The sequence below is a fragment of the Triturus cristatus genome, chromosome 2_1, assembly GCF_964204655.1.
Source record: "Triturus cristatus chromosome 2_1, aTriCri1.1, whole genome shotgun sequence".
In the NCBI taxonomy this organism is placed as follows: Eukaryota; Metazoa; Chordata; class Amphibia; order Caudata; family Salamandridae; genus Triturus; species Triturus cristatus.
Window position 1 is genome coordinate 73,742,270 of NC_140581.1, and position 72,089 is coordinate 73,814,358.

General features: G+C 46.6%; 1 protein-coding gene across 1 annotated transcript; it reads right to left on the reverse strand.

Annotated features, from left to right (window-relative positions):
* Positions 1 to 16,499: 16,499 nt before the first annotated feature.
* On the reverse strand, positions 16,500 to 52,223 carry LOC146863768 (uncharacterized). Its single transcript, XM_085627944.1, has 3 exons — positions 52,084 to 52,223; positions 49,708 to 49,831; positions 16,500 to 19,445 (listed from the first exon to the last, which is right to left on the reverse strand). Exons 2-3 carry the CDS (start codon positions 49,790 to 49,792, stop codon positions 17,350 to 17,352), a joined length of 2,181 nt encoding a protein of 726 aa, XP_085484070.1. The 5' UTR covers positions 49,793 to 49,831; positions 52,084 to 52,223; the 3' UTR covers positions 16,500 to 17,349.
* Positions 52,224 to 72,089: the final 19,866 nt, after the last annotated feature.

A 72,089-nucleotide genomic window follows, 5' to 3' on the forward strand; every position in this document is an offset into this window, starting at 1 on the left:
GAGCAGAAAGGAAAGAGCCTATTTAGGTATCATGTGATGTCTGCTTCTGGCAGAGGAGGGCACCTTAAAATAAATTAAGTTCCTGGTTACAGTCCAACTGATCTTCCTGCAAGAAAAATAGAAAAACCTCCCGACACCCAAGCTATTGTCTAGGTTTTCTGAGCAGTTTTCACACCTTATAAGAGCTAGTGACCAGCTGGGCAACATTGGAGAGCTAATGCAAACTAATCTCCAGGAGCTTCACGAAGCGAAAAAACAACTCTTGTCCATTTTCCTCAATATGTGTAAGGAAATGCTTCTTTTTGCATATTTACCCCCATATTTTAGGATTGATTCTGCTAGTTTTTCAATTCTGAGAGTACACTGAGGCCTGCTAAGAAGACTTTATTGCCAGTCTTTTAACCTTATACAAATTGAATATCAAATTGGAAGCAGCCAATGGGCAAGGCTGACTTACTTACAAGTCTATGGTACCCAGGACATTGAAGACAGAGTGTTCACTCACCGCTGCAGCACTGTTTGTGCAACCCTTTGTGCAACAAAGGACAAAATGGCTTCCAACCTGCCACTGCAGAATGGAGAGACATTATTTTCACTGTTAGTTTGACTTTAAACCTATGGCAAAGTCACCTATCCCTTAAAACTATATATTTAAGTCTCTACTAAGGAAGGCATATGGACTCCTATAGCAGGGAACAATATTTTGTTAGGCAAGACATATGTTTTGCCACATGTCTTAACAGCAACACTTCCAAATTTTTGTTTTGCTGTGAGTAATGTTGGTAGCTCCATTGGCTAATATAGGGTTACCGGGTGACATTATTCAGCTAACTTCTGACTGGAACTACCAAACTGGGTGAGATCAGGTATCAAATTAATCGTGTGACATCATGCCAGGTCAAAATTAATGTCACTAATTGAGGTTATTATACATTTAGAAAGTTGCTACTCTGTGCTCTGCTTGTTTAGTAACCTCACAAAGGCAGGCACACACACACACAGACACAACTTTCTGACCACATGGGAAGACATGTGAATAGGCTCAGGAACGAGGTCAAGTGCGTGAGCAGCGAGGTGTCACTTCATTTGCCTGGATCACCACTCAGGGGAAGCCTAGAGGTGATCTTCAAAGGGGAAGCTGCCCACGTGTATTTTATAATAATGGGCACACAATGTTGGAACCTAATTTCAAACCAATGACCTTTGATAACGTCCCAAGGTGGGACATTGTACCGCCCAGGAGCTATGGGAGTAGAAACGGGAGGATGGACCACCTGGTACCATTCACACCGTTTGAAGCCTTAAATAGATTTGAAGCCCTTTCTGGCCTCGACGGTTGTGATTGACAGATGTGGCCATTGACCAACCTACCCCTCGCTACTGTCCAATCTGACCCAATCAATAATCTTAGACCACTGCATATTGGTAAATCTGACCCAATTGAACGATTCAGACCACTAGAGGGGATCTTGACATCAGAATTATCTGCCGAGTCCCCATCTACTCCTTCCCTTATCTTTCGTTCTCTCTCAAATTGCATACCTGAGCAGGGGGCTGGTGCTGGGTCCTGCACCTTGAGCGATTCCAATGGTTCCTTGGACTCCCTAACACCTAAGCATGCTACTGATGTTGAACATGTTAAAATTCTCTTGTGGAATGTGGCGGGTCTCAAGAATAAATTGCCCATTCCTGAGTGGGGTGCGTTTATTGCCTCATTTGACATTTGTATGTTGCAAGAAACTTGGATGCTCAAAGAGAGTGTGGTCCCGGGCTTTGCAACATACGGCATTCTGGCAAGTATGAGCAGTAGGGGCAGGCCCTCGGGCGGGCTGTCCATATGGGTTGGCACGTATCTAGGAGTGAAGGCACTAGAAATTCCAAATAATTCTCGGGACGTGCAACTTGTTCTGCTGGACCCAATAAATGGCCCAAATATCGCTTTGATAAATGTTTACTCAAGGCCAATTAAGCGGGGATTTGAATCTGAGGCTATTACTGCACTGTCTAACCTCATACAGTCACTTGACTCCTCCACTGTGTTAATCTTGGGTGGGGACTTTAATTGCCATTTTGAGCCCCTTTGGGATCCAAATGTAGGAGACTCAGATTAAGTGGATTTACTATGGAATATTCCAAACCCGCTGACCCCTTTGGTTAAGGTCTGGACCCCCCCTGTCTTGCAACTGCAGTCGCTCTCCTTAGCTGCATCGTTACGAGCATGCAATGGAAGGGTGAAGCCAGATAGACCTGGGAAAGTAACGTTCAATAGATTAAATCATACCTCGATAATTGACTACATCTTTATTGAAGCAAGGCATTGGGACAGGCTTTATGAGTTTGTGGTCATTGAGAGGTTTGACAGTGACCATAATGCTCTAGCTTTGACCCTTAAACCGGGGAGCTTTGGACTAAAAAACCCTCCCCCGGATGAGAACCAAGTCACTGACCCATTGATAATTACAAACTGCAGAAGGAGGGTCAAATGGCCAGAATTTCAAATGTCCGACAGTAAACTTGCGGAACTGTATGAGATCATCATACCATTCATTGAAGAGATGGGGAGAGTTGGCCCTTTGGGCAGCTCAACTGATATTCATGGCCAACTGGTTGTTGCTCTAAAAGATATCCTGTATCCAGTAAAGAGGGTAATTCAGCTCCGGACCGCAACAGCTCGGTGGTTCAACACGACTTGTCGCCTGGCCAAAAAGGCTCTGTTGCTGGTCTTAAAAACCAACGACAGAGAAGCCATCAGGGTAAATCGCTCCCTGTATAAAAAGGCAATCAGCGATGCGAAGAAGGAAAGGGAGGCTGCAGTGTGGGAGGAGTTGGGTTTTGCGCTTAGTCGCAATGACGCCAAATCATTTTGGTCCATCGTAGCAACTGGAGTTAGTGGGCAATTCCACGCTCCTGCCCCCAATATTGCCTCCTCCATTTGGGAAAGCCACTTTGGTGATCTATATGGCACACCTGATTATGATGGTTTGTCTGTTAGTACTCCTGAACCTCCGCCACCTCTTGTATGTTGTGCTCCATCTGAACTTTTTACCCTGGTTGAGGTAGAAACAGCGATAGGAAAAATGCTCCCTAATAAGGCTCCTGGCCTTGATAAATTGCCTGGGGACCTGTTTAGGGCACAACCAAAGATATGGGCCCCCTATTTGGTCGTCCTATTTAACCGTATCTTGCAGGGGGGTGATGTGCCCCCCACCTGGCTAGGAGCAGAAATTGTGCCCATTCTAAAAAAGGTCTGCCCATTAACTCCCTCTAATTATAGGCCCATTAGCCTAATTGATACTTCGCAAAAACTAATGGGGAGGGTTCTCCTGGACAGGGTCCTGGGGTGGATTGAGGAGAATGGGATTCTGTCTACATTCCAGGCAGGTTTTAGGGCTGGTACCTCCACTCTTGATCAGATCTTTCGCATGCAGGTCTTGCACTGGAAAACAGCCATGGTGGAGGGTGGCAGCCTCTACCTTGTGTTTGTGGACCTGCGGGCAGCTTTTGATCTAGTTCCACGAGCTAAATTGTGGAAGGTCTTAGCAGACTTGGGTCTTCCGCCCTATTTACTGGCCGTCCTATCTAGGCTCCATGAAAATAATTTCGCCCAGGTAAGGTGTGGCAAGCATGGTGGTCTTACTGACCGATTTCCTATCCAAAAAGGTGTCCGCCAAGGGTGTGTGTTGGCTCCCACACTATTCAGCCTCTATATTAATGGTCTTGTGGACCATCTGAATTGTGTGGTAAACAATGATGCCCCTAAATTGGTTACAGGTCGAGTGCCCGCTCTGATGTTTGCAGACAACACTTTGTTGCTGTCTAGAACATCATCGGGCATTCAAAATACACTGGATGGTTTTGTGAAGTTCTGCGAGCTGCGGGGACTGGAAATCAATCTGGGGAAAACTAAATTTATGATTTTCAACCCCCCGAAGCGGGTGCGCCCAAATCCAGTTCTATTTGGCACTCCCCTTGAAGGGTTAAAACCTTTGTTTATTTGGGCGTTACTTTAACTGAGAACTTTAACTGGAATGCGCAGATTGCTAAGTCGACACTCAAGCTCTCTCAGTTGGTGGGGGGTCTAAACAAAGTCTTTAAAAAATCAACTTACAAACCAGTGTCCCCTGCTTTAGAGATTTACTGTCGGCAGGCCAGAGTGGCTGCAATTTATGGGGCTGAACTTTGGGGACATAAGCAGACAGGGACCCTCATAAAGGCTGAGCAGTCCTTTTTAAGAACTCTTGTAGGGCTCCCTTCTAGCACGCCTTTGATCCCCCTTAGATTTGACCTTGGTTTAGTCCCAATAGAGGAGATCATAAGTGCCAGACCAATCTTGTATTGGAAGAGGTTGTGGTCAGTCCCTGAACTGGCCTCATATAGAGCAGAATTTGCTGAGATTTGGCCTGTCCTTAAACACAAAACGATCCCTTGGCTCCAGCATATTAATGCAGTTAGTATTTGTCTAGGATTGCCGGAACTGTGGGTAACCCCGGAAACCTACTGTTCTGGGCTATCAAAGAAAGAACTCCTCTCTCTGATATGTATACAGAATTCTCAATCACTTTTGAGTTCTACAGAGGTGGGTAGGTTGACTTCAGAGTTCCTCATAGTTAAACCAGACCCAAAACTTGAGGAATTTATGGACCAAATTGAACCTCCGCTTGCCCGAAAACTATACATTCAGTTAAGACATGGTACCCTACCGGTTAGGTCCTTCCCATCTAAGTGGCAGACGCAGAACCAGGAAATTTGCCCTGCATGTAATTATAAAACGGAGACTGTTGCACATGTGTTGTTCTTCTGTCCTGCCTACTATGTAATCAGAAAACGTTGGTTGATTCCCATCTGCAGGAACTTGGGATTTCGTTATTTTATGCAGGCTTGTAGGTCTTTAACTTATGACACCCACCCCCCTATTGTCTTTGCAGTATCTCGCTATCTATACAGCATGTGGCGTAGGAGACGAATTTTTTTAAATTAATTTTTGTACTTATTCCTCTTTCACTGATAACTTGTAGTTTAACTCCTCTTTTAATCTTTTATGCTTATTTATTGTCTTATTGTATTTGCTGATGTACTTATGTGTACTTTTATGGTCTTATGACCGAAATAAAGTTATCACTGACTGACTGACTGGTATTTGTATGTGTACTGCATAATAAGGCCCCACAGCCATATCATATAGTATGTCCAAATCCTCACAATAGGTATTAAAAGTACAACTTCAGCATTAAGTTGGGTGCTTAATAAATGTTTAAGAAAATATGCATATGATAAATTTTCTAGCTGGTGTCTAGCATGAGATAACAGAATATTGCTTTCCATTGTTTCTCTATGGGACTGTTGGACTTCCCACAATAAAAATAGCTTTTGGATGCTAGCCACTGCAACTTTACATTTCTACATGTCCTCCTTTTAAATACCACGCTCCTTGCCTTGTGGGCTGCAAGAGGGCTTATTATTTATTAAAGGAGTGGTTCATACAGGGACAGGTTGCAGCTATAAACTGCAGCAGCCAGGCAACAATGGTAGGCCTGGAGTCATGTTTGCCTCGTCATACTACATGGGTGTATTTTGGTACACTATATTCTACTGACTTATAGGAAAGTGGAATATGCCAAACTAGAAGTACGTCAATTTTTACATGTTTTAGGTGTCAGGATTGCAGTACCGCGCCTGCCTAGCGCGTCCAGCACTTCAACTCCCATGATGCCCAGCGGGAGAAAGTACTTGAGGGGAGGACGCGCATCGGCCGATGCGCGTAATTCCCGTTTCCCGTCTGCCGACTCTTCCGGTCTGCCGGAGGGAAAACTGATGTCCGCCATTGAGAACGTCCTGCTCCCTTCGTTTCGCTCGTGTTGCTGAAGGCATCGAAAGTTGGTGAGTGCCCGGTCTCCCACGGAGGTAGAAGACGTTCCGGTAGGGTTGCTCATCTTTTCTCACCCCCAAAGCGGAATGCGGTAGTTGGCTGCTACGCATTGCCATGTTTGGTGTAGGTCATTGGAGGAGCTTCTTTGTTTGTCGGGTTTGAGGGGCTGCATGAGTTGACTTGTCAAACAGGGTTTGAAGCGAAGCGTGGTGGTGGCCTAACCACACGTTACCGTTTTTTCATCACCAGAGGAAAGTAATTGTTCTGGTGCTACTGCGGAACGTGATGGTGATTGGAACCACGCGTTGCCGTGTTTTCTTTGTTGGTACATTCTTTGATTCACATACTGGCTCCAAGAGCGGAATGTGGTGGTAGACAACCACGCATTACCGTTTCTAAGGATAGTTCTTTTCTGTTTCACCTTTGGAGTATGATTTAGAACTCTGGGAAGGAAGGGTCTCTAGACTGCTCAAGGTTGCCATCATTAGGCCATTCGTGACATTTCACCTTTATTACTGCCTATATGTGACCTAGACCTAACCTGTTCAATTAGGTTTCAATGGCGCTTGATGGCAGACAAAACCCAATATGAGAAGGGTCCTGAGGGTTCTACTGAACGGAGAGAGAGTTCAGTTCCTGGAGAAGGTAAAAGAGGGGTTAGTGAGAATATATGAGAGTAGCCTGTATTGAGCTCTGTTTATATCTGTTGTTGGTTGTCGTTTCAGGCTCCTTTCCCCGCTGTCCCTTCCCTTTCCTTTCCCTCACCTGATCCCTCGAACACCCTGTGTACTGTGTCAGGGTGTTGGTGATATCAGGAGGTGGACCCTCATATACTGCACCAGGATCCTGCGGAGCATATCTTGACAGAATTACGTGCCCACGAAAATCCTGCTCCGCCCGATCTTGGTGTAGTGGGTGATGGCGTCCATGTCCTCCATGCGTTAGTATTAGTTCAACAGGAATTGGCATCTTCTAGGGCTGAGACCGCAGCCTTGAGGGAGAAGGTAGATAAGATGACTCAAAATCCTTTTGATGCTTCTCTCACACCCTCGCAGATACAGGTCACGGTCCCACCCACTATCCCTTTGGTGAGTCCAGAGAGATTCTCAGGGGATCCGTCGAAAACACAGGTGTTCTTGACACAAGTCTTGTTGCATTTTTCCTGCAATTACAATTACCACCCTATATCCAATATCCCCACCTTGGCCAAACTCTTAGAAAAATGTGTACACCTACAGCTGGTAAAACATATTGAACATTTTAACCTACTCAACAAATACCAATCAGGTTTCCTTGCAGGTCACAGCACTGAAACGGCCATGACTCATATAATTGATGATGCTCTACAAATTCTAGATCAGAACGGAGCCTGCTTACTCATTCTGCTAGACCTTTCCTCTGCCTTTGATACTTTCAAACACGATAACCTGATAGAACTTCTGAAACACAGAATGGGATTATCTGGATCAGTGCTAAAGTGGTTCTCTTCGTTCCTCCAAAACAGATCACAACGATTTAAGGTCAACCACTCATTGTCCAAACCCGTCCCGGTCACGTTGGGAGTCCCGAAGGGATCCTCACTATCGCCGACACTGTTCAATTTATTTATGGAACCACTTACTGAAATTCTTAACTCCTCCAATGTGCAATATCACATGTATGCTGACGACACACAACTATACCTTAAGATCCATACCTTAGAAGACATCAAAGCACTCAACTCAACTCTCGGAATAACTCAGACCTGGCTGGCAGAAAACCATCTAAAACTGAATGCCCTCAAAACCGAATTCCTCCTAATCACTCCTCCCACTCAAGTACTCAGGGCCCGATTCACAGAACTAACTTAATTCAAAATCCTAAACTTACTACCATTTTGGTATTCACAGAAGGCACTTACTCATTTTGGTATTCACAGAAGGCACTTACTCATTTCGGTATTCACAGAAGTTAGGAGTACTAACTTTAGGACTCCTAAATGCCTTCTGTGAATACCGAAAGTCTTAAAGTTAGGATTTTTCTCAGTTTAGGAGTAGTAAAGTTAGGACTCCTAACTTTAGCACTCCTAAATGTCTTCTGTGAATACCGAAAGTCTTAAAATTAGGATTTTTCCCAGTTTAGGAGTAGTAAAGTTAGGACTCCTAACTTTAGGACTCCTAAACTGAGAAAAATCCTAACTTTAAGACTTTCGGTATTCACAGAAGGCATTTAGGAGTCCTAAAGTTAGGACTCCTAACTTCTGTGAATACCGAAATGAGTAAGTGCCTTCTGTATATACCAAAATGAGTAAGTGCCTTCTGTGAATACCAAAATGGTAGTAAGTGTAGGATTTTGTCTTAAGTTAGTTCTGTGAATCGAGCCCCCAGAATGCAAGAATGGATCAAACACCCTACTGCACTCAACTGCCAACCTCTCATCGTTGACTCAGCAAAATCGCTGGGAATTACACTGGACAGAAACATCAAAATGCAAAAACACATTAGCAACGCAACAAAAGGAGCAAACTTTCAGGTACATACTCTGAGAAAACTGAAACCTTTCCTGCCGGAGAAGGACTTCAAACTGGCAGTACAAGCGCTAGTCATCCCAAGAATTGATTACGGGATTGTCTCGCTTTGCGGCCTGCCCAGAGCTGTAACGGCCCCTCTAAGAGCCTCAATCAACGCTGCAGCAAGACTTATCACTGGTTCCAAAAGAAGCTCCCACATAGCCCCTGACCAAAAATCCCTTAATTGGCTACCTTTTGAAATGAGAATACATCTGAAAATAGCATGTATGACGCATAAAGCCATTCACCACAATGCTCCTAGCTATCTGGTACAGAAACTGGTGCCCTCGTGTGGGGTCAGATCTTCAAGAAGTGCTAAAAACCTTCTACTGAAACCGCAAAGATTCAACAAGAAAAAAACATATACCCGAACCTTCTCAGGGATGGCGCCCAGAATATGGAATGCTCTACCCCCAGAAACCAGGCTTAATCCCTCTACGGCATCTTTCAAAAAAGAAGTGGAAGCGCTTCTCATGGCTAAACTTACTTGAGCATGGACTACTGTTATATTGCTACCAAACTTGTCTGCTACATAGAATCTTGTATTGTCCATTGTCCAACCAGGACACTGTAACTATACTTTGCTTGATTTACATCAAATGTTTTTTTTATGTACCTTACTCCCATGTAGCTATGTTTGGATGTTTATACTATCACTGACCAGCATTAAAACTATGTTATTTTCTTTGTTTCTATGTAACTCTGACACCTACCCTGTAAAGCGCTCTGACACCCGCAAGGGTCTGGTTCGCGCTATATAAAACTTTCAAATAAATAAATAAATAAGCCCTCTTCTTTTCCCAAAACCCATTCTCGAGTGGCGTTTGCCATTTCATATCTAATAGGAGATGCAGCTTACTGGGCAGTACCCTTAGTCAAGAACAACGACGCTGTGCTCTCTGATTGGTCGGCCTACAGGTCAGAGTTTGAGAGAGTATTTGATCAAAGAGCAGTTACATTTAGTGCGGATAGAGAATTGCTAGACCTCAAACAGTGTAGAAATGATCTGGTCACGTATTTGACGACTTTTAATAGGTTAGTGGCAGAAACCCCCTGGCCAGAAGAGAAACGAATGTCCTTGTTTTACCAAGGTCTTCGAGAGGGGTTAAAGAATGTAATAGCCCAGATCGATCCACAACCCACCACCTGTGCAGACATGGTCAATCTAACCCTGAGATTAGACGGTAGATTGTCTGAAAGAGGCCGAGAGAGAAGGAGGTGGGATAGAGGATACTATCGTTCAGACCCCGCCTCACGTAAACCTGCGATTCCCTCAGAGGCTGGTACTGAACCCATGGGAATAGCTGCAGTTAGAGCCCCGTTGTCCAGGGAGGAAAGAGAGAGTCGCAGAGTCCAAGGGTTGTGCATGTACTGCGGAAAGAAGGGTCATTATGTCAGGGATTGCCCTTCCAAGCCTAAGAATCCAGGGTCAGGGTCTCGGAATAAGAAGGCGGCTGTGTCCACAATAAATTTGGTGGTAGGAAACAGCGAGGACCCCAAAGGGGAGTGGGAGGAGGAGACTAGTTGGAAAATACCCTCTTTGTCTGTTTTGGCAATACAAGACACTGAGTCTCACATTGTGCTTCCTATGTGTCTGGAGAGCAATCAACATTTCCACCAGGTTCTGGTTATGATTGATTCAGGAGCAACGGGGAATTTCATAGACAGTGGGTTGGTGACTCCCCTTGCTTTACATAGAGTATCTAGAGAGACTCCAGAGGAGGTGTTTGCGGTGGAGGGCAAACCTTTGAAATCAGGCCTTATTACAGAACAAACAGAGGAGGTGTTGTTGACAGTTCCAGTCAGTGAGGGAAGACACAGGGATGCATTGTCTCTGAACATTATTGAGGCCCTGCAGTACGAAGTGATACTAGGTATGCCATGGCTGAGACACCATAATCCCACAATATATTGGAAAACCAAAACCATGCAGTACCTGTCTGAGGAATGCCGGAGTCATTTCATCCCACACACAAACACACAGGCAGCGGCGCTGTTGTTTCCCTTTGTAGTGGCCACAGCAGTCAAAAAAGAGGTGGTTTTGCCCATAGAGTACCAGTCCTACAATGACGTCTTTAGTGAAACCAAGGCAGAGCAGTTGCTGCCGCACAGAGAGAATGACTGCCGTATTGATCTGGTAGACGGGACAACCCTACCGGTGTGTCGTGTGTATGCCTTATCCGTACCTGAGACAAAACATCTGAAAGAATATGTAGACCATTACCTGAGGATAGGGTTTATTAGGCCATCCCGATCCCCTTCTGCCTCTCCCTTGTTTTTTATAGCAAAGGCCAATGGTGATTTGAGGACCTGTGTGGACTATCGCATGCTCAATAAGCACACAGTGCGCAAGAGATACCCGTTACCCCTTATCCCAGTGTTGCTGGACCAGGTGAGGGATGCCAAGATTTACACCCGATTGGATCTTAGGGGGGCGTACCGTTTAGTGAGTGTCAGAGAAGGGGATGAATGGAAGACGGATTTCAAGACTCGTTACGGGTTGTATGAATATACTGTAATGCCGTTCGGGCTCTGCAACGCCCCGGCGGCATTCCAGTATTTCCTTAACGACGTTTTGAAGGAGTATGTGGACTAATGTGTCGTAGTGTACATAGACAACATACTCATTTATTCCGAAGAGTTGGAAGTACACACAGAACATGTTCTCAAGGTGTTGCAGAGACTGAGAGAACACCGTCTTTTTTGCAAACTGAGTAAATGTGAGTTTGGCGTGAGCGTGGTGGAATTCTTGGGGGTGATGCTTTGTCCTGAAGGGTTACACATGTCTGAGTGAAAGGTGAAAGCAGTATTGTCCTGGCCTTCTCCTAGAAGTGTGAAGGAGGTACAAAGCTTCCTGGGATTTGCGAATTATTATCGCAGGTTCATCCTCCGTTTTTCCCAGGTAACTGTTCCTTTGTCACGCTTGCTCAGGAAAGGGGTCCCTTCCAGTGGTCTGATGAGGCGGAGGAGGCATTTACGTTTCTAAAGAAAGCTTTTACCTCTGCTCCGGTGCTGGCTCACCCTAAACCAGAATACCCTTTCGTGGTAGAAGCCGACGCTTCGGATGAAGCAATCGGAACCATTCTTTCACAAAGAGATCAGATCATGGGACAACTGCATCCCGTTGCCTACCTGTCTAAAAAACTGAGTGCAGCGGAAATGAATTACACCATTGCCGAAAAGGAGTTGTTGGCAATCAAGAAAGCTTTTCAGGAGTGGAGACAGTATTTGTGGGGAGCTGTCTTCCCAGTCACCGTATATTCTGATCATAGAAATTTGCAATATATGAAAACAGCGCGGCATCTCTCACAGAGGCAAATGAGGTGGATGCTGTTTTTTTCAGAGTATGATTTGGTAATAACATTCAGGCCTGTGGTGGACAATCGGAAGGCTGACTCATTGTCCAGACAGGAGGCGGTGGAGGATTCTGAGAGCAGGCCCGTGCTAGGGGCTATAGTTGAGCCGTCTAAGGTAATTTGCGTTCTGGGAGCTGCTGATTTCTTGGTCAGAATTAGACAAATCAAAACTAAACCTGGATGGGTGTCCTGGGATACACTGAACAGGGGGCGCACAATTAAAGAGGGGCTTCCTTATTACCACAACAGATTGTATCTACCCACAAGGGAATTGCAGAAAAAGGCGTTCAATTGGTGTCATGATTCACCTTTAGCTGGCCATCAGGGGGGGAGTAAAACCTTCCTGTTGGTGCAACGGTATTTTTGATGAGACAGGATGTTTTGTCTTGGGTGGCTAGGTGTGAGAAATGTGCCCGAGCAAACAACAAAACCTTTAAGAGAAAGGGGAAACTTATGCCCATGCCTACCCCTCAGCGACCTTGGCAGAACATTAGCCTGGACTTTATTACCGGTTTGCCTCTCAACCAAGGTAATTCAGCTATCTTGGTTGTCATTGATAGTCTCACTAAACTGGGACATTTTATACCATGTACGAATCTCCCTACAGCAGGTCAGACGGCTCAGTTGCTACTGAACAATGTCATACGTTTGCACGGGATACCAGAAGTGATTGTGACGGACCGAGGGCCTCAGTTCATAGCAAGGTTCTGGAGGACATGGTGTCGAGTGCTACATATCGACTCCAAGCTTTCTACTAGCTTTCACCCTCAAACAGATGGGCAAACGGAACGGCTCAACCAGACCTTGAAGAAGTATCTGAGATGCTATGCTAGAGAGGCACAGGAGTCTTGGGTGTCTCTGCTCTGGCTGGCAGAATTGGCATACAATAACGCGTTGCATAGTTCAGTGGGGGTGTCACCGTTTTGTGCCTCGTATGGCCATGATGCCAAGATCCTTCCCAACAACATACCTGAGGAGGTGGCTAATCAGCCCACTGTCAGGGGGCTGATAAGAAAGCTGCACATCGTGCATCGGGGAGTCAGGACCCATCTGCAGAAGGCCAAACAAGAATACAAAAAGTGGGCGGATCGCCATCGAACAGAAGGACCTAACTACAAGGTTGGAGACAGGGTATGGCTCTCCACAAGGAACATCCGTTTTAAACTACGAAGCGTGTTTCACCCTCGGTTCATCGGACCGTATTCCATCGTGAAACAGATCAACCCTGTAGCCTTTAAGCTGAAGCTGCCAGGGACGCTTCGCATACACCCTGTTTTTCACTGTAATCTGCTGAAGCCGGCACTGTCCGCCAGGAGACGTTCTCCGCCCCCGGTGTTGTGTGATGGTGGATATGTATACGAAGTGCGATGTATTAGGGATTCCAAATGGAGAAGAAATACCCTCTGGTATTTGGTTGAGTGGAAGGGGTATACGGCAGAGGAGGATTCCTGGGAGCCGGTACACAATGTCCATGCCCCTCTGCGGTTCGTTCTTTTCATAGACGGTTTCCGACGAAGCCGGGCCCTGGGAGGCGCTAGGGGGTGGGCCTACTGCCTACTGTCAGGATTGCAGTACCGCGCCTGCCTAGCGCGTCCAGCACTACAACTCTCATGATGCCCAGCATGAGGAAGTACTTGAGGAGAGGACGCGCATCGGCCGATGCGCGTAATTCCGGTTTCCCGTCTGCCGACTCTTCCGGGCTGCCGGAGGGTGAACTGATGTCCGCCATTGAGAACGTCCTGCTCCCTTCGTTTCGCTCATGTTGCTGAAGGCGTCGAAAGTTGGTGAGCTCCCCGGTCTCCCACGGAGGTAGAAGACGTTCCGGTAGGGTTGCTCATCTTTTCTCACCCCCAAAGCGGAATGCGGTAGTTGGCTGTTACGCATTGCCGTGTTTGGTGTAGGTCATTGGAGGAGCTTCTTTGTTTGTCATGTTTGGGGGGCTGCATGAGTTGACTTGTCAAACAGTGTTTGAAGCGGAGCGTGGTGGTGGCGTAACCACACGTTACCGTTTTTTCATCACCAGAGAAAAGTAATTGTTCTGGTGCTACTGCGGAACGCGGTGGTGATTGGAACCACGTGTTGCCGTGTTTTCTTTGTTGGTACATTCTTTGATTCACATACTGGCTCCAAGAGCGGAATGTGGTGGTAGACAACCACGCATTACCGTTTCTAAGGATAGTTCTTTTCTGTTTCACCTTTGGAGTATGATTTAGAACTCTGGGAAGCAAGGGTCTCCAGACTGCTCAAGGTTGCTATCATTAGGCCATTCATGACATTTCACCTTTATTACTGCCTGAGTTCAGTTCCTGGAGAAGGTACAAGAGGGGTTAGTGAGAATATATGAGAGTAGCCTGTATTGAGCTCTGTTTATATCTGTTGTTGGTTGTCGTTTCAGGCTCCTTTCCCCGCTGTCCCTTCCCTTTCCTTTCCCTCACCTGATCCCTCGAACACCCTGTGTACTGTGTCAGGGTGTTGGTGATATCAGGAGGTGGACCCTCATATACTGCACCAGGATCCTGCGGAGCATATCTTGACATTAGGAGTCAGAGTATATTCACTGAGCCCTATTAACAGTGTCCCAGTGCACAGACTCAAAATACCAGAATGGCTTTTATGGGGGAATGTGGGGTTAGGTGAAGCAAGAAGTGGTGAATGTAAATGTAATGTTTTGGTATGCAGAGGTTTTCATACTTCAGTCATATTTACTTGCATTTTAGTGCTCTTGAATGTACCTTGCATTATTTGCATTCAGCTGACTTTGCTCTGTGTGTTCCACTTCATATATTCATTGTTCCTATTTTGCTGATAATTACCCTACACACCCTCCCTCTCCGCACTTGTTATTTTGTCTCATCAGTGTACACTAACCAGAGCAGTTGTTTTGGCAATGTAAACTCTGATAAACAGGTACATATAGGAAGACACCATCAATTTTCGGAGACAACATCCGTTCCCTGATGGATTGACAATGGGAACCTGGACGTTAACTAACTAGATAAAGAATGTGGAGACGTAGGAAATAAGGGGAACACACACTCACTAAAGTAGGGATCGGGTACCAAGCCAGATAATGTGGAATGCCTCCCACTATCCTACAAGAGCCCCAAGAGGTGAACCAATGGAGCAAGGGTTCCTAGTGAGAGATTCAATTGTAAGGGGCAAGTTTACAAACATGTCACACTACACAGCGCAACAATCACATTTTCTGTACTGCATTGTGTGAGAGGAAGAAAGCGGGACAGTGCCATATATGGTAAGATGTGGGATTGTTCGACTCTTTCCCTATCGCTGCCACAAGATCAGGTAGCCTGAATTATTTCCAACATAGCTTTTTCACTTAAAGGGTGCTCTTCCAGTTCAAAATAATATGCTTTTCCCATTTCAGATATATGCTCTAAATTGCAGCACACACGCCTAGTGGGGAAATTTAGGAGAAATAAAAACATTTCTCTTTTTTTAACACCAGCAGCAAATATGCTATAGTTAGTAGATAGAGTTTTGCATCAAACCCCGTGGGTGGTGGTATGGGAATACCCATGTACCACTCTTGGAATGCCCCCTAGAGGCAGAGTAAAATATGTGTATTTGTTCTGTCCCAGTCTTGTGGTGACTGGATCAGTGGAACATTTAGGGCAATGGCTTATAAGCCTGGTGATCAGTGAGGTCATCATCTGTAGTCTCCAGGTAGAGACACCAATATTTTTTGCAGCATAATCTATGGAACTTTGCAGGCACCATATTTCAAGTGTCATGCGAGTGTGAATGGAGATAACAACACATAACATAGAATATAACTTTGTATGTAACTTTATATTTTTTTTAAATGACAAAAATGTAATGCTTTGTTTCAGTTGTCTAAGTTGCATTGAAACAGCACAATAAACCATTCATATTTATATTTGGTTTAATGTGTATATTTCTTAACTATAAGTTAGGGAAGAGGTGTGGCACCTCGGCCAGGGCAACTGACGCTGGAATCTGGGGCTCACGGTTCGATCCCTGGCGGCAGGTCAGCCCAGCACCATGTGACTCTGGGCAATAGCTTGCTTAATCTTCCCGACATCCCCCAGTGCTGGGATGCCTTCGGGTAACTGTTTGCGCTTTACAAATACTGGATTTATTTATTTATATAAGTGAGTAACCAAACTATATGCAATGATTTATAAATCTTCCTATGACAGGTAGCTAGGGAGGCTCCCAGCCATCTAGTAAATGTGATGAAAATTGTTTTATGTTGATGTTGTATGTTGATTCATAGATGAAGATGAACCATAGGTAAGTTGATGAACAATAGCTATGTGGATTCACAGATGTGTTGTTTGGTAGGTATGTTTATCCATAAACAGGACACAGAGAAATACTTTGTGTTACCTATTAGCGAGGGGTCATTTGTGCAATAATTCTGTGGAATCTCACAGAAATTTGGGGTCATTCTGCATGTTTACGCTACGTGGCAGTATGCCAGTTTTACCCACCCCTATTTTTGAGTTGCACTTTAACTAGAAGTTTGAGTTGTTGTTACTGATGACTGATACTTAAGTGTGAATGGTGATATTGCATCCTCATTTCACTATTTTAATGTGAGTTTAGTTCTCTTGGAATTTGTTTAACATTCCGTCCCTGGTGCCTGAAAATAAACAAGCGCTCAATGAATTAACTGAATAATTATGTGGCTACAAATGTGCAAAAAGAAAACCTACCTACCAAAGAAATGGAATTGAAAACAATATTAAGTCACATGCAGGGAACTTTATTGTTTTACAGATTACAATAGTGAAAAACAAAAGCACATGCATGATTCAGGATCAAAAACAAAGACTTTGGTGTACATGTTTTGGCTAACTTCTAAACAACAATAACATTCTTGTGCATGGGAAGCATATGGGAAGTCTATGTCCTGTTTAGCTCGTACCCAAATTACAATGTTTAACTCCTACTTAACACATTAGATCTGCAAAGGGCTTGATCTGGAAACAATCTACTAAGTAGGGGCATGTTGTCAAGCAGGGGTGTCTTAAATTGTGAATTCTTGGTGAGAGCCAGGCATGGACTTCAGAGGAAATTTGAGTTAAAAAACCGGAATATCGGAGTCTCTGATGAGTCCAAGATAAATGGTAAGCGACACGCCTACAGGTTCAAGGACAGGTGGATCTTGTAGCAGTTTAATTCTACAGTAGAAGAATTCGGCACACCCTTGAGGTCAAGGGCAGAGATACTAAACAGTTCTTTGATTTCAAGGCAGAGGCATTTGACATGACCTTGAGTTCATGCACAAAGGTATCTGACATAGCAATGCACGTAAGTTAGCGATCATTTCTTGATATCTGACTGCAGTTCAATGTACTAAGAATGACACATGATGCAAAATTTAAAACCAATGGCCAACATGTCTCTAGAGCAAAACGCTTGATAAACAAATGTGAAATGCCTGCCACCCACACCCACTGGAATGGAAACACCTTCCACCCACTGACTCCAATACATCATTGACTAAGCAAAGCTCAAAGATGTAAGCATGATTTAAGGAGAATATGGTGGCTCTCTCAGGTAAAGATAGATAGGTCTAGTTCCATTTTACTTTAACCTTTTGTAGCATTTGCCCATGCATTTACATCCTCACTGATGTGCTTCTTTTCTTCTGCTGATAAGGGTGGGATGGCTTCTCCAAACTGGCATTTGATCACTTCAACTCTTGCCGCAATATTCCGGTCAAACTCTTGTTTATTCGAAATCACCAAGGCTTCAATTGACTTTTGAGACTCTGCAATACTACTTTGAAACTTTTCGCGCTCGATCTGGAACTCTGGGTTTGAACGACTCATGGTAAGCAGTCTTCCTGAAGTGCTCAGGCGGTCCATCAGGTGGCGTTGGGACACCTCGCAGTAGGTAGACGAGATCTTGTTTGCTAACTGGACAACAGTGCTTGATGCAAATAGTCTGGTGTACAACATGTCCTTCACAAAGGCTTCAGAAGAATAGTTGGGAATGCTTTTCTCTGTTTTGGTGGACTGTAGCAACTCATTGAAATTTTGTCTGATGCCAGACTTAATGATGCTGGATATCATCTGGAAGGAATAGGTCATTTTCTGCCACTGCTCCTTCACTTTCCCCAAAGATTCCAGGAGAGATTCCAGGGCTCTAATGAGCATCTTCTTGGCTGTGCCAATGTCAATCTCCTCCAGTTTATGGCTCCTCATTTCAGCCAGGATCGCTGCTAGATCCTCATTTTCTTTTTTGACCTTTTCAAAGTGTTCCTTGTACATGTCCTGACTTCTTTTTAATTGAATTGTGGCTTGTTCCATTCGTGCATATGCCATTTGTGGAGAAAGAGTGCCTATGTCGAGAGGGCCTTGAACGCTGGCTGCATTCGGTGGCTTTTGCTGCAAAGGCTGCAAATTAGTCACTGCTTTACAATATGAATCAACTTTTATTGAGTTACTAAATATTATGTTTACCCTTTCAGCAAGTGATTTCAGGTAACTCTCATCTGTATTCTCAGATAATGCAGCTCTTTCCAAATCTTCACACATAGCAACAGCAGATTGTAAAACAACATTCATTAGTGTTTTTGCTTTACACTCAGCTCTAGCCGCTACATCCTTTTTCAATGACAATGCCAGTCTTTTTACATAGTTTGTCGTCACAGTGTTAGCTCTCTCATTATAAACAAGGTTCATTTTAATAGTGTTCCCCTTACTGTCTAGGACTTTTCGAAGGCCTTCTGTGATAGCGGTCATCTGGTTAGACTTAGAGCAGATATTGTTAGTGGCCTGGATGGACTTCACGTCACCAGCAGTATCAATAGTAGCACTAGCGCCAACAATACCCTCAGCCCCATTGGCAGGAATATCTGTGCCAACCTCCTTGCTTATAAACCTGTTTGCAGTGAAAGACAGTGCGTCAAGAATGCCACCCATGATATTAGCAGCCATGGTTTCCCACACAGCGGGCACATTCTTCAGAGCTTCCTTGTAGGCATCTGCTGCATCATTTAGTTGTGTCTCAGTTATCTTCCTAAACTCCTCTGCCATTTGCACAAATTTGTTTGCAAAGGCTTCTCTTACGGCGATCCGCTCCAGGGTGATCTTCACATCGGCCATCTGCTTCTCGTTGCCCCTCTTGGAGTTCACACAAGCTTCAAGCACCTCCTGGATTAAGTGAATGGTGTTGGTAAAGCTTGCCTCCACCGACTGAGCCAGGGGTGTACATTCATTGGACGTACTGAGAATTGAGTTTAGTTGCTCTGGGAGCAGGGCATTAACAGTGGCAGTGGGCTGGAGCAGAATCGTGTCCGCATCTTTAATGGCAGTTGACAAGGAACCTGTGAGGAGCCTGATCTTATCCATGTTTTTATCTGCTGTGTTGAAGGAAGCCCAGGCTGTACTGCGGACCTGCATTAGGGAGGAAGAAAAGGACTCTGGGGATTTCATGTACTTGAATCCACCTGCTGGTGGATTCCGGTTGATAGAGAACTCCCCTGCGGCTGTTGAAAAGGCTGCCAGCTCTCCTAGGATAGCGGTGGAGATGGAGGCTGGCGTCACCAAATCTTCCCAGTTAGCGTAGGGTCTCATCATCAGCTCGGCTTCCGCCCTCACGTCCTGGGCTAAGGTGACACTCTTCGCTGCTTCCTTGAGAGTAGCAGCTGTTGACTTACAGTCAGCTTCCCTCTTACGCCCTAGAGAAAACAGATTCAGAATAAAATGATATGAATCAAGGTACGAGAATAAGAGAATACAAGGGCTAACAACAAAACTCAGGAGGAATATATGCCCAATTGGAGGAGTTAACACATTCATTCTGACATGCAACCCCAACATATGTAATCTTTAGCTCCTGCTGCTGAGCTAATCTCTTTCACAAATCCTGATTTCGCATTAGGGCAGCAAGCACAAGGTCCAGTGTTTCATTTCAAACGATCCTCATTTTTTTTACTCCTCAAACCTTTCCCTAAATTATGTAGTAGCAAGAAACCATGAGCGATTGGGCGATGTACATCTGTCTTTAATATAAAATAACCATCAAGTGAAACCCATTGATCTTACATGTAAAATGGAGATGACAGAGTGTGTAGTCTCTTTCCGGAGATACAAGGCATATCCGGTTTAATAATGTCCACATATATCTAAGATTGTGGCCGAAGCCAGCTCTCCTCGAACTCTTTTCCATCCAGACATTGATTGGAGATTTTCTCTTTTAAGAGGCGAAAATAAATTCCTTTCCAATATAAGAAGGCTATAGAGACACCCCAACACTTTGTGAGGTGTCAGGTAAGTGATTCCCCAAGGGGGGAAAGTATAAAGAAAACTATGCAATTGCATAAAGGAGTTTACTTTTCCTAAACTAAATGTCCACTGTTTACAAATACCCCATTGGAAATGACAACGCACAGGAACAAATAGGAATGCGTTAATGTTTTCCCTAGTCCTGTCTGGAAAACTGCAAAGGGGCCCAGGTCATCTAGTTCAAAGTTTTGTGAACTTAAGAAAGTAGAAATTCTGTCCCTGTGCAAAGGTATTATTCTCCAAGTGTAGATTTACAAGTCTTTTCATGAAGCAAATCAACTATATATTCTGATCATACCAAAATATATGTTAACACTGCACCAAGGGACATCAGACATGGACATAGTACATATGTAACTAGTGATACCAGAAATGGAAATGCTACACATGTACCTGGTGATACCAAAAATGGATATACTACACATGTACCTGGTGATACCAGTCATGGACATTCTACACATGTACCTGATGATACCAGACATGGACATTCTAATCCTGTACCTAGTGGTATCAGACATGGAAATACTACATACTTACCTAGTGATACCAATCATGGACATACTACATATGTACCTGGTGAATATCAGAAATGGACATACTACACGTGCACCTGGTGAGACCAGACATTGACATACTACATATGTACCTAGTGATACAAGACGTGGATATTCTACATATGTACCTAGCGATACAAGACGTGGATATACTACATATGTACCTGGTGACACCAGTCATGGACATACTACATATGTACCTGATGATACCAGACATGGACATTCTACACATGTACCTGGTGGTATCAGACATGGAAACACTACATACTTACCTAGTGATACCAGCCATAGACATAATACACATGTACCTGGTGAATATCAGAAATGGACATACTACACATGCACGTGGTGAGACCAGTCATGGACATACTACATATGTACCTAGTGATACAAGACGTGGATATACTACATATGTACCTAGTGATACCAGACATGGACATGCTATGAATGTACCTGGTGATAATAGACATGGTCATATTACATATGTACCTAGTGATCCCAGACATGGACATACTACACATGTACCTGGAGATAGCAGACATGGACATACTACACATGTACCTGGTGATACAAGACATGGATATACTACACATGTACCTAGTGATCCCAGACATGGACATACTACACATGTACCTGGAGATAGCAGACATGGATATACTACACATATACCTAGTGATACCAAACATGGACAAGATAGAGTTAGTGCAGGACACTCCTCATACAATAAATCCCAGCACATCGAAGATTAATATGGCATCTGAGACACAGTAAAAAGGATTGCCTGAAAGATATCAGGTTCAGCAGCACCGCAAATGTAGGGATTGAAACTTAGGGGCTTATTTATGAGAGGCTTGTGCTCTCGAAGCGTCACTTTCTGTGAGGCTCCGGCAGGACAAACCTCTCAACCATATCTATGCAGCCGCGCAAAGCCACTCTGCATGGCTTTCAATGGTGTGGAAATATGGATTTTTATGATCAGTTATGTCCCCTATCTTGAACCCCAACGGTTTCATGTATAAATCACAAGTACATGTATGTTTCCTCCAGTTCCAGTTATGAAGACGCAAACACATGTGCGTCCACCGTCAACATGTCCTCTTTCAGATCCGCCATGAATGGGCCGGATATTCTATTCCTAAGTATGAAAGGCCACCGGCTTTATATGGTTCATTTATCCCATTTTACAGTCCAGGCGAGTAGGCCCTGATTCTGCCATTAAGCCTTTTCCTGCCTTCTGCCTCTGAAAGCTCCAGTCTGAGCTCGCATCTGTATCCATGAACTTTGTCCTACTCCCTGCGCGGCTAATGGTGCCTGACTCAACCTGTCTGCTTGCCAAAAACTGTATTTCACCTTCGAGATTATCTGCTCCGCTCCCCATCCAATGCATTCCTGTCTAGTAGTTTAAGTAAACATTCTTCCAGCTACCGAGCAAAAGGCCCGGCTTCTCTGTCTTTATGCAAGTAATTCATAGCCCTGTTACTATGGAAGATTTCTGCCCTCGCATCTAGTGTAGACACTTAGACGCTTGTACACGCACTAACAGTCAGTATAGTCAGTATAGAATGAGATTCTATTCTAAAGAGACCTCTCTTTTTGGATAACATAGTTCTTTAAACATAGGATGTTAGATATGATTTGGGATTAGGTTGACATAACCCCAGACTTCTGTCTCCACATATAGAGCTAAATGTCAAGTCCCCTTCACCCCCTAGTTGCACGTCAATCACACGTCATGCTGCTGCGCGCGCATCTCTGCCAAGTATTTCTGCTGACATTGCGAAATTCTTTCATGGTGCCACCTACTTGTGACATCATACTTAATGACGTTCTTTAGTTACGCCTAGTTACACCCACTTTAGTTACGCATGTATGTTTTATCTTTGTTATCAATTGTTACGCCTCCTGCATCTGTTTTCACTATAATGCCTCTGTATAAAAATGATTACTTGTCAATAAAGTGGGGTCCTTCACTTCCTGAACCTTCGTGGTGAGGGAATATGGAGTCCATCAATTCGAATTGATTTTGGAATAAAGCCCGTTCCGAACCTCTAATACCACGGATTCTGCCTCTTATTTTACTGAGCTATTATTATAGATTTTTCCGCATCAAATTAAGTTCCGGTAATTAAATTATTTACCACAATGGCCCCACAGACATGGAGTAAGGCAGAGCAGCACAAGTCGCGGCATTACTTTTCTCTGCCCCATGGAGGCGTTCCATCAGCATTGCAGTGGGTTTTCCCAATGAACACCATAGGTTTTGATGCTGCCCCAGATTTCATACTCACGTAAAACTGGGGAGGTGCCACAACCTTACGCCTCCTGCGGTACAGTGCAATGAAGAGAAATATTTGCATTTCTCCATGTTTTTTCCTCTTTCATGTGTGCTGCATTCTGCAGCACATGTAGAGAGATTAAAGCATCTCTTGGGATTCTTTTTGTGGAGGAAGGTGCCCCATCCTACACAAAAACAATCCTGCATGTAGCGCAGGCACTATTTCACCTTGGTGCAAGGGTGCCTGCGTTGGCGCTAGACTGCCAAAACAGCACCAGCACAAGGGGAAAGGACAGGAATGCACCGTATTGCATAAATACAATGCATTCTTGCCCCTTCACTTTGGCATAGGGCAGCGCAGCAAGATGACTTTCAGCGCTGCCCTACGCTAAAACCCTGTAAATAAGGGCCTTAATGTGCAATCACATATAATCTTTTGTACACTCTCATAGCAATAAGCCCAGAAAATGGTCTGGTAATTCCCCACACCCAGAGTTACTGATAAAAGGGTAACCGCAACGTGATAAAAAAGAAGTCAATATTAGTTGGAATCTTAAGGTTCATTAGGAAATGAGGAATTACACTGATCGTCAGTAATTCCGGGTTGGATTTCACTGGTAATTCCTCATTAAACCCCAGACCTTCACAGGGAGGTTTTCAGCAGCCGAGATGCCCTTATGAAAGTGTTGAGGTCCGCGGTACTCCAGTGGATCACGTAACTCCATTGGTATCTGTTTCAGCACAATTAAGAGGAATCTTGTACCTCAAAAGCCATCCATGAAAAAGGAGGAAACATTTACTATTGTAAAAAGAATATTAGACTTGGGAGGACTTTTTCTTCCCAAAATGGAAGACTTCAACAATATTAAATGAAGTTGGGTATGTGGGCGCTTCTTTGTATATTGCAGTCACTAGGAATCTTTGAGACGGTTCACTAACAAAATATCACCATACCAAAATATCCATGTAAAAAATATCCTATACTTATAATCCTTAAGTGTGAAATAATGGGGGGGAAAATAGTCTTCATCAATATCATTGTATGAATTATCGTTTTTTAAATATAAATCATTTTAATTAATTAATAAAAATACCATAGATTAAATATATATTTGAACAAATTTAACAAATAAAGTTGTTTTTAAAAGTTAAAGACACATATATATATATTGACATATATCTAGTTAAAAAACTAGGGGCCGGATTGGGACTTTGGTGCAGTTGAGTCGGCTCTCCCCCAACGAAGCTGCTCCAAAGCCACGCAAGGACTGTCCGCCTTATTGAGAGTTGAACTCGTGTAAGGCAGATGGTCCTTTGCCTTTCCTATGGTGGTACCTGGAAAACAGGCACAATGGGGATGGCCAACAAGTTCCAGCACGGCATGGATGTCGACACCTATGCTGTGCTGGAACAACTAACCCCCACACTCTTACAAGTGTTATCATTTATACTGTTTCAGGCCCCAACGATTTAAAAATGGCTTGGGAGGCAGGTATTAGTCACTGAAAATGTAAATTGAATTAATAAACAGCTGTTGTGGTGCTCATCCCAAATTAGGCAGACAGTGCCACCATGTGGAAGACTGTCATACGCACCAATGCTGGCAATGATGTGCCAGTGTCATTCACTAGAAACCATCGGCTCAAATTAAGCACTGCCTATGGGAGAGGTGGGCCTTGCAGTAGTAAAAAACTAATAAATGTAAGAGTTTTTTTCCAGGACACGTAAAACTAAAAGTACATTTTCTACTGTTTAAACACAATGGACCCAATCCTGTGGGCTATTTAGAGCTCACTTTAGGGGTGACTTATATGCATTACAAAATAATCTTTAAATGGAAAAACGTAGACATTAGTGGGTGACAAAATGAGTGCTGCAGGTTCGCTAGGAGAATTTAATGTGCAGGCCCTGGTCGCATGTAGTGCAACATACCAAGATACTTATAAGTAAACTAAATGTGCCAATCATCTGTGGACCTATTTTGCCATGGTTTAAGGAGAAAGCACAAGCACTTTAGCACTAGTTATCAGTGGCAAAGTGCACAGAGTCCTAATGCCAACAAAAACAACACTCAGAAAGCACGGGCGATGAAGGCAAAACACTTGGGGATAACCCTTCAGAGAGTGCCAAGTCCAACAGCTAGCATATTGTTATTATTATTATTAACATGCTAAGATCCTCTTTGAACTACTTAATCCCTCTCCAATAAACAACAGATACTGAATATTAGGATGATTGCAGAGCATATTCACGAATGTCTTAGCCATACAACCAGGTACATTTCCTTATGGTTAGATTTGATTTGAGTATTGTAGAGCGCGGCATAAACCCATGGGCTTCATGACACTGCCTCATGTATGAGGGAGGTAAACTGCCTGAAAAATATTCTAAAGGGTAAGAGTAAACAACCAGGTTTTGAGTAACTTTCTAAACGCAAGGAAGTTGGATTGATTCCTCAGATGCCATGGCGTTTGATTCCAGAGACAAGAGGTAGCATAAGAAAAACATCAGCCTTCCCAAGATGTTTTGTGGATAAAAGGGACAGACAGTTTCCTGGCTGTGACTGAAAGAAGCAATCAATTAGGGATGTACCAGGAAATTTTGTTTTTAAGGAAATCAGAACATGAGTAGTTAAGTGAATTGTGTGCTAAACTGAGTGCTTTTGAAGGCAACTCCCTTTAAATGGGTAGCCAATTAAGTTCTTTCATGGCTTTGGCGACTGGCACACATTTCTTATTGTTTTTAAGAACCCGGACTGCAGCATTTTGCAGTCTTTCATGCCTTCTCATGATGCCCTGGTGAGCTCCAACATAAAGGGCATTGCAATAATCCAACGTTGATAATGCAAGGGAGATATCCACTGTTTTCTGCAGGTCAAAAGGGAGAAAGGGAAGAATTTTCCTCAAAGTTTTTAAAATGAGGAAACACAAGGAAGTGAGTTGGCTAGTCCGATCTCTAAAAGAGAGATCGGAGTCAAAAATCATTCTAAAGGTCCTTGCTTTAGGTAATGGGATGGGAAGAGAGCCAAGAGATTGGGTCCAACAAGTGTTGTTCCAAAAGAGGTATCCTGTCCGGAGAGGTACACATCTGTCTGTCCATCGTTTAATTTCAGGCTGTGGGGACTCATCCAGTTGACTATTACGCATGTGCACTTGTTAAATCAAGAAGCCACTCCTTCAACATTTGGGTATCGTCAGCGTAGGAAACAATGGAGAAGCTGGACAATCTTATAAGTTCCAAAAGAGGAGCCACATATATATTAAATAATGTGGGACTTAGTGAAGACCCTTGCGGGACACCACAGGGTAGGATGAAACACTTGGGTGCAAAATCTGCCATGTTGACTGTTTGCTTCCTATCATCCAGAAAATCGTAGAGTAACTTAAAGGCAGAACTTTGAATACATATCTCTGTCAGCCAGTGTTTCAAGAATTTGTAACTCACCGAGTCGAAGGCTGTGGATAGGTCCAAAAGGACCACCTCAGCTTTCGCTCCCTTGTCCAAGATGTCCCTTATCTCCTCTGAAACTCTCAAATCTAAGCACTATACATGGAGTTTGAAGGAGTATCCTTATTCCAATCAATTTATAAAAGTTTAGCAAACGTAAATGTTTTGGTGATGTCAACGTGCCAGGATAGATGTAGCTGCAAAAGAGCTAGAAGAAAGGAGCCGGGTGCACCCCTTAGTCAAGAAATAAAGTTTTCCAAAGCCAAGGATGAAACTGTACAGACACTCTCTTTAATCTATTTCTACCTTGGGATATTTTGGAATGGATATATTCTCAATACACTGTTGTACAATATTGACCTGCAGTATGGCCTGAGGACAAGGGTTTTTAATGAACCTGTGTGTTGATCTATGTAATGTGACACAATGAGGCAGCCACCTTGGAATTCTATTTCTGTATTCAATTCTTAAGTCTTTATTCACATGCTGGAGGTATGCATAAAAGCAGATTAAACAAAAAAGTTATACAATGCAATAAACAATGATTCATTGATTAGAGAGTATATGAACCACCACAAGGTACTCAAGAACAATACTGAAAACATATAAAAAGGATTTCAATAAAGTATACTTTTCCTTAAATGAACAGCTGATTTTAGGAAAGCATCATCTCTAAAACAAACCTCCTCTCTACTTAACAGTTGCAGATAGCAGATGGCCGCCAAGCATTGAGCCAGGTGGCATTTCTTTAGTAGGGGTAACAGAAATTATTTAATTAAAATGTGCAGATGTTCGCCATGACACAAACTGTGATCTGGTTGGCATTAGTTCGAGCAGTTGCCTACACAGGTGGTTTTTCTTGACTTACAAGGCATGGCTACTTGAATAGACTCAAACTCCTGCACCATAGCTGGCTTTTGGAATGCACTGAGCCTTATTTATGGACAAGAGGGGTCAAGGCCTTATGACCACATGGCCACGGAAGGTTTGGGAATGCACCAATCACCCTCCATTGTTTTAAGGTACTTTTGGAGGTATGAGAACCCCATGTGTCTGAAGAATCAAACACAAATCCCAAATACAGGAAATTGTGCACACTGATTAAACGTTTGCCTCTGCATGCTAGAGAAGTATTCCTACACCTCTTTGGTCGCATGCCATAGTCTAGTATTTATTAATGTAGGTAGATAAATTGAGGTTGGACACAAAATTAACAAAGGAATCAACTAGGTTGCATGGAGTAATAGGCTTGTGAGCCATTGAAACAGCTGTGTCTCCAGGGGGCTCCTTCAGCACAGAACACTGGTTCTGGGACAAAAGTGGTGGGCCAGAGGGAGGGGCCTCCATGTACTTTGCAGGGAGACTCCGACAAGTTTTGTTACACCACTGACAGAAATTTTATTTGACAAATATATTGTGCATGGGAGAGCACATGGCCATACGCAACCTTAAAGTCAATGTGTAATAGGAGGGGAAGCTGCTGTGGACAGTTAATGCATTGTGATGCAGTGCACTATCTGGACAGCACCATCTCTGGACACAGTACTATCTCCTGTTAAATGGGAACAAAGGACCCAATTACGAGGACGGCGGGACCGCCACCGACAGCCCATCCGTGGTAGTCCCACCGCCATCATAATACTGATTACTGCCTGCCACATTAGGTTGGATGTTTGGCAGTCGGAGAGAACAACCAACACGGATTGAGCCCGTCAGTCCATCAGAGGGACTTGAATCCCTACATTAGTGGCGGTGCCGCTGGCTGTTTCATGGTGGTTTACCCACCATGAAATGGCAGACCACCATGAAACGGCAGACGGAAAGGGACTTTGGGGGCCCTAATGGGCCATCCTTCCTCCCTGGCCCTCCGACATGGCAACATATCCCTGCATCATGTGGCAGGCACCACATGGTGCCTGCCACACAGTGCAAGGGATATGCATGGGGTGCATATTTTGTACTGCAGAGTATGCTGCAGCTTGCAGCACCCGCCGCAATACTAAATATACACCAAGGCGGTCGCATCATGAGTCAGGGTGCGGAACTGCCAACAGCTCGTCAGGCAGTCCGATTACCACCAGGATGGCGGCTGGACATAAGTCCGACCTGCATTCTATTCAGGCCCAAAGTGCTGTGCCCAGGTCGAGCTTGTAGTTAAGGGTCTCAGTTCAGCTTCTCATTGTAGACAGAGCTGTATGTGACTTTTGTCCCTTTCTGTCAGCGGCCATGGAGAAGCTCTCCTCTGCACCCATGGAGAAACATATGACCTTAGTTCCTTTCTATTAACTCTCTAATCCATGGATGAGATGTCCTCTGTGCACCTGGGGCTCTCCTTAAACAGATGCTACCGGCACAACTTTCTGCTGCGTTTGTTATAACCTTGTATTAGGACAAATGTATCCCTCTTTCAAGAAGGTGAAATTTGAGTGTGAAAAAAACCTGCAGAAAAGCGGTAATCCGAAATTAGGTGCAAACTCTGAAGTAGCATTATATAACAATGGTTCGGTTGGGAAAAAAAAACATTAACTGTATACGTTCACTTTCATTAACACTGGAGAGAATACATCTCACTCCCAGTTTCATGCCCAGGTTCTGAGGGGCACAGGGTTGGCCACTGTTTATTAACCATCCATAGGTAAAGCAGCTCAGACAATAAAGTCTCCTCCGATCATCTCTTACTAAGGGCTAAGGACCATCTGAGAGCAGGTGTGGATCAAGACCCGCCCTACCCCAATGCCTGATGGTCTTGACTATGTGAGAGGGGTTTGGAGGGTGAATGAAAAAAAAGGTGAGTCAGGAAAGAAGGGGAAGTGGAGGGGTGGAATCAGGACGAAGCTAATCTAGTTTGTTGGCAGCAAAACTTTAAACATTTTGTGATAGCTCAGGGAATATTTTGCAGTTTTGTACAGCGGAAGCTCGACCCAAAGGTGCTGAAGCATTGATAACTGATAATAGATAATTGAGACATCGGGCTTGAGGTACCATCAATCCAGGGCTCCCGATGAATACTTCTATACAACAAGCATTTGCAAAGCAATAGGTCTCGCATTGATCTAAATGGGAGCTATGTGTGTTGCAGATGCTAATAGTTTTTTTTCCTTTTTAAATTATGCCAGCAGTAGCATAATAAAGAAAAAGAAATTTCTTTCACGAAGGAAAGGGTGCAGTACCTCAGGCTGTTACTAGGTGTCCCTGGGACCCCTAGAAAAGAAATTCTAGAGACACCTAGTAACAGCTTGTGGTACTGCACCTGAATCCATGTTTCTCATATCATGGGCTACAAGGCATCCTACGCATTCTCTTTATCTATTTCTCCTGCATCATTGAATGTCATATATTACATTATCTACTTCTTGACCATGCCTACCAGAACAGGACCCTGGACAAGAGAGTTGTTTGGCTGACAAGATACCCAACATCTCAAAAAATCTTTGGAAGGCCAGAATTTAGTTTCTACTACAGACCCGTGGTCTGAGAGAGTCAGAGGGGCCTGGCCTACCGACTCCAAACTACCTAGCACCTGTTTGTCAACGAGTAGGCAGTGTATCTGAGCATAGGTGTTATGGGCCACCAAAAACTGTAAATAGATACTTCCAAGAGGAGGGCAGTGACGCTAAGCACCAACCAGTCCCAGGTCTTCTAATGCTTGTCTCCCCACAACTGCTATTTCCGGTGGCTCTCCCTGTCTCCGCCGTGATCTGCTGTGGGGTACCTCCATCGCTATGCTCAGGTCTCCGCCTGTAACCAGAGGGCCTGTGGATAAATGCATAGAAGACTGGATGACTTGACTCGGGAAGTCTTCTTCTGCCACATACAATATTACAATATCACTTACACACTTTATTACAGCAACTTTAAACAAGCATTAAAAAGGCAATAGGTCTCGCATTTACAAGAGTTTGAGCTATTAAAATTGCAAATGGCAATGTCTTTTATTTTCGTTTTTAAAAGATAAATAAAAGGCATTGTCATTTACAATGCCAATAGTTTAAACTTGAGTAAATGCGAGGCCTATTGCATTGCAAATGCTTGTCTCATGCTGGAACCGTAATCCTGCCTTCCTGTCCCTGCCTAGAGGGCAGCTAAGGAATGAGCTTCCCGGAGATAAGACCTGATTTATTATGAGGTCTGTGAGCTCGATATGAAGGCCCCTTGATGTTTACAATCCCCGGGGGTGGGGGGGTTTATGGCCTTCACAGACGCCTGCCAGAAGCTTTTTAAATGTTAGCTGTATCTGTGTCAGTGTTGTAATTGTGTGTGCTGAGTGCAAAAAAAGGGTGGCAGCTAATAGCTGCAGCCATGCAAAGCGTGGCTGTAAACAAAAAGAAAATAAGCAAAAACAAGAGAGAGCGAAGGGGGTGGGGGAAGCAGTGCTTAGAGACACCAAGAATGCGGGGTGATGTTCCCTCCACTGCCTGAGACACCACCCAGGCCTGAGAATGATGGAGGTGATGGTGACCACAGGACGGTGCTGATGGGAGCGGTGTGACACCGTCCCTGTGACCGGCATCCGTGGTGCAGGAGGGTTTCCGCTGCACCAGTTACCCACCCGCAGGCAGGCTCTGGGGGTGTGAGGGTGGGTGCTGCTGGCGGCTTCTCTCGGAGGTGAGAAGTTAGCAGGCACGTTTCCTGTGAGACACACAACACGGTCTCTTCCTTTGCAGAGGTCCTAACATTAGTATGAATACTGAAGTGTCTAAACATGGATAGAGCTGTCCCTATGTACATACAAGAAGGCTAACAAATGTGTGATGACTCTTAAACATTAAGGTGCAAAACAGTACATGTGTAACTAAGGTGGAAAAGCTTACAGGAATATCTGCTAAAGTGCTTCATTCATGCTAAATGTTGCATGGACAAGCGTCATTTATTTAAAAAGAATTACGATTAGAGTCTGTAAAGAAAAGAAAAATAGTAACTAAATAAAGGTACTATGGTACCATGTAAAGTGATTGAACAGCGCTTTTTGCTTGCTTGCGTGAGAAAGAGAAGTAATAGGGGAACTTAGCATCTCACAAAACTCTTCCGTGCAGTAAGGGAGGGGAGGAGCGGGTGAGAGAGGGGGAGGAAAGCCGGCCATGCGAGGAAAGGAATGCTAGAAAACAGGATAGCAGCTGTGCGCGTGTACGACATCGCGAACGCAAGCTGGAGGCCGGAAAAAAACCACTACGTTAGCACTTGCAAAACCCGCTTACTAAAACTCTCGCCAGAGCAGCGCTATAAGCACTGGCTCAGGTGAGACCTAAAAATAGCTATAAATAGATAAATAAATATGTAAATACATAAATAACAGTTATTTAAAGATAAAAAAATAAATAAATAAAAAGTGCGTTTTGAACGAGCCTTGTCACTGAAAGTAACTGTTTGAGGTGGATGTGAACACTGTGATAGACTTTCTGCTGCCTCTGAAAGAGAAGGAATCCAACGGGTTGGTGGCCGGGGGGTTTCAGATATTCACCCCGCCCTGTACCTTCTGCAGGTCGGGCTATGCGGGGACTGCGTCAGAGGCACACCCCGGAACCTCACAGGTAATATGAGGCGTTTAGACGGGTGGCTTTGCCAGCCGCTGGCCGATGCAGAATCAACATCCTACAGGTGCCGCGGATTGACGTCATTTAACAGAAGCCCCCCCACCCCCGAGAATAGATGGCATGTCCCATACACCTGGAGGAAAGCATACTGCTGTTTGTTCACCGTACCTTCTGCGAACGAGTCCATCGCTCTCTTCGGAGTGGCAGCGAAGTGGCTGATGTATTCTACCTTACAGGTGTCCGGCGCAGCCCCTCTGTACCTCCTCGCGCTGCACCTGCTGCCCCTCTGTACCTCCTCGCGCTGCACCTGCAGCCCCTATGTACCTCCTCGCGCTGCACCTGCTGCCCCTCTGTACCTCCTCGCGCTGCACCTGCTGCCCCTCTGTACCTCCTCGCGCTGCACCTGCTGCCCCTCTGTACCTCCTCGCGCTGCACCTGCAGCCCCTCTGTACCTCCTCGCGCTGCACATGCTGCCCCTCTGTACCTCCTCGCGCTGCATCTGCTGCCCCTCTGTACCTCCTCGCGCTGCACCTGCAGCCCCTCTGTACCTCCTCGCGCTGCACCTGCAGCCGCGCGCGCACCAGCTCGGGGTCGGTAATGCTCTTGCGGCTGCCTGGCCGTGGTGCCGAGGGCGAGGCTGTTGTGTTGGGTTTGTTGGCCCTGGGTGCGGCCCAGTACACTGCTGCTGCTGCTCGTTTATTGGCGGACAGGTCAGTAATTAAATGTGAGCGCGTGGGTTCGCCACGTACACCTCCGCCGCTTTTTTCCCTTCCTTTTATTAATTACAAGTGTGCACCATCTTTGACTTGTCTCAGCGTGCACTGACACCTCTTGCAAGAAGCATGGCTGCTGTTACTGTGAGAGGCGACAGCCGTGACATATGCGCTCTGAGGCCGCAGCATTACTTGCACAGTGACATGAGCGACTCCCAGAACTGTAACAGACCTCTCTGGCGGTGAAGACTGACCCCCTTGAGGGGTGGGGGGGGGGCTTTCATGGGGCCCCAGTTCTCTCCTGCGCCTCTGTGAGGGGAGGGGGGCATCGACGGATGGGTTCCCCAGTTCTCTCCTGCTCCTCTGTGAGGGGGGGCGGATGGGTGCCCCAGTTCTCTCCTGCTCCTCTGTGAGGGGGGACGGGGGACGGATGGGAGCCCCAGTTCTCTCCTGCTCCTCTGTGAGGGGGGGGCGGATGGGAGCCCCAGTTCTCTCCTGCTCCTCTGTGAGGAGGGGGCGGATGGGAGCCCCAGTTCTCTCCCGCTCCTCTGTGAGGGGGGCGGATGGGAGCCCCAGTTCTCTCCTGCTCCTCTGTGGGGGGGGAGGGCAGATGGGAGCCCCAGTTCTCTCCTGCTCCTCAGTGAGGGGGGGCAGATGGGAGCCCCAGTTCTCTCCTGCTCCTCTGTGAGGGGGGCAGATGGGAGTCCCAGTTCTCTCCTGCTCCTCTGTGGGGGGGGGGCAGATGGGAGCCCCAGTTCTCTCCTGCTCCTCTGTGAGGGGGGGACGGATGGGAGCCCCAGTTCTCTCCTGCTCCTCTGTGAGGGGGGCGGATGGGAGCCCCAGTTCTCTCCTGCTCCTCTGTGAGGGGGGACATGGGACGGATGGGAGCCCCGGTTCTCTCCTGCTCCTCTGTGAGGGGGGGCAAATGGGTGCCCCAGTTCTCTCCTGCTCCTCTGTGAGGAGGGGGGGCGGATGGGTGCCCCAGTTCTTTCCTTCTCCTCTGTGAGGGGGGGCGGAGGATGGGAGTCCCAGTTCTCTCCTGCTCCTCTGTGAGGGGGGGCGGATGGGTGCCCCAGTTCTCTCCTGCTCCTCTGTGAGGGGGGACGGATGGGTGCCCCAGTTCTCTCCTGCTCCTCTGTGAGGGGGGACGGATGGGAGCCCCAATTCTCTCCTGTGCCTCTGTGAGGGGGGGCAGATGAGAGCCCCAGTTCTCTCCTGCTCCTCTGTTGGGGGGAGGCGGATGGGTGCCCCAGTTCTCTCCTGCTCCTCTGTGAGGGGGGACGGATGGGTGCCCCAGTTCTCTCCTGCTCCTCTGTGAGGGGGGGCAAATGGGTGCCCCAGTTCTCTCCTGCTCCTCTGTGAGGAGGGGGGGCGGATGGGTGCCCCAGTTCTTTCCTTCTCCTCTGTGAGGGGGGGCGGAGGATGGGAGTCCCAGTTCTCTCCTGCTCCTCTGTGAGGGGGGGCGGATGGGTGCCCCAGTTCTCTCCTGCTCCTCTGTGAGGGGGGACGGATGGGTGCCCCAGTTCTCTCCTGCTCCTCTGTGAGGGGGGACGGATGGGAGCCCCAATTCTCTCCTGTGCCTCTGTGAGGGGGGGCAGATGGGAGCCCCAGTTCTCTCCTGCTCCTCTGTTGAGGGGGGGCGGATGGGTGCCCCACTTCTCTCCTGCTCCTCTGTGAAAGGCGCACCACGCGCTCGCACTAGTCAGGCCCGGCTCCAGGATGTCTTCTCTGGGGGGGGGGGGCATATAGAAGCAGGGTGGGCCATTTTCGGTAACTATTTCAGAGATTTGATATTTTAGGTCTTAGCATCTTTTGACATTTTGAAGGCAATAGAACCGACCTCGCTTTCTCCGGTGCTTCTGGCTCTGGGAAGGGCTCAGCTTGTCTCAGCTTTGACCTGTCGATGCAGCGTGTTCAGATTGAAGCCCCTGGTCACGTGCAGCACAGAAACGCGTCTGCAGCACACAGGGCGGCTTTACGTGTCTTTAAAGCACTTTGGTCGTTGTTGACGATGAACAGGATTGAAGTTTAAAATGCGATACAATGAGCCCAGAATTATAACGCCGTTTTATATCAATATATTATGTTTTGGTGCTTTCATTGCACAAGATGCAATAGTATAAAAAGCCATAATTCACAAGGAACTGGGAAATATGGAAAAGATTTCATGGTGACCTCTACAATATAGATTTTATCAACATCATTGCATTCCCCAAACTAGTTTTGTGGTGAGTGGTTTAGTATTATTTGCATCCATCTGAGAAACAGTTTTTTGGTGAACTCTGCAAATTGTGGCAAAAGCAATAAAGCCATAAATATGTGTTAAAAGCTGCAGCCAAAGGATCGCCTAAATCCACTGCTCGTTAGCAGTGATGATGTTGGCTTTTATTAATGTCAATGTCAATGTCAAAGATTTTTATAAAGCGCACAAATCACCAAAGGTCTCATCAAGGCGCTAGAAATGTAAACAAGACCTGAACGTTCTAATTGCCCTTAGTGCCATTGTTAGCTGCACTTGGAAATAAACAGCCTTTTCAATCTAACTACGCAAATATAAACGTGATATAAACAATAAATAACCGTACCCGGTGTAATATGGCCCTGTATTGCCATCCAGTGGTTCTAATGTCATTTACAAACCACTTGGCCTCTGACCTTATGGTTTATGATGTCACCACAACAGCTCAATGGAAATATTGTACCATATTACACAGCTACCTGATATGTATCCTTATAGATATTATATGTTATCTATTTTGAGCTATTTTAAAAAAATTAAGTTTACCACATTTTGGATACCATCAAGGGATGTACATTTTGTTACATAATATTCACAAAAAATGCTCTAATAGACCACTGTTGGTCGGCGGTGCTAGTAAACTAGCTCACCCTTGAAAAGTAAATGAGGGGAAAAGAAAAGGATGGGGACTCTCTAGTGAAAGGTTGTACCTAACCCAACCATGAATGTGGGGAAAAAAACTATTTTTCTTTTAATTACCCTCACACACCCTAGTGGCATCATGCTTCATTATCGGGTCACCCCGACCCCTAAAAGTCAGGGTGGGCTCAACCACAGTGTTGGGAGCTCTTTCGATATGCAGGAGAGAAGGGGGTTTTAAATAAAATACCTCAGGCAGATCCCCAGTTTCCCTTTATTCTTGGGTCTGTCTGGGTAAATAAAAATTATTTAAAAAAGGGTCTTTGTTGGAGTATTATGGTCCTAAGACCCTAGTGCCGACATGTTTCAGTCCGTGGTGGCCGTGAAGGTCCTGGACTTTCTTCAGGGCAAGAAAGACCCCCCTATGTGAGTCAGTAAAGTGGGGGCAGAGTAGCTGCTCCTCGTGGAATGTTTAAAAGAGAGTGTGTGCCAACTGCCAGGCTCCATCTAATTCGGGGAGGTTGACCGTTTCACACAGGACCAGAATGGCAATGGGGGTGGTCTTTAATAAGAGCAGTCACCCAGCATGCAACCTGTTCCGGTCCTCGGCTTGAGCTATTAGAGTATTGTTTGTGAATATTATACTTTGTAGGGGGGATATACTCTGGATATTGTTACCTCTCATACCCTCTAGTTGTCTGGATCAATCCCAGCACCTTTTGTGTTGATATACATTTTGTTACATAAACAAAGGTAGGTGAACCCTAATCAAGAATGTCATAGTTTATGGGATTAAATCAATTAAAAAATATATATACATTTGTATTGATTTTTTCATTTTAATGTGCATTCAAACAATTGGTGAACTTTGCGTGACCTTACAAAAGCTAAATGTGGAGTCTGCAAAATGTAGGCATTGCAGTAATGAGCAAATACGGAAACAACAGGCAAAATGGCACAATAATCCACGTGCATAGTTGTAAGAAGTTTCATCTACGAAATATTCATCACAGGATACATTTTTGAGTTCTTGCAATGACTGCGCATTTAGCTAACATCGCCATGCTGCATAACTTCCCACCTCACCTGACTTGCTCTTCTCACTTAGTCAAGTTCTCTATGCTCTTTTCATCTCTCCCAAGCGTTCTTGGGACACCCTCTTCCTTTATATCGCACTCTGTCCACTGCCATACACCATTCCATATTGTGGGGTCCATCCCTCAATGTCTGGTTGCGATGCGCTGCTCCATCATTGAGTTGTGTCTTTAATTCCTAGTGGAACCCGATCTTCTCATCAACCTTCTTCCGGTGCTTCCCTATAATCGAGCAGCTCTTCAGTGTATGGATAAAACAACCCTCTCAGACATAGCTTCATGGACACATTTCAGTATTAGTGCACCCACATTTGCACAGCTGAACCCTTTTGTAGTGCACTCTGTGAAATGTTCATTTGGAGCTGGGGAAGCCAGATCTTGCTGATAACTCTCTGGGGTGTAGGACATTGCCTTCTCCCCCAACACCTTTTCAATTGAGAATAACTTTCTCCCATCTGGCTTTGAGGCTCCCCAAGTCTTCTTGTCTGAGATGTTGCTGTTCTGGCCATTCCAGCCTTTGGGAGCCTTATCTCCAGTTGTGACACTTCTAGCAACCCTAGCATCCCCTTAATATTTTGTTGTTTGGGTGTTTGGTAAATTGTATGTGGCATGCAATTGTGTAAATGGTGCGTAGTGTGAATTGAGGGAACCGACCACAAAAGAAGCTTTATTAAGTCAGGAAAACAATATTGCTTTGCCCTATACTAAACACACATAGAAAGCAGAGATGCTCAGACCAGACAGCACCATACTGTGTGCTACGAGCTCTGTTTAGCCGCTCATTTAAAGGCAAATATTTCAACATGAGTTAAGGGTACAGTGGGTGCATACTGTGAACCATAAAACTCATATTTCAAATGCACGGAGATACCTCAGACAAGGTGTTTTAAATACATAACAGTTCTATAAAAATGCTTAATTAATTATAGATGTTCATTAATATCACACAATACAAGTTGCTATATTTTTTAGGAATAACTGATGTATTATTATAGGATTATAATGCTTTTTTCTTTTTAAAAAGCACCTCTGCTATGTTTCAGTATTGGTTAGATATTATTCCTTAAATTCTTTTTTTTCTACGTGCAGTAGCCTGTAGCAGCTGTACCTTTAAGGTCTGTTGTAAGCTGTTTTTAAATCTTAAAATAAATATATAGCCATTTGTTTTTTATGTGGAATCTGCTACCTTATACGTTGCTACGTTTTCCTATCAGTGGACCATGAGACATCCATTTTATAAACCTCATAAATCCTGAGACGACCCTGCTGAGAATCAAAAAAGGGGCCTGCTGGTTACCCATTGTCAGGGCCACTGGAATTATGCGGCAGGTGGGGCCAAATTATGGTGCAGCGCTCACTAAATTATGTCGCAAGAAAAGGTAAACTATGCAGCATAATGCAGCACATTTGTTAATAGTATTATTTCATTGTTTTGACATTTTTTTACCTGCAAACACTGGGCATAGATTGCACCTCATTGGTACCAGTTTAACACCCAAATACAGCAATAAGGAAAAATAAGGTGACCAGTCAATCGTATGAAAGGACCTTCCACTGTGCGCCAACATGTCGCTGCGCTGTTAGTAACCTTTGAACCATTTGAGTTAGAACAAACATTTTAAAATCTGCAAATTATGGAGAAAATAATGGATTATCTGACACATGCGGCAAATCCATGACTATGCGAACATCTCTACGTCCGCACAACTGCATAATTCCAGTGGCCCTTCCCATAGGTCTCTGCACAAGGAACCATTCAATCACTTATAACCATCTACATTCATATGAATGTGGTGTGAATTAATGTAATAAAGCATAAATGTTTTTTTTTATTCACCCAATGAAAAGATAAAACATGTCATTTGTTAACTCTTTCATTTATTTATTTTTTATGTAAGTCTGCAAGTTAATAATGGCCTCATAGCAGGAAGAAAATAAAACAAACCCTCAGTAAATCTATTTCCTAATTATAAACACATTTTCAGTAACTTTTTCGGGAAAAGGAACATCCTTTGCAAAGCGTTTGTGTCATTTCACTTTTTACAACTCCTGGGCACATTGTGATGGGAGCCAGCAGCCAGGGAGTGAACGTCCTCAGGATGTCCGGGCTGTTCATTTGCACATCATAGCAGCTACTATCCCTGCTGAAGTCAGGCCTGTCCCCAGGCCTGAAGCTAGCTAGGGCACTGGTGTTAGTTAATAAATAAACAATAAGACAGAGCCCACGGGACTTCACGCTCCTGTGAACATTAGGATGAAGAACACTTGTTTTTCAGCTCAGAATGGCGTAGGGTGGGCCAGGGCATTCCTTGGGTGGGCATGGCCCACCGGACTCACCCTCTAGAACCGGGCCTGGCACTAGAGCAGGGAATGTTTACTTTTCGTTTTAGCTTCGTGCTTTAATATTTAGCGAAACGTTCTATCCTCGACCTAAGAGGATTAAAACAAAAATAACGTTGATGTTAACACTGGTATATAGCTGTTAATGTTACCTGGTGTCCCTGGCACACCTATAAAAGACATTCTAGGGACATCTAGTAACAGCCTGTGGTACTGCGCCCTTTCCTTCGTGAAAGCCATTTCTTTACTTTATTCTGCTACTGCTGGCCTCTCTTGAAACGAAAAAATAACATTAGCAAATGCACCGCCAACAGCTCACATTTACTTTCATGCGATACCGATTGCATTGCAAAGGGTTCTTTTCTGAGCAGCCTCCTGTGTGACATCAGCTGTGAATGGGCCATTGGAGCCGCGATGGAAGACGCAATAAAACAAAGAAAGTTCTGTCAAACAGGAGATGAAGGAGGTCTGCCTATGTACACCGTGCGCTGGTGCTCGACCACAGGAGATGAAGGAGGTCTGCCTATGTACACCGTGCGCTGGTGCTCGACCACAGGAGATGAAGGAGGTCTGCCTATGTGCACCGTACGCTGGTGCTCGACCACAGGAGATGAAGGAGGTCTGCCTATGTACACCGTGCGCTGGTGCGCGTCCACAGGAGATGAAGGAGGTCTGCCTATGTACACCGTGCGCTGGTGCTCGACCACAGGAGATGAAGGAGGTCTGCCTATGTACACCGTGCGCTGGTGCTCGACCACAGGAGATGAAGGAGGTCTGCCTATGTGCACCGTACGCTGGTGCTCGACCACAGGAGAGGAAGGAGGTCTGCCTATGTACACCGTGCGCTGGTGCGCGTCCACAGGAGATGAAGGAGGTCTGCCTATGTACACCGTGCGCTGGTGCTCGACCACAGGAGATGAAGGAGGTCTGCCTATGTGCACCGTACGCTGGTGCTCGACCACAGGAGATGAAGGAGGTCTGCCTATGTGCACCGTGCGCTGGTGCTCGACCACAGGAGATGAAGGAGGTCTGCCTATGTGCACCGTGCGCTGGTGCTCGACCACAGGAGATGAAGGAGGTCTGCCTATGTGCACCGTACGCTGGTGCTCGACCACAGGAGATGAAGGAGGTCTGCCTATGTGCACCGTACGCTGGTGCTCGACCACAGGAGATGAAGGAGGTCTGCCTGTGTACACCGTGCGCTGGTGCGCGTCCACAGGATATGAAGGAGGTCTGCCTATGTACACCGTGCGCTGATGCTCGACCACAGGAGATGAAGGAGGTCTGCCTATGTGCACCGTACGCTGGTGCTCGACCACAGGAGATGAAGGAGGTCTGCCTATGTGCACCGTGCGCTGGTGCTCGACCACAGGAGATGAAGGAGGTCTGCCTATGTGCACCGTGCGCTGGTGCTCGACCACAGGAGATGAAGGAGGTCTGCCTATGTGCACCGTACGCTGGTGCTCGACCACAGGAGATGAAGGAGGTCTGCCTATGTGCACCGTGCGCTGGTGCTCGACCACAGGAGATGAAGGAGGTCTGCCTATGTGCACCGTGCGCTGGTGCTCGACCACAGGAGATGAAGGAGGTCTGCCTATGTGCACCGTGCGCTGGTGCTCGACCACAGGAGATGAAGGAGGTCTGCCTATGTGCACCGTACGCTGGTGCTCGACCACAGGAGATGAAGGAGGTCTGCCTATGTACACCGTGCGCTGTTGCTCGACCTAAAAAGAGACGGTCCAGAGTTGCAGTTACATTTGTGGTGTGTATTTAGTTTGTAGGAGAAGCTTTCATTCTTCGCGGCTAGCATGGTGGTATAGTAACATTTTAATGTTGAGTCTGCCTGGCTCTAACCTGCCTCCAGGAGAACCGGGTTCAGGTCAAAGCTGTCCCTTGAATCTATAGTTTATGCAGTTTGTTTTATAACTTTTTTCAATGGAACATTTTAAAATGACAACAGCTCAATATTGTTGTTTAACAGGAAATTAAAAAGAACAAAAAGCACAGACGGGCATGACTCGTTTTCCTTTAAGTCTTTGGTTATATGTGTTATATGTCATCTACGTATCGAGAGCCACTATGCACGGATACTTAGAGAAGAGGGGCAGCCATAGGGTGGATGGAGGGGCATGGACCTGTGTTAGACCTGGCGGTTTCTGGTTGGCTAAGGCTTGCGCCAAAGCCAGACAGAAACCACCACTCTAGTCAGGGCAAGGAAGTTACACGCCAAAGATAACCCCTGCTCACCCCCTTGGTAGCTTGGCACGAGCAGTCAGGCTTATCTCTGAGGCGATGTGTAAAGCGTTTGCGCGCGCACCCAGCAACAACACCCAAGGCCCACCACAAAGGAAACTCCACACAAGGTATTCTATAAAAATAACCTTTGTATTATACACAACACATTAGATAAAAATACACACTTTACAATGTGCCAACAGGCACGGGCAGAATTTACAAGGGATTATGTACAAGACAGGGCCACCTGGACCACTGTCAGGAATTAGCACTTTTTAGATATTCCGCACACAAAATATATAAAATCACTGTAGCACAAAAATAATATGTATAGCACACAACCAGTACTTACTGGTATCGGGGAAGTACCACCTACATAACCCTAACTACTTTAGGAGACTGTCACGCAGGGAACTAGAACCTCACTAGCACCACCTGTACTAGGAGTAAGCAACAACCACCTACGTATCACAATACCTGTAGGGGTAATAGAACGTTACACATGATGCATCACATTCAGAGGTGTATGGAAGGAAAAACACATGATGCCTAAAAACATTCAGAGGTGTAAAAGCAATGGCACATGACGCATCAAAACACATTCAGAGGTGCAAGTAAGGAACACAATTGCGCAAAACTCCTATGCCACCACCTGTGGCAGTCCCTGGGCCAACTGGCCTGGAAGGGGCTAGGACGCCCTGCGTTCAACACAGTCAGGCTGCGCCAGCTGCGCAGACTAGAACAAGAATGGTCCCCCACCTAAACGTGGCAGCTGCCCACTAAGTGCTGGGCAGCTGGAAAACGAACTTCAGGCACTCCGCGTGCCTCTGGAGCCCTCTCTGGGCTCTGACCATCAAAGATGTGCCCTCTAGAGCCTTCGTGGCTCAGCACATCGTTGGAGCCTCACTGGGCTCGAGAAGCAACAATGCCCCACACGTTGGAGTCCCTCTGGACTCTGCGCCACCTGAAATGCCCCCTAGAGCCTCACGGGGCTCTAAATCAAGAGTGGCACCGTTGTTGGAGCGCCACGCGCTCAGAAACTACCACAATGCCCCCGGGTACGTGGGAGCCTTCCAGGCTCGAGGAGCAATACTGCGCACGTTGGAGCGTCTAGCGCTCTAGCTACTCGGGACCCCTCGGATGGAGCCTCACGGGGCTCGTCACACTGCCCCCGCACCCCCTCTGCACAGGCGCGGAGTCCCCCAGCCCTGCTAAACACTCACCAGGCTGCTCGGGGACTCCCGCGTCGTCTCCTCTCTCGATGGGCGCCGAGGCTTCTTTGCAACGCGGAGGGGCAGGCACCGACAATGTGCCTCGCGCCCCCTCCGCACCAGCTCCGGCCGCACTTCTCCTCTCTCGGGTCCAGCGCGGGGTAGGCTCCCGCCTGGATCTTCACTGCACAGGAGCGCGGGGTAGGCTCCCGTCCGCTTCCTGCTTCCGTCTCGGGGCCCGCCCCCAGGCCTGCCTGACTTCCGGCTGAAGCCCGGCCGCGGCGGTGAATTCCTTGGCAAATGAGAGGGGTAGGCTCCCTCGCCAGCGAGCACAACGGCGGGGTGGGCACCCGCCGAACTTGGCAGACACCGTCAGGATCGCGGGGTGGGCACCCGCTATCAGACCCCAAGCGCTCACAGCGCCATAGAGCAAAACAGCGCTCCCAGCGCTATAAACAAAGGAAGGTCCAGCAAAACAGCGCGCCCAGCGCTAGGAAGTCCAAAAAGCGCTCCCAGGCGCTACAAGCAGGGTTCAGCAACAAAAAGGTCCTCCAGAGAGCAGGGGGCAAAGGCTGGGCCCAGAGCCAGCTCACAGGGCCCTCCAGCAGGGAGGCAGTCCCCAGTGGCGGTCTCTCCTGGCGCCCAGCAGCAGCAGGCCCCCCCTCAAGTGGATCCTGCAAGAGAACAACTTCTGTGGGGACACAGCCCCATTTTTATACAGTCAAATCCTTTGTCTAAGGTGCAGGGAAGGGGCGAACCAGTTCCAACCGGTTCCTGAGCACTTTGTTTTGCTCAGCCCCTCTCCCTATTCACTGGCAGGGCTAGGGTCATTAGACGCACCACAGGGGCCGGCGCCAGCATTGTGTGGGGGAATCCCTGTCCTATTCAGGACCCAGGTACACTCCTCCCCAGCCATCAACATGCTAACTCCCCATTCACCACTGGGTGACTCCTCCTGACTCTGGGGAATTCCCTAGTCCGTCACCTGACCTCACCAGCCAATCGCCAGACAAGCCACACATTTCAGACTGCACACTGAAGTGCCCACTTCTAGAAGTGGCACTTCCACACCAGGTACATGCACGCTGCACACATCAACGCGCAGCATTCACTCCCACGAGTCCGCACATACCAAACACGGGCCTGCACACCCCACGCATCAGGAACTACCGGGACACATACATTCCCCCATGCATTCCTATGGGAGGGCAGGCCAACCTCACAACACGCACGCACTTTACCCTGGGACACAGCGGTAAAGTGCGCCGAAGTCCATAAAATCACTAAACCAAGTCACAATATTAAGCAAAAAGTTTCGGGGTGAACCGGCCAGAAGGGCCAAGTCCAACAACCTGCAACATCCACATGATTCTGTGAGGTCACTGAGGGCTGCGGCAAAACGCATGCGCCACAGTCTGTTCTGGGGGGCACATGGAGGTGTTTAGGATGCGCAAATCATGGCAAGGCAGACGATGGTCAACAGAAAATATTGTGCATAATGATCACATTTTCACTCAAACATACACCTGAGGTGAGTGCCCATTTTCCAGTGATTGGGCATCCACAAATCAACATTTAGGCCCATATATATCAAGGTTTTGAATTGTTCTTGCTACGCAAGGGTGACGCACAACCTAAATGAGGTTTATCAAGCCACTCAAAGCCCCCTTGCATGGCCCTGCATGGCTTGATAAATCTAGAGTAAGGCTAGGTTGAGCCTTGAGTTACTCTCAATCAATCAGGGAATTGTAAGCGCACTACTCATCCGAGAGGGTCTCAAGGCACTGGGGTGGCTAAGCAACTCCGTTCAGTTGAAGAGCCACGTCTGCAGTGTCTTCCTGAAGACGTTCAGGGAGGGGGCGCAACTGATGTAGATCGGGAGCTCGTTCCAGGTCTTGACCGTGATGTAGGAGAAGGCTTTTCCACCCACTCAGGCTCTGCAGTTGCGCTGGGTTTCAGCTAGGGTGAGGTTAGTGGGTTTGAGGTTTCATTTGGGTACGTGGAAGGGGATTCTCTCGTTGAGGTATTGAGGTCCGGTGTTGTGGAGGCATTTGTAGGCGTGGGTAAGTATGTTGAAAGTGACTCTTTTCTCAACGGGGAGCCAGTTGAGGTTACGTAGGTGTTGGGTGATGTATTTGTGTCGAGGGATGCCGAGGACGAGTCTGGCTGCAGTGTTCTGTATTGTCTGGAGCTTGCGGAGTAGAGACTTGTTGATCCCGGCTTAGAGGATGTTTCCTTAGTCCAGTCTGCTGGTTATGAGTGCATGGGTGGCGGTCTTCCTTGACTCGGGGGATCCATTTGAAGGTCTCTCCAAGGATGAGGAGGGTGTTGAAGCAGCTGGAGGTGGCGGCGTGGACCTGTCGGTTCATAGAGAGGGAGGAGTCGAGTACAATGCCAAGGTTTTGTGCATGTTTCATGGTGTTTGGGGGGCTGCCAAGGGCGGTGAGCCACCAGGTGTTGTCCCATGCTGATGGCGAGGTTCCGAGGACGAAGACTTCTGTCTGCTCTGAGTTGAGCTTCAGGCAGCTGTTGCTTATCCAGGATGCAACGTCCTGCATTCCTTCCTGGAAGTTGAGTATGGTGGTGGAGTCCTTGGTGAGGGAGAGGATGAGCTGGGTGTTGTTGGCGTAGGATACTATGCTGATGCCAAGCTTTCTGACGATGGCAGTGAGGGGGTCATGTAGATGTTGAAGAGGGTAGGACTGAGCGACGATCCCTGGAGTACTCCGCTGTTGATTTCGGTGGGTTTCCGAGAGGAAGGGTGGCAGTCCGATTCTTTGGGTTCTGCCGATGAAGAATGAGCAGATCCAGTCGAGGGTATTTCCTTGTATGCTGGTGTCGTGAAGTCTCGTGGTGAGTGCGGTGGGAGACGGTGTCGAATGCTGCAGGGAGGTCGAGTAGGATCAGAGCCGTGGTGTGTCCTTGGACAAGGAGGGTGTGGATGTTGTCTGTGGTGGCGAGTAGGGCGGTCTCGGTGCTGTGGTTGCTGCGGAATCTGGATTAGGAAGGGTCGAGGATGGAGTTGTTTTTGATGAACCTTGTTAGTTGTGCATTGACGGTCTTCTCAGTGACTTTTGCCGTGAAGGGGAGGAGGGAGATGGGCCGGTAGTTTGTGAGGTATGTGGGATCTGCTGAGGGCTTCTTGAGCAGCGGTCTGACTTCTGTGCATTTCCAGTTGTCGGTCCTGAAAGTGGCGTTGATGGTGCTTTGTAGTTCTGGCACAATGGCGGCTCTGTGGTAGATGTGCAGTGGGCAGGGGTCTGTGGGGGCCCCCGAATGGATGCTTTTCATGTCGAGGCAGTCTCTTCGGTCGTGACTAGTGTCTAGAGGGAGATGGTGGGCTGGCTGATGCTGCCGAAGGGGAGTGGTTGCAGAGTCAGGTGTACGGTCTTTGAAGTTGTCGTAGAGGCTCTTGATTTGCAGAGGTCCTGGGAAGGGGTGATGTCTGTGGTTTTGCTGGCGGACTTGGTGAATTCTTGGATGCCGCTGAAGAGTTCCTTGGAGTTGCTGGAGTTGGCGAGGATTTTGTTTTGGATGAAGGTCATTTTGGTGGTTCTGATGCATTGGTGGTATTCCGTCATGCATTCTTGTAGGTGGTTTGGTCTTCAGGCATTTTGCTGTTTCTCCAGCTCTTCAAGACGTCTGCAGGTGCCTCTGGTTTCTTAGATGTCAGCGGTGAACCAGGTGGCCTTCCTGGGGCGCTGTCTGTCAGAGTTGCATAGGGGTGCGACATTGTCTGCACAGTTGGAGATCCATTTGTGTAGTTCTCTGGCTGCGAGGTTGGTGTCGTTCACGGTGGTGGGTGTGTCATGGTTGAGGGTGGAGTTAAGCTGATCCTCAGTGTCTTTACTCCAGTTCCTGCATGGCGGAGCGCAGAGCAGGTTTGGGCGGCTTGGGCTTGTCGACGATGTACTGTACACAGTGGTGGTCCGTCCATGGGGGTTGTGTTGTGTGGCTGAAATGGATGTTTCCCCCTGCAAAGATGGGGTCGAGGGTGTGTCCTGCCTTGGGGGTAGGCATGGTGACGAGCTGGTTCAGTCCGATGTTGACGAGGAGGGTGGTGGAGTTGGGGTTGCTGGAGTTGTCGAGGTGGAAGTTCAGGTCTGCAATGAGTATGTAGTCCGTGGAGGCAATGGCATGGGGGTGCGATGAGGTCGGTGATGGAGGTGGAGAAAGGGGTGCTGGGTCCAGAGGGGTCCGTAGGCAAGGGTGCCACGAAGTTTGGTTCTAGGGCTGCTCTGGACTAGAATGTGAAGGTGTTTGGCGGCAGAGAAGGCATCACTCAAGGTGTAGAGGTGGAAGGAGCTTTTGTGCGCGATGGTGATTCCTCCTCCTGGGTGGTTGGGGCAGTCTTTCCTCTGGATCTTGTATGCATCTGGGATGGTGATGGCGAGGTCAGGGGCGGAGGAGGCGTTGGTCCAGGTTTCTGCAAAGAAGGCGACATCTGGTGAGAGGGTGTCAAGGAGGTTCCAGATCTCTACGGCGTGTCTGTGCAGGGAGCGCATTTTGAGGAGAATGCCATCTCAGGGCATTGGCGGTGTTGGCGGCTAGGGCGGTTGTGAAGGTCTGGCGGCAGTGGCAGCAGGAGAACTGGCCATGGGTGGTGCTCCTTCCGGGGTTGAGTGTGAGGAGGGCAGCTGAGTCGTAGTGGTGGAAGGTCAGAGATCCCGGGTCCCTGGCACTGGTCGCGGTCGGGCTCAGACAGGCTTGCATTTGGTGCACCTTTGCCACACCAGCGGCATGCCCACTGCACGTGTCCAAAACACGACCGCGCAGTGGCCACCATTACGTAGGGAAGGAGGGAGGGACGTGCAGCTGGGAGGCGGGAGCGGGAACGGGCAAGGGGGAAGGGGCTGCAGGGGCATCTGCGGCGGGGAGAATGGAGCAGTGAAACGCAAAATGGCAACAGAAGAATAGCTTAAAAGATGCTAGGGCACAGTAAAAATACAAAATGCTAGGGCAGAGTCAAAATACAGGCACAATTGACAAAGGAATGTACAAAGGAAGCATGCCATGGGTGGAGAATGTTTGTTGCCACATTCTGACACACTCCCAGATTTATCAGCATGTGTTGGGAGGTGTACGATACAATTCTGACGCATTCCCGGGTGTACCAGAGGTGCAACTTGGAGAAATGTCTTTATTTCTCCTCATTGCTTCCTCTTTCTAAGGGTGCTACATCATGCAGCACTCTTAGAAAGAAGAAAATGCCTCTGACAATTGTTTTTGTCTAGGAATGTGCCCCTTCCTGCACAAAAACCAAACCTTTCTACAGTGGAGCCACACTTGCTTCATTGTGCACGGGTGCCTTCATTGGCACTAGGCAGCAGTTTGTGCCTCAGCACAGGCAGAGAGCAGGAATGCACCGCAGAATGTTAAATCTGGCGCATTCCTGCATTTTCACAAAACACAGCCGTTAAGCAATATTGCTCGGGACGCATATTGAAGGTCTCAAATGAGAAACCAGTAGGTGCTCACAGCCTTTAATGTTTCTGGGATCGATTAAAGGAACACCGTTGAGGCTCCCACAGCAACCTAACAAACGTGTATGGATGTTAACAAGACAGAGGACATATTTTGAAAGGCCCTTGAACATCATTTGCAGAATTAGTGCAAGGAGGGGAGATACATACAATTAAATACTTGGGCTGGTGGCATCACCTTTCGATCACACCAGGATCATATGGTCCAATCAATATACGTTCTTAAAAGGCCTTCGCTAGGTCATGATTTCAGATTGGTAATAGTGCTATGTGAGCGCTGAATTACCGAACACAAACTATTCAGGGGTTCACCCTACTGGAAAGCGAATTTGTTGTTTCAGTGCCACACCCCCTCTGCTTTATTGAGTAGTCTTACAGATTGTGACAGGGTCACAGCCTCTTGTGGTATAGAGAGGCACACAAAAAACTGATGAAGGGTCATTTCACTGTGTAATAGGAAATGCTTCTATTTCAAGATGCAGTCTGGTGGTTTCAAGCCATGCAGTGTGAGGTTCTCACACAATGGAGGAGTTTTCCATACCTACCATTCCACAGAAGAGTTGGCCATGATGGCACAGTGATGGGGGCAGGATGCTGCAGTGATCATTCCTGGAGATCAGCCTGGAGGACCATGGAGGCTCCTATAGCAGCAGCACAGTGCTTATTTGACGTAAACGTTGCTCCTGTATCCTGTGGGATGGTTGGCGTTGTGTGTACTTATTGTCGCAAACCGGTAATCAGAACCTCTTAATTTCCTGACGGGGGAAAGAAGAATCCATAGAGCAGCAGTAATGATCATCGTTGGGAGCAAACGTGCCCAACTTGTATGAATATAGTCCACAAAGTAGGATGATTCTGGTCAATTACATGATAGTTAAGACAACTCGCATCTCCCAAATAATGGAAGAACATATCTCTTGCAAGCTGAGGAAAAGTTACTATCTGCCCCAATCAGGAAGAGGACCATAATGTGAGCCAGTACAAAGGCAGTATTGCACCCACAAACCAATGTAGATCAGCCTTGAGGCAGGAGTGGATGGAGGTGAAGATGTTTGGAGCACCCTTCTAATTTTAGTGACAGCTTACTTCAGCCCGAGAGGTACCACCTTGTGCCCCAGGGCATGTAAACCACCACACTGGCAGCTGGCATAGGGAGAAATATTTGAAGAGGGGGTACCAACCTGCTGGTTGTTGTGGCCTTCTAGCCATGCCTCTGATGCCCATGATGTTTTTTGGGGTGTGGCTAAATCTTCATGTGGTTCCCCAGTAGGGAGAATATGCTAAGCCTTTTAAAGACTGTATGCGTCATTCTGGTGAACGTTGAGTTGATATTAAGTAATGTTTGTTCTTTATTTCAAGTAATCCATGTTGGCCAGGTCCTTGTGCTCTGCCTGCCCCAAAGGAGATGTAAACAGAAAATGTACATACATTCAAGCTTCAAAGCAGATATCCATCATAGGATTCACACAATGTACAGAGATTAAAGTGATATGTTATTGGGTCAGCCTTGTCTCCTATAAGTTCTCCTGAAATAAAATTTGCAACACCCTCCTGCAATAGAAGTGTCTGTCTCTGCCTTTGCTGTGGTGGTTTGTGTTTAAGGAAACTAAGCCATTGCACGATTGATTGCACTATTGTATGGAGACCTCCTTAAAGCTGAGAGCTGTGGCATATGTGGAGTGTGGCATTGATTTGACAAAATCTAGGGTACTTCAAAAGAATTACTCGACCACCAAGCCCACGAACCCTTGTTTATAGTTTGTAAAGCTGAGATGGTTTTTTCCCTCTTGCTGTGGGAGGAGGAGATGTCCAATAGAGTCATGACCACCACTGTCACTGCATGAAATCACAGTTATTCATAGTAAAAGGCAGACTCCTGTGTCAGATAACTTACTGTAAGTGGCAACTGGGCCAGAAAGGGACATTTCCAGGATGGACAGCACGATGACCAGTGAGTGAATTAATATTCGGGGTCCCATGGTGCCGGGTCTGACCGATCTGCTATCTGGGTTGTCTTCCTGTATAGGATGGCAGAGAAATATAATCTATCACTTACGTAGTAAATGCAATTTAGAACATTGACTATCTGAAGCTACAACAATCAAGAACAGCAGTATGTCTAAAATACTGCCACCATGGATCAGTACATGAAAAATAAAACAGATTGCAGCTGTATCATTACCTTAATGTGCACATGCGATGAGGGAGGGACAGAGGAGGGAGGAGTCTCGAATGGACTATCAGGGAGATCATTGTTGTAAAATAGTGTGTGGGTGAGTCAAGGAGGGATAGAGGAGGGAAGAGATAGAAAGAAATCTTATGAATGTTGGCAATTGCAGCTTATTTCGCACATCTCTTCATATGCACCCCAAAAGTTCACGATTCAGTATTTTCATTTATGTGCTATTTTAATCCAGCTGTAGCATTTCATAAATAATCTCCTGACAAAGTGAACCTATAGTACATATGGACTTATGGCTGGTTGGTTAACACAAACCAAGAATTCCAAGAACTCAAAGAAAAAAAAGAATAATTCTCTAATATGATACATAATTACATCCTATACATTACACAGCCAGGTGTGGATGTGTGGGTGGGAACAGCGTGTGTGTTAACAAGAGGGGTGAGGATGTGCACTTTAACATAAATGTTTGCTGTGTATTGTGCCAGACACACAGTCTTTTTGGCCACTTCAGCACACTCGTGTCCTCATAAACAAACAACCATGCAGTCACATGTCATGTATTTATTTATGTTTGCAGCTTTATGTAGCACAAACTTAGCCCAAGGGCATCGGAGCACTCTACATGAGAACTAGGAATTTACATCATAGCCACACGTTGCAGAGTTTTCTTTTTTAAGGCATGTGAGCTTTAGTGATCTGTCCACAATCACAAGACGTTGAGTCGAGGCTGGGGGTCAAACATGCGGGCACCTGTGCTAAGCATTAGGCAGACGCAGCTGCTCCGAACTGGGGTTTGCAACAATTAAAATGCTTTTGTGCTGAGCTCATTTTTGGAGTCTGAGAGGTTTTTCTGACTCCTAAAGTTAGACTTCAAATCGGTTCCAATTTGGTATGTGGAAGGGGATGATTGTAGGCATCCCTTCCAAATACTGCCTTAGTACCTCACGAATCAATGTTTTCCAACTGAAATCTGGTGGCATGTTTTACCAACACCTCAAAGGAGGTAGAAATGCATTCACAAGAGAGAAAGGGCCCCCTTGGTACCCCAGCCCTTTGTGAATGTAAAAATACGTTTGTTGAAGAGCAGGTAGTGCATTTAAAAAATAAAAGGTTGTTTTATTAAAAAGCAATCAAAGATTGGGTGGTGTGCTGACCCCAGCAGGCCACTATCCCTGTGATGGCCTCCAATGTGCAACCGACCTCAATCTGGTCTGATTCAGAATTTTGAGAGCCTGCCTATTAGTTTATAGGTCTGTTATTACATGTATTTAGTGGTTGCAAACATACTGGCCTCAAATTACCATTAGGATCAGTAAATAGTACATCTGGCCCCTACTTGCAGAGTTTCAAAGCTCTCGCCATCAGGCCACCTCTGCATGGGGGGCAGTGAGATACGGGTGACGATATAAACATATGGACTGGAGATAATGTTATTAGAATTATTGTCAGTGTTTGAGAATGAACACACTGTGTTTGGCTGTGAGGTTGCTCTCAAAGACAGGAATACAAGCAACAGCCAAGGAAAGCCTTCTTCTGCCCCATGAAATGTCCTCCCTTTTGCCAGGACAGTGGTGTCTTGGCCATGATACACTCGCATAAACAGATCCAATATTCCACCGGAGCAGGTGGTACATTAAGTTTGAGGTGGGCTTTGCTGTAATACAGAAAGATTCCTCCGTGAGTTTGGTGCTCGCTGCTGATGTCTGTGGTGTGTGAATGTCACAAATTGAATTTTTGGCTGGACCAGCTCAGCCTATCTGAAGACTTATGAATTGAGTAACAATAAAGTGGGCAATAGTAGCTTTTATTAATTATATAATACTTAGAATTGCCAACACCTGCTATAGTAATAGTTTTACAAAGCAAGCTTTTCGCACATCTCACAGGAGACGTTTTCCAACATTTGCAATTTATATTTCTCTCAAACCAATTGTTGCAAATAAAATGTCTCCTTTTGTTGTAGATTTATTACACAAGATGGCAAACATTTAGCAGAGATTTCCTGCTGAGGCATCTGATTTTTCATCTATTCCAACGTCACAAAGTTGCAAAGAGAATAAACCTTTGAAGATCCTGTCTGCTCACCTCCTGTCGGGTTCCTCGGTGTCAGGTCTCTCCGGTGTAGGCTGCTGTCATCAGACAGCTCAGGGAGTGATGGTGTCAGGTCTCACCTCTGACTGCTGCTCTCTGCTGTGAGCTCAGGAGGGATCTCTCTCACACTCAGTGATGCTGGAGAAGGTCTCTCTATAGATATAGAACCTGCTATGCAAATTAGGGAGAAGGTCTGTGATGAAACACAGTTTCCTGAGAACCAAAGCCATCAATCACCTGAAACACGCCAACAATCAGTGAAGAATCTGGGAAAATATTGGTGAGCATAAATTTTGTTTTAGCACGTTTGAGCCTGTTTGGTGCTGCTCTGAAATAGACTGTGAGTAAGACATGCGATAAAAAAGAAAAGAAAAAATGTCTAACACATTTTATTGATCTTAGCAGAGCCCTGCCTGTCCATTAAACCATATTTAAGCACCCACTAGTAGGTGCACTCTCTAATCAAAGCACTTAGGGCCACATGCATCAAGCAAAATACTGGTCGCAAATGGGACGATTCGCAGAATTGACCCCTTTGCGACCGGTATTTTGTCATTTGGGATGCATCAACCGAAAAGCAATTAGCAAAATAGGTAATTGCAAATTTTGCAATTACCTATTTTACGAATTGAAAATTTGAATTGAAATTGAAGGTTTGCGTGGGTTCCTGTCGCCTCTGTGGTGGCTTGTTCCTTTTTTTGCTGGCTCTGTCTGTGCTTGCTCCTGGGGTTCCCTGTGTTGCTCGGGTCTCCCTGCCTGCTTGCTTGTGCCTTGTCCTCTGCTGCTCTTGTGTCGGGGTCACCTTTCGTTTCCTCGGCGGTTGCCTGTTGGGGTGCGCTTCTGGTCCACTCTCCTTTGGGTTCCTCCGCGGCTCCCTGCCCCGGGTAGGTGGTGGGTCGTTGTTCCTACTCCTTTGGCGGATGCGGGGGGGGGGGTCCTGTTCGCTCCTCTTGGTTCCTGTTGGTCCTGACTGGGTTTTCCCACTTTTCTTGCTGCCCATCTGATGCCCTGCTTTTTGGGGAGTTTCGGGTGCGGGTGTCGTGGCCTCGCCTTGGGTTTGTTGGGTCCGTATGTCTGTCCGCCCCTTTTTGGGTGGCCTTGCCTCCGCTGCGGGCTGGCTGTTGTGTGGTGGCCTCTGCTCCGCTTTGGGTTCTGGGTGTTCGCCTTCGCTTCCTGGCTTCTGCGTGGTTGGTTGGTGTCTGGTGCGTGGGGGCTCCTGGTTCCCCCGTCCCTTGGGCTGCGCCAGGTTCCTCTTGTGGCTTCCAGGTGTCATGCCTGGGGCTCTCTGCCTCCTCTGTCTGCGCCTGGATGGCTCGTGGTGCCGTGCGTGCGGCTGTTCTGTTCTCATTTGCTCCGGTCTGAGACTTCGGGTGTTTGTCCCGGGGTCTTCTGTGTGCTTGGGTTGCTTCTGGGGTCTGGCTGCTTCTGTTTTTGTTTGCTCCTACCCTGGCTCTCCCTGTGCTTGCCTTTGGCTTGCTTTCGGGCTTCTCTGTCTGGTGTGGTTGGGCGTCTGCTCTTCCTTTCTTTGGCGTCCCCCCCGGGTTGTGTTACCAGTGGCGGTTCGCCTTTTTGTCCTTGGGGTTCGTGCCGCTGCTGTTTGGGCCTGGCTGTCTTTCGCTGCTGCCGTGTCCTTGGCGTGGCGCCTGTTTGCCCTCTTCTGTTCTGCAGTTCCCCCGCAGGTGCTGCCGGGTGCTGTTGGTGTCTGGTGCGTTTGTTGCCGGGGTGGTTCTGGTCTCCTCTGGTTCCTGTGGTGGGTGCCTGTTTGAGTGTCTGCTGGGGCTTTTCCGCTCTTGCGGGGTTTTGTGTGGCTCTGGGTCGCCTTTTTGGGCTCTGCGTTCTTGCCTGGGCTCTCTTTTGTGCCCTCGTGGGGCGCTGTGCGGTTGTGGCCACTTCCTGGTGGGTCCTTTGGGGCCTTCTCCTGCCGGCGGTTCTCTTCCCGGGCTTGTTTCGCCTGTGTTGAGGCCTGTATGGGGTACTGTATCTCCAGCTTTGCCGGCTTCCTGCTGGTTCGGGGTGGCCTCATGCTGTGCCTCCTTGGCTTTGTGGCTGTGCTGTCATTTTCGGCCTGCTCTGGGGTGTGTTTTGCTGGGCGTTCCTGGTTCTTTCCTGGTTCTGTTGTACTGGCTCACTTCTCCCTTGCTTCCCCGTGCTTTTTTCCCAGGGTGTGCCTGTTTGTGTGTCCTCCCGCCCCTCTCTGGTTTGGGTGCGGTTCTGTGGTGCTCTTGCCCCTGTGGGGTCCTCCCTCCTGGCTGCGGGTTTTCCTGCTGCTTGGCACTCTGCCTTCTCTGCAGTTTCCGCTTTGGTGGTATCCTCTGTTTATTTTTTTCCGGCCTTTTTGAGGTCCGGCGGTGGTGTGCTAGGGGTTTTCTGTTCCTCTCTGCCCTTTGCTTTGGCCTTGGTGCTGCGTGGGCTCCTTCCAGGGTTTGGTTGGGCCTGCGGGTCCTCCTGTGTTGTTGGGTTGCTTGGCTCTGTTCTTGGCTTCCTGGCTCCTTTTGGGCATTTGTTGCCCTGGTTTGTGCTGTTTTCTTGGCTCCTCTCCGGTGTTGCTGGAGTTGGGCATTGTGGCCTTTTGGTCTGGGTGCTGTGCTTCCTGGGGCCGTTTCCTTTTTCGGCTGCTCCTGACCTTGCTGCGTGCTTGGCCTGGGTGTGGGTTCCTGTGCGGTCCTCTGCCGTGTTGGCACCTCTTTTTGTCTGCCCTCTGTGGTTCGGTGGCTTCCTGCCTGGTTGTTTCCTGGTTTGGGGTCTGCTGGGTGTTCCCCGTTGCTCTGGCCTTCCTTCGCGCCCTGTTTTCCATCCCTTTTGGGGTTGGGGGTTTTCTGGGGGTTGTGGCCGGTGACTCTGTCCCCGCCCTTGTTGGGCTTGTTCATTGTTGGTTTCTGGTCTTGTTGGCCGCTCCTTGCTGGTCGGCTGTCGGCTGGTTCTTTCTGGGGGGTATCTCTGGCCTGTGGTCTTTGGGTTGGCCTCCTCTTCCCTGCTGTTCTGGGTTTGGTGTCCTTCCTGTTATGGCTGGTGGCCTCCTTCCCTGTGTTTTTTTTTTTTTGGCTTCCTGGGGTTTTCGGTTTTCTTTCCCTTGCCTGTGTTTCTGTTTGGTTGGGGTCTTGCTCCTGTTCAGCCCCTGCTCTAGCCTTCCCGGTGGTTCTGGGCTGAGCGGCCTTGTCTGGTGGGTTGCTTGGCCGTGTCCTTTGGGTCTTGGTTCCGGTTGCCCTGTCTCCGGTTTCTCTGGTTGGTGACCTCCTTGTTGGGGCTCTGTCCTTCTGCTTTTCTAAGTTGTCTGCGGTCTTTGTTTTGGCCCTGTTGTCCGGTTCTGGGTTGCGGGCCGGTTTCCTGCAGTTCCCTCCTTCCCGGTGCACACTTGGGTTGCTGCTTTTGGTGTGGTTTCCCGGGTTGCTTGTGGGTGCGCAAGGCCGTTTTTCTGCTTTGGTATTCTCCAATATGTAAATGAATGGGACGAGGACATAAGGGACCTGGGGGTAATGTTCTATTACTTACCGGTAATCTTCATTACTCCGGGTCCCGTTGTCCTCGTCCCATTCATGTGCCCCTCCCTCCCTCCCGGGCGGCCGGCCTTCCTGTCTGGGCTTGGTTGTACAGACGGGATGTTGGGTAAGTACTGCTTATGTACTCCCGGTGGGAGGGGCAGTATTAGGGTCCCAGCATGCCTCTGCTCTTTTTTTCTGTCGGGAGATGGTTATCTCCAATATGTAACTGAATGGGACGAGGACAACCGGACCCGGAGTAATGAAGATTACCGGTAAGTAATAGAACATTATTCAGTATCATGACTCCACAGTGAGAACACAAAATAATTTACATCACATCCACCTCATTTTTACTGATGGCCCTAAGTCAAGCCCATGTCCACGGTCTGGAATTACTCATTTAACTTCAAAAAATGCTTGTAATCAACATACCTTCCCATCTTCAGTATCTATATTATTATAGGGTTCAGTGTTTCAAGCCGCCTCCCAAGCGCCTGCAGCCAATCCCCCTTTACTCCATTAAACTGAAAGCAAAAACGTGCATACCTCCAATTTCCATACTCTTTGAAGACTCCGTAATACCTGTCAAGGCTTTATCCATTCATCCCCTTATTGAGGGTCTAGCTACAAAAAAATATAGAATACACACATATGTGTAGATCACATCAGGCTCACACATTGCCACCCACAATCTGTTATGTCAGGATGGTTTTAACCTGATTTTAAATTTTATGACAATGCACTGTATTTTGAGCCTATGTTTGGGTAATTTTAATAAAATATTTTTATAACTGTGAACACTTGCAAACTTGTGAACCAAGCAACATAATGATGATATTCCTAAGGACAACTTGTTGAACAAAAGGCTCATTATTTCTATCAAATTCCACACACCTACCACACAAACCAACTGAGCAACTTTATTAGCAAATACTCTCTTTCCTCTTTTTTTTTTAAACTTTAGTTCACATGTACGGACCCACACGGTCCTCCAATTTCGTTCAGTCTCTACCCTCAAATCCACATGCCTGTGTCCCAGTACTTTAATATTGGGGGATGAGAAACCACAGTAGAAGTAGCATAGAAATAACAAACATGCGCTGGTGGCTGTGTCGCAAGTATAAGAGTTAGCGAAACAGGATGCTGATGCAATAGGCATGTTAGGGTACTCACAGTCATAATGGCCGCAGGTGGCAGAGACAAAGAAAGAGCAAGATGTGCCATAGCCAACGCAGCCTGAGCGACACAGCAGGAGCACAAGCAGCAGAAATAGAAAGAACAGCTGAATATTTAAAGCAAATAACATCAGAGGGTAATGTGTCAACTGTCATTTATGAGAAAAAAATGCCACAGCTGTCTCTTGTTGGGCCATTTAAGACTGTACATCCTCATCAGGAATCTGATATTTAACATTATCTGGTGTACAGTAATCTGTGCTTTTTAATTTGCAAAAAATAAATCTTTTCCTGTCAGGTCTGAGTCACAAACAAGAAATTGGTAACCTTTCTCAAATAAACCTATTGTTGCTGCAACCCTCTCTAAAACTGACTTCGTAATTTCACTTTTAAGACTCCTACAACTTTGATATTCTTTCCTAAGTGGGGAAATCTGGACCTTTCACCATTGCCTCAGTGGACTTGGTAATTCCAGAAATGTTAGAGCCAAAAACCTCATCTTCAAACACAGCAACCTGTTGAAATATCTTCTTCTTTTCTATCTGAAAAGAATTCATATTTGCCCTGGACAACATATTCAAATTCATTTTTGCATTTTCCATATTTGGAGGGAGCATCTGAGCTTGAAAAACTCCTGAGCACCTTTTATTTCTGCTTGTGAAACAACACATTGTAACTCACTTTCATTCCCTGCAAACAACTTTTCTGAGCAAACTCCCCTTGTGCCATCATATTGTTTTAAAAAACAAAATTGTCTGCCATTCAAGCTCATTTCTTTCATTTCTCATCTCTCTGTCTGCTGCTCTGCGTGTCCCACTGAAACTGCCCAAATGAGCCCCTCTTTTCCTTCCGCAGATGAGGCTGTGTACTTCTGCATGTGTTCTTTTCATGGAAAGACAGAACAGAAGCAGCGAGAGAAATTCCATTCTTGTCTCAAAGCCTAAGACCGCAGTAAGCCTGCCAAACCAAACTGAATCACAAACTGTGTGTTTCAACTTTGAAAATCCTTTTTTTATTCTGCATAAATACGCACTGCCTGAAATGCTTTAAACACTTTTTCCAAATTAAATACATGTTCTATTGTGAAGTCAAATCCAAATCAAGCACACTCACTCAAACCAATCATGAATTAATTACTTGAGCATTCCTTACACTTCACATCAGAATAAAAAAACATCAGCATCTGAGCAGGGCTCATTCATTACCTTCACTCTTTATGCACCAAATGTTTACGTACCACTCCCAGAATGCAGTCTATGTCTGAGACTCAAAGCAGCTTCTTGTCATCCAGCAATACCTACATTCTTTTCCATCCTTTAGCACAATAGAGATAAAAGATGCACAGGACAAATTTGCAGGCGCCAGTGAAGGAAGTGACCCAAAATGGGTCACCCAGGTCACTCACGACCACCTCTCTGCCTTCCAAACAATGAAGAGCCGATCAGACAATAAAGAAGACAAACCACAGTTATTTTATTAATATTACGCTGCAGCGGAGTCCAGTCTGACCAGCCTTCTGTGATGGTTGACGAGGGACTGACTTTCACCAGCTTAAAGGGAATAATTATACATTTGAGCATCAGCACAAGACACACCCACCCAGTAACTTTCCACAGAGAACAAAGAACAACAAAGGGGCACACAGAGTTGAGCTAAAAGTCTGAGACTGGGCACACACTATCTCTTTGGCAAGGTCATACAGGCCGTGCCTGCAGCTGGAACAGTGGGAGCAAACCTCTATCTGCAAGGAAAGGTATGCACTAATGAGCAACTTCCCCATACTTCAGTGAGGTGTAACCTTGGAGATGCAAATGCATCCCAGCAGCTTTCTGTTGAGGCAAGCAACATGAGACAGACGATTGGTTTCAATCATAGAGCAAAATGGTGGCTGCATGGCAGAAACTGGCAGCAAAGATGCTAACCTTCACTCACACAATATTTGCAGGGATTGATTATACATGTATGCAATAGTGATTAATACAAAGTAGTTACATGAATGCTAACATAATACAGTGTAAAGCATAAGTAATGGACCAATAACACATTAAATTCCAAACATCCAATTATGCAAGCATTGATTAAAATATGGAATGCTTTACCCAGGATGCCTCCGTGACAACATTAAGTCGAAACCCCGCTACTTCAACAATCCAGCTGATGCCATGGCCTTCTACACACAATATGGCAAGGAACACTGTGCCTTCCACCGCAGCACTCCAGACTGTAAACTGCCGGACCTACATGCATTGACTAGCACAGACAATTTCCCAAATTACTGATCTACTAGCCATGCTGAGAGACCTAGAAGTAGCCCTCACTCATTGCCTGAGTGTCTAAGCCCTGGCTACATACTAGAAAATTATCTGTACCATTTTTCTGGCCCTGACTACAATTATACTACTTGTATGTCCAGTTCGTATGTGACGCCTATTGAATTTACCTTTCCACTGGGGCTTGATTGCCAAAGCATTGCCCACCTCCCACGTTCTATATTGTATTGGAAATGGTTTGGATATTTCCGTTTATATTTGTTATTGTTACCTGTGGGATTCAGTTGGTGGTAAACTAGATGGGGTAGGTGGGGGTAGAGAGATGGTGGATATTGCGTAGTCTGTTTATGTTCTCTTACCTTGCTTGGCCGAGAATAGCATAGACAACTGACATGCATGTATACTTATACGAACCCAGTGTTATATGACAGACTTAGTGGGATGGGACCTCACTGCTCAACTAACATTCCTGTCTTGGAATGTTAGGGGCCTCAATAACCCTCACAAAGGTAAGCATGTGCTCTCCTACCTAGCCAGGCATGAAATGAAGAATGCATTTCTTCAAGGAACTTCGCCCACATTTGCATCCTCATGGGGCCCTAACAGATACTTTTACTTTTCCAGTTACCTATTGTTGTGGGGTATGCGTGCTCATACATAAAAGTATCTCTTTTCATCACACTGCTAGCATAAGGGATGAGGACGGAAGATTTGTCATAGTGGCAGGCTCCCTGACCTATTACCGTGAGCTCCTGGTTAATGTCTATGCCCCCAACATTCCCCTTGTCTTTTTCTAGGGTCTGTCATCCACACTGGAATGCATAGATGCTAACATTATGCTACTGGAATAGGACCTCAACAAGACGACTGACCCCACACTGGACTCCACTGGCATGGCGGCAAGCTACTCATTCTATGGGTCCTTGGGATATTGCTGACAATTATCTCCTGAATGACGCATGGCACCAGAAACACCCTTCCACCCCCTGGTACACCTTCTATTCAGCACACAATAATGTACGGTCAGGCATTGATTACTGGTTCGTATTGGCCAATGCCACTCCATGGGTGGTAGATGTAGAACATCTTCCACAAACGCTGTCGAATGATGCACCATTGCACTTGGTCCTGGGGGTACCATTCCGAATGGGCCTGGAACACCACTGGTGATTCCAAGGAACTGCCTTACATGATGAGGTGTTGTGTTCTGAGCTCTGGGCAGGGATAGTGGAGGACTCAACAGAGGTACAATGGCAAATCGGCTATGCTATGGGACTGCTTTAAGGCTTATAAACATGGAGTTTGCATTTCCAAACATGCTGCGGTGCTACTGGACGTTCACAATAACCTAGGTCATATTGAGTCTGAATTGCATGATATAGACCACCCAGACACAGAGTACCTGCATGGGCCACAATTACATCGCTGAATGACACTACTGTGTGAAATTCAAGACCTTGCTGAATGTGAAACAGCATATCTGGGGAAATATGTGGGGGCCTGTCGGTGCAGGGAGTGCGAGTGCCCAGGTCAGAACTGGTGAGACTACTTTACCCGTATCGCGGCGCTGCTTGCATACCTGAGCTGTGGGTAACAGATGAGAGTTGAATGACAAACAACCACAATGTGACCACTGAACTTCTCCTATACTACACGCAGCTACATACCTCGTAGGCAGACAGGGATGGTACTAATTGAGCAGAGTACCTCTCTGAAGTGGCAATCACCTGGATCGACCCTTGACTCTGCTAGGTAGGTCGCTCCCCCTCCGCACAGCACCGCCTGTGTGTCCTTGCCCCAGTTGCCGCTGCTGGGGAAGATCGAGGCCCTCCCCCACCAGCAGGCTACCACCTGTGCCTCATCCCTGGTGGCCAGTGGTAGGCCGAAGGTTTGTATCACCATCTGTATCGTGTTGCATTGCCTTTATTGTTATTTGGTGTCTGTGACTGCTGTTGTCTGTCTTCCCCTGGTGCCCATACTTCGTCTGTGCCTTCTTTTTCCTTCTGTTCCCCTCGCTGTCCCTGTGTTTCTCTGCCTATTTTTTCCTTCTGTTCCCTTCGTTGCCCTGTAATTTGTGTGCCCGCTTTGCCTTCTGCTCCCTTCGTTGCCCTGTGTTTCTCTGCCCGTTTTTCCTTGTGTTCCCTTCGTTGCCCCGTGTTGCTCTACCTGTTTTTTTCCTTCTGTTCCGTTTGTTGCCCCGCCCGTTTTTTTTCCTTCTGTTCCCTTTGTTGCCCCATGTTGCTCTGCCCTCTTTTGTCTTCTGTTACCCTCGTTGCCCTGTAATTTTGTGCCCACTTGCCTCCTGATCCCTTCGTCACCCCTCACCGCTCCCGCCACTGCGTCCCCTGCAGCCCCGCCCCCTGACCGCCCATTCGCTGCCCCTGCCCTGCCTCCCGCCCCCAGCTGCTCCTCCCTCCCACCTCCCCATATCGCTCCGCTGGTGCACCGAAGACGTGCCTAAGGGAAGCCCGTCTGCACCCGTCCACGCCTGCACTGCACCCAGCGCCAGAAACCCTGGTCTCCGCGCCCACCATGACAACCGCCGCCGCTACGATGCCAGCACACTCCACGCTCTCAACTCCCTCCGGACGGACAGACCCACACCTGCTTCAAAGCTGCCCCAAAACGCACACAAGGTCCCTTCACCTGCCAGAACTGCAGCTACACCAGCCTCAGAGCAGCCGAACCACCCGCCAAGAAAGGACACAATCACTTCCGATGCATCCTACTGAACACCCGCTCCGCATGCAAACATGCCGTCGAGCTCTGGGACCTGCTCGACACTTCATCCCCGGATGTCGCATTCCTGACAGAGACCTGGATGAACAACTCCTCCGCACCCGACATCACCATTGCCATCCCAGACGGCTACAAGATCACCCGCAGAGACCGCCCCAACAGAGTTGGAGGAGGAATCGCCATCATCTACAAGAACAGCATCCGGGTCTCGACCAGCACCGACGACACTCTCAGCACCGCCAAACACATGCATTTCCAGATCCACATAGACCCCAACTCCACCCTCAGAAGCACCCTCGTCTACAGACCCCCCGGACCCCGACTCCAGTTCAGCGACTCCATCGCTGACTTAATCAGCACGCACGCCCTGACCTCCACCGACTAAATCCTCCTCGGAGACCGGAACTTTCACCTTGAGAACAACAACGACAGCAACTTCACCACCCTGATCGATAACCTCACCAACCTTGGACTGAAGCAACTCGTCGCAATGCCTACCCACTCCGCTGGCCACACGCTCGACCCCGTCTTCTCCTCAAGCTCCCACGTCTCCTTCAGCCACACCACCGAACTCCCCTGGACCGACCACCACTGCATCCACTTCACCTTCCAGAAACCCACCACACACCACCCCATCCAATAGATCTCCCGCCGCTGCTGGAGCAAAATCACCAAAGACCAACTACACGCACACCTCGCTCTCAGCCCACCCACCGAACTATCCAACACCGATGACGCTGCCCACAACCTCAAACGCTTGATCGACGACTGCACCAACACCCTTGCCCCGCTGAAGAAACCCTCCTACAAAGACACCAGCAAGAGGGCCAGCTGGTTCATCCCAGAACTCCTAGCCTCCAAGTGAGCCTGATGGAAACTAAAGAAGAAATTGCACAGTGAGCAGACTCCGGACAGCCACACAGCCCACAAGGACGCCACCCGCAACCACCATCACCTCATCAGGACTGCCAAGAGGACCTCCTTCAAAGATCGCCTCGACAACAATGCACACAGTAGCAAGGAGCTCTTCAACATCGTGAAGGAACTTTCCAACCCCAGCTCCAACACCAACGACATCCCGCCGTCGCAAGCCCTGTGCGACTTCCTCGCCGTTTTTTTCCACCGCAAGATAGCAGACATCCACGACAGCTTCTACACCCAGACAGCCCCAACAGACATCAACACAACAGACTCTCCACACACCATCGACCACGACCCCCTGCTAGCCTGGGCCAATGTGAGCCTCAATGACACCATCAAGTCCATGAGCACAATCCACTCCGGCTCCCCGTCAGACCCTTTCCCGCACCACATCTTCAACAAAGCCAGCAGGTCCATTGCACCCCATCTGCGCAACGTCAGCAATCTCTCCCTCGAGACCGCGACCTTCCCAGAGAGCTGGAAACACTCCGAGATCAGCGCCCTACTAAAAAAAACCAAGGCGGACCCAAGAGACCTCAAGAACTTCCGGCCCATCTCCCTGCCTCCATTCCCGGCCAAGGTCATCGAGAAGATCGTCAACAGACAGCTAACCTGATACCTTGAGGAAAACAGAATCCTGGACCCTTCCCATTCAGGGTTCTGAAGCAACCACAGAACTGAGACTGCCCTCATCGTCACCACCGACAACATCAGGACCCTGCTGGACAATGGTGAGACCACGGCCCTCATCCTCCTGGACTTCTCTGCCGCCTTCAACACCGTCTGCCACCGCACACTATGCACACATCTCCACACCATAGGGATCTGAGACAAGGCTCTAAAATGGACCACCTCCTTGAAGATCAGCCGACTGAAGCTGAACACGGACAAGACGGAGGTCCTCATCCTTGGCTCCAACCCTTCAGCCTGGGATGACTCCTGGTGGCCAACGCCACTGGGGGCAGCCCCGACACCCACTGGCCATTCACGCAACCTGAGAATCATCTTCGACTCAACGCTCTCCATGACCAAGCAAATCAACGCCGTCTCCTGCTTCAACACCCTCTGCATGCTCCGCAAGATCTACAGGTGGATCCCGACAGACACAGGAAGAACAGTCACCCAGGCCCTCGTCAGCAGCAGACTCGACTACGGAAACGCCCTCTACATGGGAGCCCCGACCAATTTCATCAAACGTCTGCAACGCATCCAAAACGCCTCTGCACGACTGATCATCGACGTTCCACGTCACAGCCACATCACTCACCACCTGAGAAACCTGCACTGGCTCCCCGTCAACAAGAGGATATCCTTCAAGCTCCTCATCCACGCACACAATGCACTCCACAAGACCGGTCCAGCCTACGTCAACAGACGACTTTCCTTCTACATCCCCAACCGTCAGCTCCGCTCCGCCGACCTTGCACTCGCCACCGTCCCTCGCATCCGGAGAACAACCACCGGTGGAAGATCCTTCTCCCACCTCACTGCCAAGACCTGGAACAACCTCCCACTGAGCCTACGACAGATCCAAGACCTGCTGACCTTCAGGAGGCTACTCAAGACCTGGCTGTTTGACCAGTAGCGGCCCCTACCTCCCAGTGCCTTGAGACCCTCACGGGTATGTAGTGCGCTCTACAAATGATTGATTGACTGATTGATTGATTCATCTCAGATGCCCAGAGACAATGTCTCAGTGAACCTACCTCTGGTGAAGAGATAATCCAAGCGATCGACCCCTTCGATGGGTCCAAGCACTCCACCTAGATAGACTATCAGGGGTCTTCTACAAAGCCTGTTAACATCTCGTTGAGCTGCATCTATTTGAAATTTATGCAGAAGACTTGAAATCTGGTGTCCTTTCCCCCTCCCTATGGGAAGCGGTTATCAACATGTTACTGAAACCAGGTAAGCACCCACAACTCTGTACATCATACTGCACACTGCCATTTTTCAATTTCAACAATAAAATGCTGTCTAAGCTCCTTGCCACCCAGTTGATGTTCGTCCCACACCACTCCAAATCCTTGAACTTATGCACAGTGTTCTTGTACTAAACAGGATCTCTCCCACTGTGCCTGCGGCTGTTGCCTTGTTAGACACTGAGAAGGCATTTGATTCATTGAAATGACCCTTCCTACGCGCAAAACTGCCTAAATTGGGTTTACCAAGGGAGTCAGTGACCTCATTATGCTCTCATACTCACAACCGTTTGCCAGTCTGCGGGACAACGGCTCCCTTTCAGATGCATTTGCCATAAGATTTGGGGGTACCAGGCAAAGGGTGCACCCTATTGCCTCTTCTATTTATCATAGCCACTGACCCTCTGGTCTTCCAGAAGCACCTGCATCACAGCTTGCACTTTGCCCCTGGCCCCCTGCTAATTTCTTGGCCCCTATTTTGTGGAAGATAGTCCGCTTCATATAAATTAGTCAAAGTTTGATATGTTCCTCCTCCTAGATGCCACTACCTCAGTGTCTTGTGAATAGCCTCTCAACTGGTGCAACCGGCTGGTGAAATACCTGGGCACCATGAAAAAGAGCAAGTGATACGGCTGAACTACGACTCGGCCATAGATAGTTTGACCACACAAATTGACTGATGGCTGTGACTCACCCTTTAAATGGCGGGCAGTATCGACATCATACAAAATGGTCTTCCTCTCAGGATTTCTGTGATATTTCCTGATTATACCCATCCCCATTGCCAATTATTTCTTTGACACCCTGAAGAGCCTCTTATTGTAATAGATTTGGGCTGACCACAGGCCTACAATATAATGGCGCACCTTAGTTCCTGGTGATAATAGATTTGGAGTGCCTGACTACCAGCTGTACTATTTTGCAGCTCAGTGACAATTTGCCTATCATTGATACCATGCAGATGCATGCCTTCCCTACACCAGACCAGAGAAGGACCAGGCAGCACCTATTCCATTACAATTCATACTGGCGAAAGGCATTAAAGTGGATGCTGTGGACATCCAACATTATCCACCACAAGCTGGGCATGGAGAAAGCTCAGTTGAATCCTTGGGGGTGGTTCATTATATTCCCCGGCATTACCACTGGCGAACAACCCCTGGATCCCCATCACTTAGGAGAATCTAGTTCAGCGCACCCTTTTATACTATAGCTTGCACACGTTTGATGAACTCTTTCCTGTTGGGCACATACTCTCTCATGCTGATACTGCCAGATTCACAATTGCCACTTACATGGATCACTGTATATTATGGTGCCTACACAATGCGCTCTGTGTGTCCAGGCCCTCCTACCTCCAGCCCCGGATGAGTTCCCTCCTTTAACCTTTGTGATAAATGATACAGATGGTGGAAGTCTGGTCTCCAGACTATATAGGGGCTGTGTAGCAATGCTTCCAGCTCGGGATGGGAAAATTAGAGAGAAATGGGAATACGACTTGGGCTGCCCTCTGCCAGACAAGCTATGGTAGTACTGTTGTGAGCAGACCAATTAACGATTGACACAAACTCATACAATTTGTTCTACATACGGAATACATTACACCGGCTGCACTGGCTAAAATAGATCTAGCTAGATTCTCCACTTGTCCCAAATGTAAAGGAGAAGTGGTAGATTTTGCACTTTTAACATGGACCTGCATCCATATAGAAGAGTATTGGCAGGAGGTTTTTTGTCAAGAATGGTAGAGAATGAGCTTGTACCAGACCCTCTCATGGCTCTTTTGGGGCTTGTGTATGATGCTTAAAGGGGGTCTGCAGATTTACTGCTATAGAACTGATGGTGGCAAAATGAGAAATCGGGCTACACTTTGGAAGTAAACGTGATCCAACTGACGGTGCATGGCTGAATATCCTCACATACTGGCACAGTACAAGTGAAGTGTACACCATGTTACAACCTCTAACAACACTTCCCAAAGAGATAGGGCAGCCATTAAGGGATTACCTATTGTCCTTGAAAATTTCTGAGCTAGACTGCCTTCCACAAAGATACTGGTTGCCCCTATTGGTAATGTACAAGCCACCTCCTGCTGTGAGCACGTTCCCCTATGCTGTACCCCACAGTGCGATATCAGAGCCCCCTCTTTTTTAACTGACCTTGAATGCATATCTTTGTTGTACCCTTTTGATGCATGCTTCATGATGCTTTTGGCCGATAACTGATACGATGCACACATTGTTGGCCCACACAGTGGGCATGTGCATGTTATATGTGAGGAAGCTACAAATTAAAAAATAAAGTTTAAAAGAAATAGATACTGTGTCTAGTCTTCGCAGGTCAATGTGAGCTAAAATTTACATTGCAGTCAAGGTTTGAAGCACAGTTTGCTGGCCGGACCTTGCAAAACGTGTTCTTATGCTTGTGCATGGTGCTAATCGAGCAGTCAGGGTAGCAAATGTATCTTTTCTCACTACTGAGGATTCCGATCCCACACAAGATATTGTACAATGACTTCCTAAATGTATTTTTTGCAAGATTGGGCTCATTCAGAAAAATGTGCACACAATACCTGTTGCACCTGTTACACACAAAGCCAGATCTGTTCCCTTAATTGTTAGAACTGCATTGAAAAAGCTATTAGAGAGGATAATTGGAGATGGCATTATCAAACCCACTGACTCCTCTGATTGGGTAAGTCCTATTGTAATTGAGTGCAACATGGATAGTGAGATTCACGTGTGCACTAACCTGCGCAGTCTCAGCAGGGACATTGTGGTTGATTGCCATCCTCTGCCCAAGGTTCAAGACTTACTTGCCAACATTGGACAGTCTAAATGTTTCACACTTTTGGATCTCAAAAAGCTTACCACCAGGTCCCATTAGATGAAAGGTCCCAAGAGCTAAGTAACTACCTTTGTAACTCATTTTGGATCATTTAAGTTTTGCAGACTCCCCTTTGGATTGGCTTCAACAGCTAGTGTTTTTCAGTGCCTCATGGATAACATATTGAAGGGTGTGAGTGAAGTAGAAGCATTTCAAGATGATATGTTGATTTCACAAAATCTTTACCTGAACATAATCATCTTGAAACAGTTCTCAATAAATTTAAAGAGTTTGGTATCATTCTTCACTCAGATAAATGCACTTTTTGAGCAGAAAACATTGACTACTTAGGACACCCTGTCATTCCCAATTGAATTTCTCCAAATTCTCGTTAGTTAAAGCTATTGAAGATGCACATCCCCCCATTGACAAAGATTCACTTCACTCCTTTCTCTGGCTAAGCAAATACTATTGAAGGTGTGTGCAAGGTTATGCTTTCATTGTACAGCTCTTCAGAAATGTACTCAGGAAAGGGATGAAGTATTTGGTCTAATAATATCCAAGATTTTTTTTCAGAAAGTGATAAATCTCATTATTTCAGCACCAGCTTTAATTTCACTTATAGCAGGCAGAACGTGCATCATAACTCTTGATGCCAGTCAAGTTGGATTGGGGGCTGTGTTTTGTTTTCGCAGTTATGTCAGGACAAAGAAAACACCTTTGTCTTCGCCTCTTGCTCTCTCAATAGTGCGGAAGCCAATTGCTGTGCCATTGAGCAAGAGGCATTGGCGTGCTCTTGGGTGGTGAAAAGGCTCAAGCCTTTCATTGGGGGTTCCCACTTTCATCCATTTACAGACCACAAACCAGTGCTCCACCTGCTAAATGGCAATGGTTCAGGGAAAGCATCATCACGATTGGGCAGAATATTATCAAAGCTGCGAGAAATTCATTTTATGGTGAAACACATACCTGGTAGGAAAAGCATAGGTGAACTGTCCCTCCAGGTTACCCATCAGAGATCCAGAGTCCAGCACACTTCAAGATAATGAAAATGCGATTGATTTTGTGGAGGATATATTGCAGAAGGGATGATCACAGATAAACAGTGGTTGGAAGCTTCCAAACAGGATGCCACATTACAGTCTGCTTTCAAATTCATGAAAGAAGGTTTGTCCAAGGGAAGAAATGTTGAGGCCTCTGAGGCCTCTTTAAGACCTTTTGTACAGATTTCAGAGGACCTATCAGTTGCTGAAGGGGTGCTAGTATTGAATGATGTGTGTCTGCCTCCTGTGAATATCAGACAGGATAATATTTAGGAGGCACAAAAGGGCCATTTAGGGGTCAGTTGCACATGCAAATATCTAGAACCATTTTACTGATGCCCTGCATTGGAAGCTAAAGTTTCTAAGTTTATTGATAATTGCACTATCTGCTTGTTATGTGAAAAGCATTAGAAAGTATGTGAGTTCCCTATTCATATAGTCCCTCTAACAGAGGAAGCTTGGCAAAAAGTGGCACTTAATTGTGCGGGTCCATTTGAGTTATTGCCTATTAACAAAAGATACATGACGTTTTTAATTGATTTTTTTCAAACTGTGTGTATAGCTATAATCACATTTTCAAAAAGACTTTTTGATGTATAAGGATCATGCAAAGAAATGGTTACAGACCACTGCACCCACTTCACATCAAAGTGTATGAAGGATTTGATTGCGGGTTTTCACATTACTCATCTCCGAGTTGTGCTTCACTCACCTTCTGCCAATGATTTGGTTGAACGCTTGAATTGGTTCTTAAAAGAGAGTGTGCAAACAGCCTTGGCCATGGGTCTTGAGGTCAAAACTTTTCTCAGGGAGTTTGGTCATATCTAGTAAACCCACACAATGCAATAGAAATGTCCACATTTATGATGTTACGCAAAAAATTCCAAGGGCTTCAATTTGTCCTGACTGTGTGAGAGAGGTAAGCAAAAAGAGCACACTTGACTTGCAGACTATGGCACCCTGCCTTGAAATACTGCAAAGTCAGGTTTCCTTTGAGCTCTGGTTTGATGCAGAGCTTTGTCGATTAAATTTACACATTCTGGATGGCACACTTCTCCATAGACCATGGCTACTGCTTTCCCTTGTGTCCCGTGATTAAACTGCAGAGGTAATTACCACATAGAGACTCCTTCTTGAAAGGTGCCATGGTGGTGAGTTTCTAATCTTTGCAGCCACCATTGTATTGGCATGCTGCATGATGTCATTCTGCTTCACGTTTCCACACACAGCGCTCTTTTTTGCTCACCTCATAACCTTCAGGCTGCTCTGGTATTATATGGCTCCTTCTCAACATATTCATCTTGCAGTGCTGTCTCTACTCTCCTGTTGTTGCGGTAGTGTCTTCTTCATTAATTATGAGCAGTCGCCAATTTCTTGGCCTTTGTGCGCTGCTCGCTCCTCATTTTTCATGGCACATTTAGGGCTGCCAGTTATAAGAATTGTTAATTGGCCATTAAACCAAGAAAACTATACCTCATACTATGCATCGCATCAATATGGCGTGTGATCCTCTTGCTTCTACTAAAGCAATCTCTTCCATTACTAAACCTCAGGGGTGAAAAATGATTCTCCGTTGTCCATCTTATCATCTCATCATAACTCAGTTTTGGACACTATTTTGGATGAAGTGAATGACCTAAAGCCTTTTATGTGTGCCACTAATAAAAATTACAACAGAATGAGGTCCGTTTCTTTAACTTATTTTCCACCTTTCAGCATAGCACGTGAGCGATATACACTCATAATCCTCTAACTCGGAAATAGCCACCACCGATATTTTCTGCCCCTTTTTTTCATAGACTATCCATACCGCATGAGACATTTGGTACACGTCACCTGGAACGAACTTCCAGCACCTATATGATTGTTCACATATGTCAACCACACGTTAGATTTATAAATTTCAGACACTCACCAACTGATAGGATAAGGCTAGAACTCACCTGATTTCACGGTGCGCGGTAGTACACTTTAGCCTTATGATACCACCGACTGTTGAATAAACACATAATATTCACATCTACCCTGGGAGCACATTTGTTTACGTTGTTAACAAATGTTTGCAACTTTTGTGTAACATCAAAACTAATGTGGATTACCATATCAATTTGTACCTAGCCGTGAACAAGTCGCATGTACAATATTACTAGAGGCGACGAAACACGTGTTGGCTTGGGAACCACTGTGAAGATTGTGAAATCATTTTGAAAAAAAGAATATTAAAACTGAAGAAACTCACAAGAGAGAGACGAAGATTCACTTGTGTTACATGCTTATTTGCAATATAATCATTGGCAACTGTATTTCTACGTGTGCTTGGGTACCCTCAATTCTATTTATTTATATATTAGTATATATATTTATGTGATCAAGCTCCCTGCGCGGAGCAAAACGCGTCATGGAGGACACTGGTCCTGTGATTTTCCTGGTTTGAATTTGCTAATAAACCATCACTGCTCCACCCACTTTCCTTGTTGTGGGACTTTGTAATTGATTTCGGGAGGTGAGAGGTCCGTGCGTAAGGTTCCGCTGAGAGAAGAGAGCGAACAGGACTGTTTCTATATATATATGTATATATATATGTATGTATATATATATATATATATATATATATTTATTCACTGAAAAAACCATAGGTTTCAGGCACGTTATAGCTAGGAATTAGCATTTAAAAAACCTTAGAAATTCACTGAAAAAACCATAGGTTTCAGGGGCGATATAGTTAGCTGGACTTTTCACTCGTACAAAACCATTGAAATTCCCCCGTTCTAGTTAGTTCAGCTAAGTATAACTCGCGCGCCCGCAATGCACTGCTGATGACGTCACATATTACATCACGCATGACATGGTCAGTGACATCACTCATGACATCACTGATGACATCTCAAATGACATCACTGATGACATCATCCAGTGAATGTGTGTTTTTCTGAAAATTATACATGTTTTATATATGTATATCTCAAGGTCGATGGAAGAATAAATGGGTATATAAATGTCTAAATAGATGATTTGTTTTTGAAAAATTGATTGTATTAAAGACTGATTAAGTGTATCTTAGTGAGTAATGTTTAAATATGTAAATATCTGTATCAGTCTCTCACTTTGTGTATAAGTGGCTGCATGGGTTGGTGAGTAGCTGCATGAGTGTCTATATAGGTTATTAGTTGATTTTTTGAGTATCAGTATGAGTGTCTGATGTCTGTATGGTTCGGTGGGGGGTATTACGTAGTGCATAGGTGCATGAATGAGTGACTCACTGTTTGTATGTGTTGAAGACAGCATGTGTGCAGGACTGTATGGGTGGATGAGTGTGTGCATGGGTGTGTTAGTGAGTGAATGACTGTCTCAATAGTGTCTCTATGAGTAACTACATATGTTTTAAACTAGTATATGTGACTATTGGTGTATATAAATGAGTATATGTGAGAGTGAGAGATTGAAAGAGTTTCTGTATGAATAAGTATGTGTTTCTATAAGTGATTGTTTAAAAGACTAAGTATGTGTAAGTGTCTGTAGAAGTAAGTGTGGTGGTGTGTGTATAACTGAATATGCAGGTAAACGGATGTTTGATTCTTTATTAGCATGAGTGACTACGTGTGTGAGTAACTTTATGGATGAGTGG

What these genes read in the sequence shown, in the direction of transcription:
- LOC146863768 (XM_085627944.1), bottom strand. Translation starts at nt 49,792, where the DNA reads ATGGGACCCCGAATATTAATTCACTCACTGGTCATCGTGCTGTCCATC. An exon ending in TGGCCCAGTTGCCACTTACA is followed by an intron (nt 19,446 to 49,707) that starts GTAAGTTATCTG and finishes TGTTTTCTCTAG; the next exon opens with GGCGTAAGAGGGAAGCTGAC.